The sequence below is a fragment of the Scomber scombrus genome, chromosome 7 (genome assembly GCF_963691925.1).
Source record: "Scomber scombrus chromosome 7, fScoSco1.1, whole genome shotgun sequence".
Classification (NCBI taxonomy): Eukaryota; Metazoa; Chordata; class Actinopteri; order Scombriformes; family Scombridae; genus Scomber; species Scomber scombrus.
The window spans coordinates 18,129,734-18,188,143 of NC_084976.1; the positions used below are offsets into that span (position 1 = coordinate 18,129,734).

General features: G+C 40.8%; 1 protein-coding gene across 1 annotated transcript; it reads left to right on the forward strand.

Moving 5' to 3' along the window:
• The first annotated feature begins 11,328 nt into the window (after positions 1-11,328).
• kcnn3 (potassium intermediate/small conductance calcium-activated channel, subfamily N, member 3) lies at positions 11,329-55,979 on the forward strand. The gene is made up of 9 exons (XM_062423382.1): positions 11,329-12,429; positions 23,938-24,033; positions 35,995-36,291; positions 37,426-37,547; positions 39,937-40,078; positions 45,127-45,237; positions 52,668-52,795; positions 54,536-54,605; positions 55,548-55,979. Exons 1-9 carry the CDS (start codon positions 11,329-11,331, stop codon positions 55,977-55,979), a joined length of 2,499 nt encoding a protein of 832 aa, XP_062279366.1.
• The last annotated feature ends 2,431 nt before the right edge of the window (positions 55,980-58,410 follow it).

The window sequence follows — 58,410 nt, forward strand, 5'->3', positions numbered from 1 at the left end:
TTGTATTCAAATACTTAAGTACTGTGTTTGTGTCTGTTTTACATTACACACTTTTACTGCAAGGAAAGCTTCCACTTTTATCTTTGGTACATTTTCATCTTCATGTGGTGATGCTTTTTGAACTACAGCAAAAAATGGAAACAGGTATTTTCTTTATGTTCTTTAAATCATATTGACAGAATGTGTATGTTATTTGTATTATTTTCCTATTTAAATTTGGTAGCTAAATGTAACAATAGTTACTCTGAAAATGGTATTGTATGGTTGCACAATGATGTTTTTTTCCTAATACGACAATAACGATGATTGTTGTAATATTGCATGGCAATTTTGGACATAGGTTACATAGGTACACTGTCTTGGTAATTTGGGCTCTACCACTGTGGTACTGGTCAAATGTACTGCTCTCAATGTTCTTTTTAAGTGACACAAAAAGTCTGGCAGGAATCAGACAATGTCATTTAGCTGAGAGATAGGAGACAGCTGACTCAGGAAGACTACAGTCATCTCTCTCTTTCTCTCTCTCTCTCTCTCTCTCTCTCTCTCTCTCTTTCTCTTTCTCTCTCTCTCTCACACACACACACACACACACACACACACACACACACACACACACACACACACACACACACACACACACACACACACACACACACACACACACACACACACACTAACCCTGAATAAACTTTACTATCATGCTGACACTTTGAAAGCTTTGTTAGCTTCTGAACTCCTTTAACACTTCTAAATATTAGTATCAGGACAGCTGCACACACTTGCAGGCATACTTTACCAATTGCCTCTTCAATCAAGAGTGACACAATATAGCATTCCTTTTGTAAAAAGGCTTGAGACCTTGACTCTGATGCCAATGTCAATGCATAAAAAGGGGCCTAAATTTGACACAGCCTATCAGAACAATGAGGATGCAGATCAGGCCTCAGATTTTTCACACTGCTATTACTATCAACAGAAAAGAAGGTCAAGTCAGTTTTATTAGTACAGCCCAATATCACAAATCACACATTTACTTTAGGGGGCTTTACAGTCTGTACAGCAATACAACATACCCTGCCCTCCAACCCTCAGTTCAAATAAGGAGAAACTCCCTAAAAAAAACTTTAACAGGGGACAAAAAGTGGGAGAAACTTCATTAAGAGCAACAGAAGAGAAATCTTTCTTTTCTTTAAGGGCGGACAGGCACACAATAGATGTTTGGGAAGAATAGAACAAGAAAGACAAATTACAGAACATTGAATAGGATATTATAATGGATTTATAATATATATATATATATGTAAAATGTGATAAAGAAAATGCCAAGCAGCTTCCAGGTGTTACCAGAAGAGAATAGGACCTGAGCCACGCGACCTCCATCACCATGGAGACCTGGCAATCGGACAAACTACGCATGCACCACGGCAAGACTCACATCCCACCATTCACATACACAGGAGAAGAGGCAAGAAAAAACATTATTCACACAGGAGAGAGAAAAAGATAAATACATCATTCAGAGAGAGAAAAATTAGGTGAGTCTGAACTCCTGAAGGATCTAAAAACTCTGTCAATGACACAGACAGCCAAGTAAGCAAGGGATGCCTGATAGAGAAGAGAAGACAAGAGGATAAAATAGAGAGGGGTACACAGCTCAGGCGCTCATGTGTCTGTGGAACAAACAAACAGAAGGTTACAGAGATGCAATAGTTATCAGAACAGTTGCAATAATCAATAATCTCATAGGCAGGACAGCACTTCGTAAACTCATTGACACAGAAAGTAAGTAGACAGTAAGTATTCAATTAAAGGCAATTCGTTGTAGTATACTGAATGTTAGTATCCTACAGCACACTAACGTGTACTTGTGTCCAGACTGTTAAATAAAAAGTTTACTTAAACTGTGCTAAAATGGACCACCTATTTTTGTACTTATTATGTTTAAATAGTATTTAAGTTGTACAAAAACCCAACGTTAACTGTATTAAGTATACTTGATTGTACTAAAATTGTATACTGCAAATACACTAATTATTTTATGTCTGCTCATGCTATTCTTTCATTTACAATACAACTGAAATACATTCATAATGTAATGTAAACAGTACTTTGAGCATACATAAAAATTAAACATTAAGAAATTACAAATACATCAACATTAGTCTCCTTGTGTATTATCACATACTGCTTGAGCATTTCCAATACACCTTTAGTGTACTTGAAAATTGTGGGAGACTTTAAACTGTACTAATATGTAAGTGTACTCTGCTAAAACATGAAAGATGTTACAAGTAGTATACATGCAATTTTAAATTATGATATTTCAAATGTATTTTCAGTACACTCCTGTGATCTCAAGTTATGTATTAAGGGCTAGTTTTTTTGTTTTTTTTGTTTGGCAGTTTTTGACTTAGTTGGACGGGGGATAGTGAAGAGGCAGACATGAAACAAGGGGAGAGAGAGAAATGGGTATGACACACAACAAGGGAATCAAACCAGGGGTGTCATGGTTATATGACATGCTCGGTAACTGTTGGCTACCAGGGCACTCCGGCTACTCTGTATTTAATGATGGTACATACCATTGGCAGACGTATAGAAATTAGGTTGAATTTCTTTTTATATTACAAATAAATTTCAGTTACACTGTTAAAGTTGAATTGAGTCAAGTACTTATGAATAATAGATTTCATTACAATACTCTCATCATCTGCACACTAATTTAGTTGAGACTCTAGCTGCAGCACTTGGAACTATCTTAAGACTTTTAGTACTAACATGTGGTAGACCTGAAAACAGAACATTGTAGCAATCAAGTCTGGATGAAACAATATTAGAGTCTCTGCATCAGCCATGGACAGGGACAACCGAATTTCAGTTAAGTGAGGTGGTGTTAGCAAAGTTAGTTTATCAGTTGTATAAATCAAAAGCTTCTGAATTGCTGCTCACAGACTTTTGTTGTGCCCCTGGTTTCTGCTGGTTTTAAAAACAATCAACTAATAGGTGCGGGTTCTCACTGAAGCGGTTGTACCTAAACATACAATAAAGAAATAATGACTCTTAAATCGATATATTTCTTTGATTTGTGTAAAAATGCTCAAGAAACTGTTCCTAGCAATTGCAACTGCACCTTTTGTGACAATAGCAGGACAGAACATCACTCACTACTCATTGGTTAGGAGAGAAAAAATTGGTTGTAATTATGATAATAATAAAGTGAAATACTATTTCAGTCTGATTATCAGATAAGGATAAGGCCTCCAACTCCAGTCTTTGTCACAGAGTATCACTGTTTAGGACTCTGTTGGCAGCTGGGGGAAAAAAACCAGCAAGCAATATGAACAGCACATCAGAACAACATATCTCATGTTCTTGAGAACATCAGGCTTTCTTCATTTAACTATGGGAGTGTGGTAATAGTGGCACCGATCATGATGATATCAAGTAAGAGGTTGTTTACAAGGGGTGGACGAGGAAGGCAAACAGTCTCAAGGAGGGATGTTGATGGCAGAGGAGCACAGGCCACAGTCATCATCTGGGTTTTGAGTGATAACTGGAGATATGATTTCGCCATTGGCCCCTGGCACCATAATATGTGGATTCAACTATGGATGGAGAGGTGACTAGATAAATTGCAAACTGACTTGGACCACTTGACATGAAGATACAACAGCTGATGCATCAGGACACTGGTGAGCTTTAGGGACTACAGGATGAGAGTGGCTGTCCAATGCCCAGCCTAAGAAACCTTAAAGCCACCAATGAAGTCTCAGAGGGAGGAAAAAGCTGGACCTGAATGTTAACGTGACAGGAAAAGTGTGTATGAGTGGAAATCTGGCAGTGTCAATAGTCTGCTGACTAGTGCTCTTTAGTCCATAGACAGCTGACTGAGGAAGACCATAGCAGAAACCCACTATCCTGTACATGAGCACCACTACAGCGTCCACTTTGCTATTGTGCTGACACTGTGAAACAGCAGTTAGCCTCTGAACTCTTCAAACTCAGCAAAATATTTGCAGCAGTCATGTTCTTAATATTTTGACATGTCTAAGCAACACACATAATATGTTATTGTATATCTGATTTTGTTAGAATCTGATACAATTTCTGAATAATAGAGTATAATAAAGCGCTGTCACTGTTTGTGTGTGTGTGTGTGTGTGTGTGTGTGTGTGTGTGTGTGTGTGTGTGTGTGTGTGTGTGTGTGTGTGTGTGTGTGTGTGTGTGTGTGTGTGTGTGTGTGTGTGTCCTTTCATTAAAAGGGCACAGTTGTTTGTTGTTTGTTCTGCACTACTTGCTTGACACTTAAATGGGAGAGCGGATGCAATACCCACAGCTTTATGCAAGCTTCTCCATTCACTTCCCACACACACACACACACACACACACACACACACACACACACACACACACACACACACACACACCCTCCTCCTCTGTATCTTCTACCCCCTGTAGTACCCGTTTTCTGTAGTTGATTAGTCTCTCTCAAGCAGTCAGATCACAGTGATCCATCTGCTTACAACGGTTGGTTTTAGACTGTGGGTTAGCCCACACAGCTTCCAGGCCCCTAATGCAATCTGAGCTATTAGGATATGATGGAGCCGGTGTAGAGCAACGATTAGAGCGTGTCTGATAGAGTGGGGCCAGCCCAGTGGTCTATTATTGAAGAGCCATGCAGCTATGCAGTGCACTTACTCATCACTTCTCTGACATGTATCATAAACCTGTTCAACAGGTGTTTGATTTGGAGAAAAGCCATTTGCTCCATTTTGTTTTCTTTATTGACCGACCTCCCTTCAGTGAGTGGGTTCTGTTGTTCAGTGGCGGTGTTCAAGTGCATTTACCTAGCTACTGTACTTAAAGGGGACACATCATTCTATTGGTAATTTTCTGTGATTTCAATAGTGTTATAATGTTGGATGTCTAAGTTCAACATGTCAAAATTCCAAAACTCAAGGTGTATGTATGTAAAAATGTTGCCCTCAGGTCAAAACCCCAGGCTTCAGCCAGCTTTGAACACGCCTCTATGTCCTCATTAAACTGACATCAGGATGTTCTCACATGCCCACAAATAGCTGGCTAATCCTTAGCATTTGTTGTTACATTTGTTCCACAGGCTGTACATGTTGTCTACTTGGATTCAGGCTTGTACATATGCAGATGTATTTGCAAAGTTTAAATTTCGAGAAAGGAATGACAAAAAATAAGTTAAACGCTACTACTATTGTTTGCTTACATAGCCTCTGTGAAAAAGGCTCAAGGAGCTAACCGGTTACACTCCACTTGCCTTTTGCACACGGCCCGCTCTCTCTCTACTACACCTGATCGCCCTTTGCACACCGCTTGTCTGCACACGGCTCGGCCCTCTGCACATAACTTGTGTGGGCTTCGTGAAGAGCAACAGATGGACTGAAGCAGTTCCAGTCAATTAAGATGTTTTTTTCTTGTTGTGTGCGTCCATGACCACCAGTAAGTATTGATTTGTTCAAAGTTTGTTTATAATTAAGATGTTCAGTCGCTGTTAGCAATTTATACAGTGTTGTTGGAAGTCTAGCAGCTATTTATGTGGTTATTTCCTACAAACTTGAATTGAGTGAATATTTTCAGTTATCTGTCCTGGTTATTTAACCTGTTAATCAGTATTTCTGTTGTGAGACTACAGTTTAGTTCTTATTTGCACTGTTTAACTTGTGTAACCGTAGAGATAGTTTATTTAAATAATCTGATGTGGATTTCTTTCATTCTTTCTCATTTAGAACCACACTTCCATGAGTAGCTTACAGTGCCTGTGCATCTGTTCTATGTCTTGAGTTTATAATAAACCTCTAAAAGGACATTACCGCTTTCCGTGTCCTGACTAGACACCCAATATCATTGATTACTTTTCCTGAACCACCAAGAGCTTCAATACAATTTATGGTCCTTCAAGCCAGATCAGAGTCAATGATATGGCAACCAGTCCTCCTGCTTCATCATCCGTGCGGCCCAAACGCACAATGCAGCAAGCAAAATACCTAGAAGATTATCTAGTTGACTATACAGGCCGGCATAGTACAGAGCAGATGCACAGGCATGAAAAGGAGAGAGGGCAGCTCAGTCCAGCTAGAAGCACTTCCTCCATGCCACCTATCCAGAATGTGCATGAAGCCATTATCCAGCAAGCTTTGGAGTCTGCACGACAGACAGCGGAGACAGCGGAGACAGCTGAGACCGCGCAACAACAGAGTGAAACGGCCAAGAAGCAAACAGAGCTCCTGGAGACCATTCTGCAGCAACATACCCTTCGGTCTTCAGTTCAGTCGTCAAGGAGGTCATCACGGCATCAGACACCTGTTCGCCAACTCCACCCAGACAGAGTAGGTGAACCACAGTTTCCTACTGCACGTGACCTCCACCATTCCTGAATTGAAGATCAATTAAGTGTAGCTGCAGAACTAACTCACCGGTTAGGAGATTTGAAGGTCCATGAGCAACAGTGGACAGCACCCCTGCATCTTAGCAAAGTCACTCACCCCACACAACACGTGTTTGATCCACACCCTGACCTCCAAGCTATCAAGCAGGGGAATGTACAGGATCCAGTTTCGTATCCTCAGCCGAGCCATCCCAATGTGCCACCCCCGGGCCTCCAGAAGCTAGTACGCTTGTCAAGAACTGGATCAGCATGCAGTTCACTGTCATCCTACCCTATCCACATAGCACTGACGACGCAGCTTCACCTAGCAAGCATGAACAAAGTAAGGAGTCTCCGCTGAAGTACCCACCTCCGGTGCAAACCGCGCCTTTGCCTTTCCTCCCAACAGTTGCTCCGCCTGTGCTACAGCCTGCATACCCACCACCAGTCTGGGTGACGCGCACGCCTGCACTTCAGCCTGCACCGCGTCCTTCTCCTTACCATATGCCTCAGCCTGTGCACCAGTCAGCATATCAGCCCGTGGCCCCCCACCTTTACCAAGGGAACCCTTATCCTTATCTCCCTACAGCGTATCAGCATGCACCTCCTAATGTAGAAGGCCCAACATTTCCGGATTCTACCATCAATGTACCAGTGGGAGGTCCTTCCATTCGGCACAACTTGCAGCCTTTGTTACGCGATCTTTGCTCTCCAGAAGCACGTCATCGAGTCCAGTCAACCGGGAGAAGACGTCCGCCACAGTGTAGAACTGTGTTTATATGTGGATAACTGTTTACAGAGTCTGCCCACAGAAGAAGAAGTGAGTAACCTCGTGACCAAGCTGAGAGCCCTCCTAGCCACGGGCGGCTTCGAGATCCGTCAGTGGGCCAGTAACCATCCAGAGGTGGTCAGCAACTTGCCCAAGGAGGCCAAATCTGACAGCAGTGAAAGATGGGTTTCCCAGACCCACGGGGAAGCTCAAGAGCTGACACTCGGCCTCAGTTGGCAGACACGCTCCACTACAGGCATCGCCCGGTTGCCTCAAGCCAGGCGACCACGCGAAGTATCTATAAGATACTAGCAAGCCAGTATGATCCCCTAGGTCATATCTTGCCCTTCACCACAAGGGCCAAAGTTCTGGTCCAGAGACTGTGGGCTAAAGACCGCGATTAGGACGACCCACACTTACCTGCCGATCTCCTGGAAGCCTGGACCACATGGGAAGAAGAGATCCCCCAGCTCCTAAGAGTCAGCCTACCTCGCAGCTACTTCCCACCAGATGCTGATGTAAGTGCCCCTACCCTTGAGCTTCACATCTTCTGTGACGCTTCAGAGTCAGCTTATGGGTCAGTCGCTTACCTACGTGGTGAAGATCCTCAAGGCCAAGTCTATGTGGCTTTTGTGCTAGCTAGCTTGCTCTAGGGTAGCACTGAAGAAACAGCAGTCTGAGTCCTGCAGATACAAGGTGTTTGTCGGAACCCATGTATCTGAGATCCAGGAGATGACAGACAATGGAGATATGCGGACACACAGAATAACCCTGTAGACGCCATCACCAGAGGAATGACTCTGGCCGATCTAGCCCAGCCAAACCGGTTCAGTCATGGGCCTGCCTTCCTTCAGCAACCAGTTGGCCATCCTCACCTGCTGTTATGGAGGCTCCGGACGAGACAGAGATGAAGAAGACAGTATTCTGTGGCCTCACATCAACCATCTCTGCTCCAGATATTCCAGCTGAAAGGCACCTTAAATAAAATGTATTATTATTATTATTATTATTATTATTATTATTATTATTATTATTATTATTATAAGCAGATATGTTTAAAAAATACAAATGGGAGGAATCTACTGACTGTACAGGTGACTCATGAGCTTATGTTCCACAAACACAAACAAACATCTCTGTTTTTAAAATCTTTTAAACTCAAATCAAGTCCCTTTGCTTTAGGGTTGCAACTGACAATGATTCCCATTATACAGAAAACTGCTAATCTTTTTCTTGATTAATTGATTAATCAATTAACTGTGATCTGTAAAATAATAATAATAATAATAATAATAACTTTATTTATATAGCACAATACAAAGCAAAAGCAGTACAGTAAATAAACAGTAAATATAAATGTCCTCCTGAAAATTGAAAACAGTACAAAGTTCCAGAAAACGTTTGAAATTTTAGCATGAAAAATGACATTAATGATTAATCCAGTATCAAAAAATGAACAAATAGTCTGTTGATCAACTACTTAATTATTTACTAATCATTTCTGCTCTATAACCCTGACATTTATCATCAAAACTGTCTTACTATTTCCTTGCCTTAACCAAAACTTTGAGTCTAACCTTCATCCTAAACCTCAGTCCTAATCTTAAAAATCCTATAAAATATCAAAACTAAAATCATCCCTAACAAGTCAGGAACAATCCCCAATACATAATTTCCTATCCTTTTTATCCTACTCTGTCTCACAATAAAGCTAAATAAATGGTTTTGATCTATAATTGTGCAAGCCTGACCTTTGACCTTGCCTTTCTGAATAATTTAATGCTTGTTGAACCAGCCACTCTCCATCACTGACCCATAACGAATCTACCCAGAGCAGAAACAACACATTACTGTTCATTTCCCCCTCATGACAAAGGAACGGATGTAATAATCCAAGTGAGACAGACTCATAGAGATTTGATAACAGAGAAGATATACAAACCATACAAGTAAATATGATATTCACAGCAGCTTCAAACATAAGGGGGGTCACAATCTTTCTCTCTCATTAATGTCTGCCTTCAGTCCACATTAACAGGCGTATGGCTGGCGTTACATACTTGGAATCATCTTACACAAGATATGATTTCATTTATTTATCGATGTCTGTCGGGTTGCATAATCGCAGGATAGGCTGACCTTTTATAAGGAAACCTTTTAATCCGCTCCCACACAATTTAGCGTCTGCGCTCATCCGATTAGGGGCGCACATTACGCACACAAAAACCCATAATATTCATACGATTAGACCAGGTAGAATAGTCTACTTATGTAGGATTATGAAGAATAGACTCTTTAGAGTTAGAATTATAAATTAATTATAGGGCCTTATCAGAGAGTCCCTAGTTACTATCTCCCCGAAGTTATCAATCAAAATTTCTCTTAAGCATGACTTTAATTATATAAAGTATTTATTATTAACCCCATATATTATTCTTTAGCATTCCATTATAACTTAAATTAAATTCGTTAAATTAGTCTTGTATTCGTAAATTCAATCACAAAGGATAGAAATGTTCCGTTTTTTTCATGCAGGCTCACAGAGACGCACCGCGCCGTGCCTGATTCTTCTGTTTCCACACCCTCCTCCTCGCCATATGTTGTAGGGTTTCTTTGTACAACCCAGTTGTGTGATTGCAAGAAGGATGTTTTGCTCTACACATTTATGCGCATTTATTGTGCAAATGTTTAAAAAAGAAAAAATCTGACTGACGTCCTTTCGTCAGTTCCATCGTCCTTGAGCGGTCGTAACAGGTGCCATTAAACGACCAAATAGGCCATGTAGTTATTATAGCGGCATCCAAATTGGATGACATTTTTCTGAGGCTACAGTAAAAAAACAAAATCCTAATAACCCGGGTACAATAAAGTGGACATTTGTTTGGCATCTATCTTCCTGCCACCTGTTTCCAGCGTTTATTTCGCTTTTCTGATTCCGTCCAATGGGAAAGAACGGCAGGTCTGGAGGCGGAGAAAAGAGGGAGAGAAGTTGGAGGAGAGAGTGAGAGACAGATTCGGGAGACAATGAGCTATAGATTGAGTGGAAGCCGGCGGAGTCACATATTAAATCACAGACTTCGCGGCTCATTCGAGGACTCATACTTAACGACCAGCTTTGCGTTTTTTCCCTTCTCATATTTTGCAGGGTGATGTGGCTGCACATTTTTAACGTGCAGCCACAGGTTGACCGATTTAATCCACTCATAATGGATTATACCTCCTCATGTCGTACCGACTGTCACTGACGGGATCGAAATGGGCACCATCGATAGACCGCTGATGATTGGGAAAGAAACAAACTGATCGTATCAAGTGGAGCTGAGACGGAAGCAACATCTGTGGAAAGCGACACACAATTTCCAGAGACAAGCGAGGACCTGTGGAGGGACCTATATGAAAGGAGGCGAAGCAAAAGATGAGCTAATGGCCGTGACAACATGAAAAAGAAAAAGTGTGGTAGTCTATTTTCATCCAGCCAGTGATTCAACACAACTAACCTGGGGGACACGGACTGATAGAGAAGAGGTAGAAGGTAGGTAGAGAAACAGACAGGGAGGATGGGGCCGTGAAGGTGTCTGGTTATGTCATGCTAAAAGTAGGTTATTGTTTTGGATCAATCAAATGCAGCGAACTTATTGTTAACTGAGGCATACACACATTTACTACTAATACTTCGCCTGGGTGTAAAAAAAAAATGAATGATGTGGAATTATTATCCTTCTGTCTCTGCGCCTGATCTCATTTCATTGGTGTAAAGCCAGAGGATTTTCACCCTTCTGGCTAAAAGCAATGTAACACAGATGACATTTTATGGCATATATTGTTTGAAGCGTTATGGGATGTGAGAGAAGGAGAGGACACTGGGAAACAGAGGGAGAGAGAGCGCTGAGAGAGGCTGACAGGACAGCTTACTCAAATGTGACTCAAGGAATAACATATTCCCCAATTATGGCCACTTTGCTTCACTCTGTTGCCCCTCTTTGTCACACATCTTCAGCTTTTGAAGTTCAGTTTTTTCCCTCGTTTGTTTTAGCCGTTATTCATCACAAAGCTCCCCTGCTCCTCCCTCCATCGTCATAAATAGTCTGTATTCTACATCGTTTTTCTTCTGTGCCTGTCTTTACAGTTCTTCTTTTCTCTTTTCTGTGTTCATGTGCAGAACATGGAGCCTCCCCCCTCTCTGAGCCTGGCTCTGCTAGGAGGGAGCGAGGATGAGGACCAGCGTTTCCTCCTTCCCCTGGGCAGTATATCCCATCCCTCTACCACTGGCAACCAGCCAGGATCAAACCACTCCAACCACATGGGAGGCTCGAGCCTCGACCGTCTAAATGGCAGCACCCCGTCCCCATCCCCTGCCACGCCCAGCCTGCCTCCAACATCGCTCCCCAAGTTACCCCTGTCCTCCTCTGGAGCACAGCCCCTTCCCCCACCTATCCCCAACGCCTTGCACCCCACTAGCACCCCGCTCTCCTCCTGCCTGGGCTCCCAGCACAGCCTGAGCGGAGACAACTCCCCGGTCTACAACGCCCTCTTTTACTCCTCCCACTCACCCTCCATGGACCGGGAGAGGGACAGAGAGCGTGAAAGGGACAGGGAAAGAGAGAGGGGCTGCAAACACAGGCAGGCCAGCCCCCTGGTTCACCGTCGGGACAGTAACCCTTTCACGGAGATCGCCATGAGCTCTTGTAAGTACACGGGCGGTGTCATGAAGCCCCTGAGCCGCCTCAGCGCCTCCCGAAGAAACCTCATAGAATCAGACAGCAGCAGTGAAACCAAAGAGTTTGGTGTTTCAGCTGTTGCTGGGGCTACGGCCGCTGTGGGGCATGACCGACAGCGAGAAGCCCCTCCTAGCTACTTGTTGGCCCAGTCCTCTACCAATCAACCCCCAATTCAGAGCCCTCCAGAGATTGTGATTTCATCCAAAGAAGACTCGCCATACCCCAGAGGAAAGTATGACATCACCGACTCCACATCCAACCAGATGTCCATCTACCACCAGAACCACGCGCTGGTGGAGAGCAGGCGGGCACAGTCAGGGAGGGGCAGCAGTCACGGAGGGTCTGGGTCAGTGGGCACTGGGGCCAGGGGCAGCACCTCCAAGGCTTCCAAACGGAAGAACCAAAACATTGGCTATAAACTGGGGCATCGCAGGGCGCTGTTCGAGAAGAGGAAGAGGCTGAGTGACTATGCCCTCATCTTCGGAATGTTTGGCATCGTCGTCATGGTGATTGAGACGGAGCTGTCGTGGGGCGTGTACACTAAGGTGAGGGGATGGAGCAGTAATACTTAAAGAGGCACGCTAGGGATTTGACACATATAGTTCAGTCATGGGTGGTACTCGGTTGTGCAATGTTTTCTGTTGCTGAGAAAATAACCCTTATGATGTCACTTTGATGTCATCAGGGCTTTTGGAGCTTGGTCTTGGAGACGACAAATTTATAACAGAAAGCCTGCGTTACAAACTATGGGTTGGAAAAAAATTTGACTTTTGAAAGATATCGCATTTACCAGGCAGGAAGGGTCCAGTGAAAGATAATAACAAGTTGCATTATGGGAAGTGTAGGACCCAGTGTTTTTTTGGAGTTTGACCCACACTAGGAACTAAATGTAAGGATAACTTGGCTTTGTTGACATAGTGGGAATCTTGTGCTAACTTTGGCTAAGTTTAAGCATTTCAGGGTCATTTTTTTCTTGATTTTTTATAGTAGCCAGTAAATAGCAGCAGGAAATGTAGAGGCAGAGAGAAAGAAAGGGAATGCTATGTAGCAAAGGTCACCAGCCAGATCTGAACCAGGCATATTGAATATTACACATCTTCTACCCCCAAGTCACAAGGGCGTCCCAGCTTTGACTGTTTTTGAAAGTTCAGCGGCCTGATAATCAGAGTTAGCTTTCACCAGCTAATTTCCACCAGACCTCTACACCTTGCACAGTCTGACCAACACCATGCCCATGTTGTTGGAAGCTTGTGTACTGTAATGACCAGGCTTGACAGTTGCTGCTTCTGGGTGATGTAATGCAACGATGCAGAGGACATGGGGGGCAGATTATCAGTTGGAGGCCAGGATCTCATTTGTCTGTGTAATGGGGAGTGTAATAAGCTGAATTGGCCTCTGGCTGCTATTGTCTGTTTATTTGTGTGTGTGTGTGTGTGTGTGTGTGTGTGTGTGTGTGTGTGTGTGTGTGTGTGTGTGTGTGTGTGTGTGTGTGTGTGTGTGTGTGTGTGTGTGTGTGTGTGTGTGTGTGTGTGTGCCAAAGCGCCCCAGTGATGATTCTTGGAGCATGTTGTGCTCACCTTCTTGATTCACAGATACCTCGTTCCATCCTTCCTTGCAGTCTGACATATCACAGAGAGTTGATTTTCTTTACCTAATAAGGTGGAAACATTACTTCCAGATATGCAGCCTGTCATATATGGATCATTGATCATGTGAAGGAAGATATGGGGCGGTGTAAGTGAGTGCACAAATCTACTGGTAGCCTTTTAGAATAGGCCAGCTGGGTGTGTCCCTCATCTCTATCTCTGTTTCTCTTTCTGTGTGTTTGCAGACTGTGGTATAGTTCATATTTGGTCTCTCTCTGTTATTGTCATTGCCAGAGAAATCTGGCTCTACTGTTTCCTTGCCTATGTCTTTGCTCCCTTTCATTCTCATTTGCCTCATTACTTTATGAAAATCACTGTTTTAGAGTCAGCCTCTTTTTATTAATGAAAAGTCATGATTTAATTTTTTCTCTCTCAGTCCATTCCTGTCTCATTTCTTCCTTTATGGCAGCCTATTCTTCTTCTCCCTGAAAGAGATGGCCGACACTTTTCATGCTGTCTTTCTCTTTCTCTGTCTCTTTCCTGTTTCAACTTCACGCCTGTCTCTTTATACTTCTTCTTTCTTTCTGTCTTTCTTTCATTTTCCCCCTCACTTTGTCTCTCCCTCTGCTTCTCTGGTCTTCCAGTGGGCGTCAAACTGGGGGAGTGTGATCGGAAGAGAGAAGCGTCTGGGCGAGAAATGAAAGGCTGTAGAAAGAGAGAAAAAGGAAAGGCGATAATGAAAAGCCTGATTTAGTTTCTTCAGCTACAACCAATACAGTTCTAATCCGAATCAGGCAGCATTGTCTATCAATAAGGATTGATGGACAGTTGTGAATTCGAGCACAGCGACCACTGTGTTTGCCAGTGCTTTCTCCACATTGATCATCTATGTTCATTTATATACCTAGTTAAGAACACGAAGATCAGTGTTGAGGATGAATACTGTGCATGTAAAATATCTTTGCACTTCATTGTCTCCTTCCAGGGTTGAATTCAGTGAGTTAAGTATGCTTCAGCAAAGCCTGGTCAAAATTCATTTTAAATGCTTAGTGAAAAGTAATTTTTCTTTCTTTTTTGTCTTACAATTGCAGATTTGGTTTGACTCCAACAGATACTAGAATTCCATCAGACAGTTCAAGCCGTCACTTAGATAATTGAGGTGGAAAGAAGCCCACTGGCTGTTGTGAAAAATGGATAGGAGAGGGAATGGAAAGGGTGATAGATGTTAGGGTGGCAGAGAGAAGTGGAGAGCTTCATGCACTGCTTTAAATCTAGGGGAAAGAAGCCTTGAATGATTTCCCCTATTGATTATTGATAATCACTCACCCACACATGCACTGTCCACCCCCGCACGCACATACTGTACAAACTCAAAAACCTGTCAGAGGTGCTATATTGTGTGCTGTGTATTGACGGACATCCCTGAGAGGTGGCAGGGGAAATGTGATAAGAATAGGTTTCATTGTTGGAAAAAATAAGGATATGTATCCTATATGTATAGATAGATCTTGTTAACAGCTCCTTAAGACTTGTCATTGTCTACTGCCGACGTGTGTGTCTACCAAACACTCCTGTACTTATTTCAGCAAGTCCAGCTGCTCCATCATACTCCCAAAAATAGAGATGAAGAATAAGAATGGAACTATACAGGGTGGGTTAGATGGTTGTGTGTGTGTGTGTGTGTGTGTGTGTGTGTGTGTGTGTGTGTGTGTGTGTGTGTGTGTGTGTGTGTGTGTGTGTGTGTGTGTGTGTGTGTGTGTGTGTTAGCAGGGATAAATGGAGAGAGGTTAACAGAGGAGGACATGGTGTTCGTGACTGTGGGCATAGTGAGTAAGCATATGTATATTCATGTGCAGAAGCAGATTTCAAACCCTGTTAGTACATTCTTTAGCCACAGCTAAGGTTTTCCATTCATTTCATTATAGCCTCTATCTTCAGTATGTTTTGGTTGCAGAAGGAAACTGTTCTCATGAATGTATATTCAGCACTCAAGGCTGTCGCTGTAAATTCCTGCACTGTAAACATCCAATCAGTTGTTGTGGAGAGAATATTGGATAATGAAAGAATTGATAAATTATCATTTCATTTGCTCTCAGGCAGAATTGTAAGTTTTCACATAAAAAGCATCCCATGCAAAAGCAAAACTAAGCCATTCAAATTGCGATCATAACTTAAACTTGGGACCTGTTTCAAGAATTTCTACACTGCACATCTACAGAAAGTCAAGCATCACACCCTATTTTTAACTCTACATTTACCGTGACCACTTTTCATGATCACTGTTACCAGTTTGCTGTTGCTATCTGGGGACCTTGAATCCTTCAAATGTTAAAGGCAGTGAGGACAGTTACTCCCAAAACACTTTTATGAGCTTCTATTATTGATTTTATTAGCAACAGGTTAAAGGGGGGGGGGTGTCCTAGTTTGACATGTGTCTTTATCTGAGAATAACTGAGGCCCTCAGACACCTGGGACCTTAGCATGTGGCCTGTCACTGTCATATCAATAGATCATTTTACCAAGCCCCACATGGCTCCTTAGGGCCCTGGCTCCACGCCACGTTTCAGGCCTGCGATGGAACATGGCTATTCTAAGAGAATGCACAGCTGTTGTCAACTTCACCTGTCACACTGTCAATACACACACTTGACACCACAACATACAGTACAGTGTGAACGTGTGTGCATGCGTGTGTTTGTGCATGCGTGTGTACATGTGTGTTTGTGTGTTAGAAGCAGAGGGATGAGGTATTATTTGTGAGCATGCTCCCACTTACTATGTGTTTCTCACTACAAGCATCAATGATTTTACAGATTAACAGCAGGGCTCGCTCCCATTCTCCCTTTCCTCGTATCCTTTCTTCCTCTCACTTACAGGGCGTGTTTATGTTCCTCCCCTAGCGATTCTTAAACACGTCTCCATTTTCCCAAGGGGGTCATTGCCATCTCAGAAGGCTTACAACATCTCCTTCTCCCTGTGCTACCTCAGCCCCGCCTATCCCTCTCTGCCCTCGCCTCCTATCTATGACATTTCTCACAGACATTTACTGGGAGACCTTTTCAGACCTTTCTGTGCTAGGCCACTTACAGTTCCTGGGTGCTGCTGACACTACACACAGATCATCAGGGAATTAAACTCACCAACTGCCCCTATATTCTCTAGAGGAGCCATCAGCCATCTCAGCACTTATGCACACCCCATCCTCCTCCTCCTCCTCTCTTTTCCTTCACTCTACTCAACACTCCCTTCATCTTCTAGATCACAGGCTTCTAAGGGATGGTAGATCCCATGCTATCCCATCACAGTCTTGCTATTAACAGGTACAAATATGCTAATTTCTTGCAGTGTAACAAGGCTAGGCTACCTTACTCTGTGTTGGTACACACGAGTGTGTTAGAACTTGCATCACCCACCGGAAAACATTCACGTCACTGACTTTATGTAGCCTCCCCTGTGTATACACACCTATGGAGTGTGTATTTAGGTCTGTCATGTTAGTACCCATAGACGCACCTGCTAGTGTGTATGTGTGTGTGTGTGTGTGGGTGTGTGTGTGTGTGTGTGTGTGTGTGTGTGTGTGTGTGTGTGTGTGTGTGTGTGTGTGTGTGTGTGTGTGTGTGTGTGTGAGTGTATGTGTGCTCACATCTCCCTTTGTCTGGATTTAATTGAGTGTGTAGGGCTGTAATGGTGTGTGTAAATGTGCATTCAAGTGTGTGTGTGTGTGTGTGTGTGTGTGTGTGTGTGTGTGTGTGTGTGTGTGTGTGTGTGTGTGTGTGTGTGTGTGTGTGTGTGTGTGTGTTTATCCTGGTAAGGTGACATCGCTCCTCTGTCTACTGCCTGTTTCCCTGGAGACTGATTGCAAGAAGGCATCGCTCTGACAGGGAGAGACCCCCAAGGCTAACTCATTACAATACACACACACACACACACACACACACACACACACACACACACACACACATACATTCATATTCATTACCAACACATGTACTGAATACTTATCACTACGAGTGTAATGTGTTGGTAAGCAACGTGTATTTGCTCTCACATCTGTGTTAGATAAGGTTGAGGAGGGGACAACTGGGGAAAACCATCCCCCAGATACTACCTGGTGTATGTGTGTGTGCGTTTGTGTGTGCGTGTCTTCTCATCGAAGAAGTTCAAAAAGCTCATTATCTCTGCATGCTGTCCACCAAGCCATTGATCAATATACACTAATCACACACTTACACAGTTGGACAAAAAGAAAAAGGAAAAGAAACACACACACACACACACACACACACACACACACACACACACACACACACACACACACACACACACACGCACACAACAAATACACACATGCAAACATATTATTACTCAGTACACACCTGTGCAATATCAGTACAATGTTAAATGTTGTATCACCTTACAAAAGTGAAGTGTATTACTTACTCATTTATAATTAAAAAACAACCAGTTAGATAGACTACATTCAATTCATACATCCCTAATGCAACAAAAGTAAACACTGAAAAAGAAATGATTACACCTGTTACTTCCAATTAAGACTAATATATAAATAATCTGTGAACACCACAATTTTCTCAGTTTTGGCCTGGGTTGTGCCTAATTCTATATTGCTCCACATGGCAAGGAATTGCCTGAAAAAAAAACAGATTATGAGACTTCATGGAGATGGGAGAGGGCACAAGTTCACCAGTAGGCTACTGAAAATAAGTCAAAAACAGTTGCAGCAGTGGTTAGGAGGTACAGGAAGACCCATACTACCAATAATAGAAGGTGCAGTGGCTGTCTTTGAAAAATATGGCTCAATATTCACTATTTACACAACCTTGCATAAAGAAACTGAGCTAGTGCTTCTGACTTGGCACAAGGATTATCTGTGGAAGTCTTTCAGCGACTGCTGAGACAGTGCGAAGGACATTGCATGAAGTCAACCGCAAGGGACGACATCCAAGAAGAAAACCATTAGTCACAAATCAGCATAAAATTGCAAGATTAACCTTTGCCAAAGAACATGAAAAGAAGCCTAATGAATACTGGCGGCAAATTCTTAGTTGAGATGAAACCAAAGTCAATTTGTTTGGATCAGATAGGGTCCAGCATGTTTGGCATGGACCTGGACAGGCCTACCAGTGATCGCATAGTGCCAACTGTGAAACATAGAGGTGGGAGTGTTCTGAAATGGGGCTGCATGAGTGCAAAAGGTGTAAGGGAGATGACATTTATAGATGGCACTATGAACGTGAGTTTGTACACCCAAATACTGAATGAAAAGATGACTCCCAGTCTTAAGAAGGCTGACAGGAGAGGAATTTTCCAACATGACAATGATCCCAAACACACTGCAAAAATCACAGTTTTTAAAGAAGAAAGAAGAAAGAAGTGCATAACTATCGCCTGACCAAGCATACTGCCCGACATGAATTCAATACAACACCTCTAGAGAAAGAAGGTAGAGAAACAAAACCCCTCCAGGAAAGAGTAGCTGAAACCAATCATCTGTGAAGAATGGCAGAACATCTCTGCACAGATTTATGCAAGACTGGTATCATCCATACCCAGGAGGATCCAATCTGCCATCAAAAAAGACAGGCAGACAAAATATTAAAAAATAAAAAATCGTCCTCCCACTAATGTAGGGTGTGCTGACTCTTATCGAGCATAGCTGTGAAGACTTACAGCACATCCCATGTTTACTATCTACTGGAAAGTATGTTGTGTTCCATTTACATCGGAAGTTGGAAGTCAAAGCTAGGAATGTTTTCACACCCGAGTTTGGATCATTCCAGTTTAGAAGTCAGAAAACCAGTTCAAGCCAGGTTAGCCATTGATAGCAATACCAGTTGATAACAATGCATTCCTCTGTATTTTTCACATAGAAACACCGCAGCAACATGTCCACAGATAATAATAAGTTCGACAGTGCTGTGTGTACGACTGATTAGATAATAAATAAACATAAATAAGACAAAACTGCTAATAAACAAACTGCTAATGGTAGTGTTCTAATAAATATTTATTTTGATCAATTCCACAGATCTACAAATTTACCAACTTTTTATTTTGTTATAGGTGTACTGTGTGGTAAAGGTGCAACAGGTACACAGGCTGTATACAGGGTTCACAATCGGGATCCAAACGGTTGAGCCAATGACGTTTGCCAGCCAAGTCTGACTTTTCTTGCTTCTACCTCTGAAGCTATTGTTTGCATTTCACTAGCAGTAAAGTTTTTCTACATTTTTATCATCACAGGCTTCTTGTAATGACTGACAGCTCTCTTCACAGCTGCACCACTACAACAGAGCTTTCCTTATACAGAGAAATGGGGGCATGGTAGTATGCTAATTACTAATAACTCACTTGTCAATTTAGAATTATTCTGATTCACTAACATACACACAGTGGTAACAATAAAATTGGCTGGTGTGCACGTCATGAATCCGTCAGTAATTGTGTGTGTGTACTTATTTTGTGTACAAAGTAAGAACATTTCTACATACTTGTGAAAGGGGAAAGAGGCCCATTGTCTGTACATTAAGTATGGAGCTGGAGTGAGGAGGTGGTTAGCTAGCCTGGATTTCTACAAACTAAAAAAATACTCCTTCTAACATCTTTGAAGTTCACTCATTAAAAAGTTTAATCTGCACAGAAAAAACGATGGCTCCCTTCTATTCAAGCTTCCCAATTAGCCATGACAGTGTGACAGTAAGCCAGCATGCACAACACCAGGACACTGAAACTGAAACAGCTAAATGGAATTTTGCCATGATTAATTTTATCATTTACACCTGAGCTTTTTCCTGCTGTGACATGTCAAAATGTCTTCCTTGAAAAAGGCTTCTGCTGTGCGGTGTCTCCGCTGGTTGCCTGGCAACCTCACAGTGAGGTCAAGACTGCCAGAAGTCACTGCACCTGGCTGTTGTTCACCCAGAAATGCTCATGGCTGGTTGAACCCCTCTAAACCCACAAAGTGGTGTTTTTTTAGATTTCTGTTTGTATAAGGATTAAGCAAACAAGATTCAATGTCAATTACTTAGTTTTAGAGAAGCCATGAAGTGTATATCTTAACTTTACACAGGGCAAGGCTTGAGGTTACCCTCTGTTTCCTGTTTTAATGCTAAGCTAAGCTAGCTCCATGCTTACATCACAGATCAAGTCACTCTATTCAATTATTCAATTTATCAATCCTCTCATGTAACTCTCAGCAAAAATGCAAATAATCATACTTCCCCAAATGTCACAGTTTAGATGGTTTCAGCATCACAATCTCATCACAACAGTTGCTAACCTTTTCTAGAGTTGATAACAGAAAACATTTTCAGTTATACAGTCCAGATACTAGAAATGAATGGACCCCTCACAGTCAATGAGTATGGATAATTATCAGTTCCCATGGTATGAAACAAAGTAAAAAAAGGAACAGGAGGCAAAGATGTACACACATATCTCCCTCACAGTCATTTACATTACAAGCAGAGTAAGTGAAGTGTTAACAGGCATAATCAAAATGCTCAGACACTGAGAAAGGCAGAACTGAAAAACACACGCACACAACAGATAACTGTAGGTAAATGCAAGCAAATCACATTTCATCTCACCAGTGTGGCTATGTATTTAAACATATACGCTGCTGAAATCCTCAAAGTCTGAATTTTTCCATTAGCACGCCAATGTTGGCTCCTTTGCACCTAGTTTGCTTCAGTGAGTACAAATGAGATGTTAGAAGAGGAGAGACAGACTGAGACAGGGAAAAAGAGCACAGGCAAATAGAGACCAAAAGACATCTAGAGCTTTGGGCAAACTGATAGAGGAAATCAATGGAGAGCCAAGGCAAGATGGTATTTTCCCAGTGTTGTGCAGTGGCCCGTAACCACACTGATATGAGCAACAAATGAACAACACTTACTTAATGCTCTGCGTTTGAGTGTGCCTCTATGTGTTTGTGTGTAAGTGTGTGTTATATAAATGGTAGAAAAGGCATCGAGTCACATATTCAATCTTCTCATATTGTGATAATTAAAGGAAAAAGGAATACTCACCAGAGGAGGGTGTCATTGAGGATTAACAAACTAGACAGTGTGTGTGTGTGTGTGTGTGTGTGTGTGTGTGTGTGTGTGTGTGTGTGTGTGTGTGTGTGTGTGTGTGTGTGTGTGTGTGTGTGTGTGTGTGTGTGTGTGTCATTTTAAATTAATACCATTAAGGCCATGAAGCATCTACACAGACTCTAAATACACACAATAATACACGAACACACTCTGTATTTTCCAGGATGCTGACTTGCAATATATATTCATGAACCTAAAATGCAATGTAGATGCTGCTTAATAATGTCATGAAGGAAAGGCTGAGTAATATTTTGCCTCAACGCAGAGTGCACATTCAGATGAAGAGTGTTCTGGACAATGAATACCTAACAGCATCCAACTAGCTGAATATCTGCTCAGAGATGCTGCAGGCTTAAGGTCAGCAGGATGTGGTCATCATGTGACCTTGGGGAACTTGAAAATGAATGCGCTTTGGGGTTTTTTTGTTTATTATATTCTACAATTCAGAACCTAGTCCTTGAGCTCATGTAGACAAATGAATAAACTCAGTGACTGTGAGTTTTACAAACCAAAGCACTGAATGCGACTAGTTACATTTCTAAAGCTCTTTGGAAATTAGTCTAAATAAATGTTTTGTTTGACTACTGATTCCTGACATTTTGAATCTGCATGCAGCATCTTTTTTGCCAATATTTGACAGGTTGGAAAATCTTTTGAAACAAAATATTGACACTAAAATATTCAATTAAAAATGAATGAATGAAATACACTGACTAAATCCAGTCTCTGATAAAAGGTCAGTATCAGTAAGGCGATATCAGTCTCACCATAATTCATGCCTTTGCTTGTTAACAGATGAAGTGACAGGCAAAATATTGTTTTACCTGAAACTTGCCTGTTCTTTTTAATGGTTCTCGTGGTCAAAGTTAAAAGCAGGATATGTTAATGTTGTACACCTTAAACAGAGCATACAGATAATTGATACTGTGTCCCTGATGATAGTGCACTAATAATATTTACTTCAGTTATTTAATGATACTTATAATCTGCTCACTGTTATAGTTTATTCTATTTATTTGCTTAATATTGTACTTCTTTGATTGCTACATCTGTGCACTCTAGTATTCCTCTTAAAAATACTTTTATCTGTTTGTCTGTTTCCTTATGTGACGTTTTTTTCTCATCCCAATAGAGGTTCTAAGGATTGACAGTGTGTCGTTCAATTCACTCATCTTGATTTTGGGTAGACTGGCTCTGAGGCATTATTGCAACAGCCTAATAAAATGAAATGTACTATCTTGTAAGTGATAATGCAAAAAAGGTTTCCTGCTGTGTGACAATAATGGACAAGGTGAAAGCAAAGAATGGGAAGTGGAGTGACATTTCCTCCGCTAAATTAATTTTTTTGTGCCCATGTTTTAGGATGCCTCAGAGGGTTCTGCTGCACTTAGGCCACTCACCAAAGTGTACAAATCATTAACATGTTTGCTTACTGTCGGTTTAAGCCATGTATGTTCCTCCAGTGAGAATTATCTGACTGTTTGAAGCATCAGTGCTGTTGCTATGGTTACCTGCACTTTAATATACTCTGTGCTGTGATTGAGGTGTCCTGATGTAGTGTACCAAACAGCAATGGTATGATGAATTTACAGGTCTCTGCATGCGTCATTAATAATTAATTTGTTCATTCATGAGCACATTTGAGCATGAGCAGATATGCTGTTACCAAAAATTATATATCTTTTAAACTGGACATAAATTCACCAGAGAAGAGCAACAAAAACAGTCTAATATAAATTATGCATCTTCACTCTGCAGTAAATGACATACACACATGCAGCTACAGTTTGTTAGGGTTTTCTTCCTCTGTAGTACATCGTTTTTTTCTAATGGAGACCATGTATGTGCAATTGTGGCGGTCTTGTGTTTCTTGCTAATACAAGAAGTATTTGTGTTTGCACATGCGTATGATAATCTTTGCTGTGCTCTGAGTGTGTGAGGTGAAGGGGTTAAAGAACCCACTGAAGTGCTATGAGTTGTATTGATCGGAAGTTCCCCAGTGCATTGATTATAAGCCCTATGAAACCAGACAAGCAGAGGATTTAAAGCTCGACTGCAGAGTGATATTGATGGGTAGAATACTGCCATTCTTCTGCTCAGCCTTTGAAAGTCTGTTTGGTAAATGTTAGTTTTTATTGTCTATTCTGAGGCAGTGCTGCTGTGGTACACCCTTACGCCATTTAGCAGAGGAATGAAAGATGACAGAGTCTGAAATCTGGGACTTGCTCCGAGTTAAATCTGACTTGTGACTGAATGTGAACTCTCAAGAACAACCATTGTGGTAAAAATCTGTGGATGGGTTTGTGCAGCATGCTTCTAAAGGTGTTTATGTTCCTTTATCTCTCCACAGAGCTCCATGTATTCTCTGGCCCTGAAGTGTCTGATCAGCCTGTCCACAGTCATACTGCTGGGCCTCATCATAGCTTACCATGCCCGGGAGGTTCAGGTAAAACACATGCATCAACAGACATTTACACACTGACACAAACAAGGTGTTAAATTGAAATTCAAAGAACAATTTGATATTTTGGTTAATATGCTTAATCACTCTCTTGCCTACAGAGTTTAGTAAAAACGCAAAGTGTATTTTAGAGGTGGTGCGAAAGCATATAAAGTCAATGGAAAGATGCAAGTAGATTTGCCTGCACCCACCCCATGTTTCAACTTGATTGAAAATGTTGCACTAACCCAGGGCTTTATGAAACTACTTAATAAAAATACAGAGAGGAGACGAAAAGGAGAAAGACTTATAGCAAATGTAAATTTAGTACAGTTAGTACTCAGTGGTCAAATACATGCAAAATACAACTCATGTATGTGAATTTAGCATGCAGGTAGAGCCAAAATAAGATTAGATTAGCCTAGTGTAGCGTAAAGACTGTAAGCTCTGGAAAACAGCTAACTTGGCTGTCCAAAGATAACACATCTATCAGCCTCTCTGAAGCTTACACATTAAAACATTATATCTATATTGTTTGTATCTATATTTTAATGTGCGTGTATAGGGTTTATAAGCCTTAACACACATAACTTCCCGTAAAATCAAAGCTTGTCATTCATTAATGAGCTTTAGAGGTGCTGGTGGGCAAATTTTGGATAGAACCACACTAGCTGTTTCCCCATTGCCAATCTTTAAGCTAAACTAAGCTACAGCTGCTGATAAACACTAAGAGTGGTATCAACCTTCTCGTCTAAATCTTGGCAAGATTGTGAATAAGCGTGTTTCCCAGAAGAGCCAACAATGCCTGTAATGCCTGTAGCTTTTGTTTAAGAGTGTTTTTATCCAAATATAAGCAAAAGCACATCTGAGCTATCTCTGTAGTATACACATTACGTTGTCATCACTTAGGCTCCTGAGATAGACCAGGGGACTCAGGTGTATGTTGGCTCCAGCCAATTAATGACATTAATGAGAGTCTTAGAGGGATCGACAAAACAGTCATGGCTTTGCATCGAGTTGATACACACAGAATTTTAAATACACGCTCTGCCAATAACAATCATTCAATAAATGCACAGAAAACACACAAAAACATGTGGACGCTTACACAAGCCAGGAACACAAACACACACAGCCTCAATCTCTTGTACAGCTGAAACAATCAATCAGAAATGCCCTCATGCTTCATGATATCTGTTTTGGTGTTTGTCATTTCACTAATATAATGGTACCACGGTCATTTAGCTTGGGTTTTCATCTGAAGCCATTCGGAATCGATGCACATTGACTATTTATGGGAGCCTTGAGGGAATCAGACCCATTGAGTGCCCCCACACCAGCTATTACTCCCACCAGCTAAACCACAGAGCCACAGTCATCCATCTAACCACATATTAGTTTAATGTTGTTCTGTTTTTTTCATTACATCATAACTTGGATTCCAGTTCCAGCACATCTGTGATAGGGATTCTGATGCCTTTTGCTCCGAGTTTCAGGCTTTCCATCTCTGGATCAATAACTGGATGGCCGTTGATTATTCACTGTCATATAGATATATGTCTGATAGACTGGTAATCAGTCTGTAATAGGCAGCCACTGTGTATTAAGATTAACGACAAAAAGGAGTTGATGTACGCTCGTACCATGCACGTGCAAGTGTATATGTGTGTATAAGGTAAAGCATTCATTGATAAAAGGACCCTTGTTTCTGCTCACAAGTTTGATGTCACATTCACATACGGAGTCAGTCATCCACCCACGCACACTGTGGCTGCCGCACATGACAGGCACACTAATACCGACAGGAGAAGTAGAGATTGAGAATAGCTACTGTAAAGCTGACATAGAGGGAGAGAGAGAGACAGACAGAGATAAACTGGTCTTCTGTTAATCTCTTTGAGAAATAATTCCTTTTGATTAAATGAAGTTAGGAGTTTGGGGAGGGTGCTGCAAAGGTATGGGTTGGAAGCACAGAAGGGTGGGGGAGGTGGTGTTCGAATTTAATCCCAAATCACTTTATGATATTTGGTGTAAAGACGGTGATAATTTATAAGCATTTTACCTCACAACAGACAGCTTCAAATAACGAATCTAGTTTATAACAACTTTTTATTTTTGCAGTTTTGGTTATCGGTTATAATAACATTGCACTCACTAAAGGAATGTAATTACTGAGATCTGGGACTTTCAGATGATCAGACAGGTTTTAAACAAGCCAATAGTTCATGTGAACAACTTTATTATGAGGTAAAACCAAAAGAGAGCCTAGTTGATTATCCCTCATTGAACAACTAAACTGTATTATGCAATGTTGAACCAGGTAGTCAGTCTGTAAACTTTGTAACTGTAAAACTCAACAAACTTAACAAAAACCTAACAAAAGTTGTAAACTGAAATCCCTTACACTTGGGAGCAGCAGAAAAAAACTGGAAACACAATGTGACACATTTTAAGTTAATATGATGAACTTATTGGCAAGCAGTTGATTATATACACATCCAGCAGATAGAGCCCAATCTTAGCATTCACTCGGAGTCATGTTTCTGGTCCAATCCTTATTCTCCTTTTAGCTCTTCTTTGTTCCTGGCACTTTAGCTGCTAAATGCATCACTTTGTTTACCAGCTAGTTTCTAATTTAGTTTGGTGTCATTTGGTTACGTAGAGAAAAGTTTATTCAAGCTTTTTCACTGAAAAAAGCTACCTGCTGCTTCTGGAAACAACTCTGATGAGAGAGTTGAGAATTAACCAGAATAATAAAGTTGAAGGCCATAAAAACCAAAACAATGAGCTAAAAGACACTAAAGACACCCTGTACGGCTGACAACTGCAGAATCAGGTAACAGTTCTTCAGGTGAGTTTCGCGCCCATTGTAGGTTCTCCTACATGCTTGGAAGGGGGACGTTGGGGGAGTATTCAGCTGATTGCAATCTGCAACCTCACTGCTAGATGCCACTAAATCCTACACACTGCACTGTTAAATCTTGATTAACTACTTTAAAGGTAGTAATTAGATAATACTTAGAGATAACATATTGAGAAATGTGCTTATTTGTTCTCTTTCCGGATTTAGATGAGAAGATCAATATCCATTAAAGAAAAAGGAGAGGCAGTGTGCATACTGAACTTTGCAAGCTCCCACATATTTATTGCAAAGTTTTGATCAGCAAGGTCTTTGTCTGACATTTGTTGCTGTTTTTTGCCATATACTTGTACCTTGTTGGATATGCATACTGTCCACCTTTTTTGCTAAGATTAAATATACATGTAGGAGGCAGGGGTAGACAGCTAGCCTAATTAACACATTGTAACTTCTTCTTTTTTTTTTTTTACGTACAGAAAAAAATCATTTATGGAGTTACATGCTGAAACCACTAACTGGCAAACAACAGCTGTGCTCAGTTAAAATGTGTTGTTGTTTCCCATTGTTATGTCTGCACATGCAAACCTGCTTCCATGGTTGTTATTACAAGCATGTTAAATTAATAGTTCAGTACCTGCCCGCTGGCACCAAGCCTGTTTGCTTACATGCATAAGCAGCATAAGAAGAACCAGTTTGTCTCCCTTTTTTATTGTTGGATTGTTCAAACACACACAGAGACACCATGAGAGGTGATGGCGTGCAAAATGAAAGGCATTGTTCAATAAAGATCTCATTCTCAGATTATGACACACTCTGCTGGAGCATTTTGCCCAGCATGTAACAGGATATTACATGCACGTACACACATTCAACACACATAGACAAACACACACACACATATTTGTGCAGAAGGTTGGAAAGTCAGAGTTGCTAGAGATCAGAATGATGTTATCACATTTTTTGGCATTTATACCACCTTTATCTCTCTCTCTCTCTCTCTCTCTCTCTCTCTCTCTCTCTCTCTCTCTCTCTCTCTCTCTCTCTCTCTCTCTCTCCCTCTGATCTCCATTTCTCTCTCTCCTCGTCTTTTATCTCAGTACTTTTTGTTCGCCACCATCAGTGTGCCTCTCTTTTTCTTTTTTTCCCTTTTCTTTCTCCATCTGCTTCTCTGTCATTATCAGATTAGATCCGTCTCCCTTCTCCTCCACTGGGCCTCAATTCAATTTTGTTGCTGAGTTTCACATCCTTTCTTCGTGACTCCTCTTCTCCCTTGTTACTCAGTATTCAACTTCTCACCTATTCACCTCCTCCTGTTCTACTTAAACATTTGTGTGCATTTCATCTCCTTCTAAAAACCCCTTTGCTTTTATTTTTACACTTTTAACTTGTCCCCTTTTCACACTGTGTTTATCTGCGATATTCCTCTCTCACATCTTTCCGCTCTGCTCTTCTCTTTAGGACGTTTGTCTCCTCTTCCTCCTCTCTCTCCGTCTTCACTGTCTCTTTTAATCTGTCAGGGGAAAGCCCAAAACAATTGTGCTCAGCATGAAACTAGGAAAAATAATAAAACCAGACTACAGTGCACCACATCTGCAATCAGAGTTTAAGTTCCTATTATTGTTATGATGGACAGATAATTGTTCTCTGAATGAAGCAAATAGAAACATACTGTACATGAACATGAAGCAAGAGGGTGTGTGTTTTAAAGGTCATTGCAGTGTTAGAGTGAAAAATGACAGGAAAGACAAAAGAGACAAGAGGCTGACATGAGAATTGTTTGATATTAAGTGAGAACATTACAGTTGTGACACTACTGTTTTTTTCCTTAATTTTTTTCCCCTTAAAGTTAACACAAAAATAATTCAAATTTCATGTTCATTAGTTTAGTGAATGTTTAGATTACAGCGTACAGTTTAGACCTGCTATATGTAGTGCCTTGAGATAACTTTTGTTGTGATTTTGAACTCTATGAATAAAAATTGTTTGATGAATTGATTGGATGAAAATAGTGTGCAAATTAGCACACTGTCAAATTATACTATATTTACTATATATCACTATATTAAGGGATTAAATGCAAAATAATAATTATACATTATTATAGAATTATAAATGTGTGTTTTATTATTATCATTATTATTACTTATTTTTATTTATTGTTACAGTAAGTCCCTCAAGTTAATCAAACCACTTAAAAAATCTAACTACTGTACATATTGATCATCAGTCTATAGAGGGACAAACTTGGTTGTTTAAGTGATGAAGAGTCTAAAGCTATGCTGGCTGCTTGGTGAAAATGTACATAAGCACAGTTGTGCCTTGAGCTAAATGCTAACTATAGCACTGTACACGTTGAAGACAATGTGCTCATTTGTGCTGAGTTCAAACTTGTAAAAATTTGGTAATTAATAACAAAAGGCTTTGACTTGATGATGGTGCTGGATGAAAGGTTAGGATCCCCAAAGTCATTACAGTTTATTATGATGGGGACATGGATGTTTGCACCAGAGTTCATGGCAATCCAGACAACCTTTGTTAAGACATTTTACTCAAGAACACAAATTTTAACTTCATGGTGCCAATTAAACTTCAGGGCAGAGAAGTAATAAGAATTCCCATCACGAAACTGCACATTTTTGTGATATATGTTTTGTTGATATATTTTACAGACACAGCTAGCATGGCACTGTAATACAATAATTAAAGTGCCCATGTTACAATGATGTATAAAAGTGACTAAAATGCTCATATTTTAGAAATATTTACTATGTCCTGGGATTTTATACAAGGCTTAGGTCAAACATTGTAAAAATGTGAGAGATACTTTCGAGAATGTTGAAATAGTTCTGGTCACATCTCCTCTATTGGAGAAATAAACCTTTCTTTGTCCTGAAAATATCTTAAACCTTGGCAAAAAAAGGTGCAATTCTCAAGTGCTAGTTCATGTGGTTATTGGTGTGTCCTTTCTGGTATTGCCAGCTCTGCTGTGTAATTTGCATAAAAGCACAAGATTGGACTGCAAGTGGCCATCAGTCCATTCTGGCCCTGGCTCGGTGAAAAGGTTATCTGAAACCCGTCTGGAATAAATAATTTCAGCTCTTAACAGAACTGTTTGTTCCTACACTTTGACAAATGTACTTCTGTACATTGAGAGTTCAGATGTGTGCATCATTCTGTTGCATAAAGCATCTTAAGAAAGTTTATTTAGTTATTTGAAGATTTCTGAATACATGTGCAGATTTAACCTAACTGATAATATCCTCATTTATATCAGGTTTTATCCTTAGAGATACACTTACAGTGGCCCGAATTTCCTCCGAGTTCACAGTTAAAACTTAAAACTTAATTTTTAGGTGTTTTGGGCCTCCGTGACAAATTCAGGAATACAACAAAATCAGGAAGTGTATCATCATGGCTTCAAGGTATACTGAAATAATTTTTTCTTTCTGATAAACATCAATGAAAACCAAGAGATATTGTATGTAGACTACATGTGCTACAATGGAAGTGTTTTGAAACAGGGAAACACCCTTAAACAGATAAGTTATGTAATCTTGTCCATTATGCAATATTCATTTTTGTTTGTTCAGGCATATTTGTCATCTCCTCCCGTTCTCAGATTTTTGCAAAGCATTTTAATAACCACATAATATGAGCACCAACAAGAAGAACCAATGCTATTACAATCAAGATGGTATTAACTTCAACAGTATAACCATGGTAACCATTTTCTTGCTGGATTGTGACAGATCATTTAGTGTTGTACCGACTGAAGGAATGTTTCGGAGATTTTCTTATGTAAAGAAAAGTTAACAGAAATTGTAAGGAGACACTTTTAAATGCCTGCTTTATGTTTTTGTAATGCTGTTTTTGTCCTTGACTATTTGTCCCTTTTCTACATAACTTTTACTTTTTACTATTGACTTTAACCTTGTTTACTTCTTTGTAAGGTTGTTTTCCTTGTTCTTTGTTACTGTTCAGACAAATTCTTGACAGATAGAGTCTACTATTGTACAGGTAGAATTTCAGCAACTATTTTTTATCACCATCATGACCTCAGGGGACATTTTAAGTATGCTGTGATTGACCGACCAATCTGTGCAACCCCACACCATTAGTCTGAGTTAATGTTGCACTCGATTGGCTGATATTGGTCAGAAATAATGGATTGAAATTTCGTCTGCCTAAGCCAAGCTATTATTATGAATCATAGTTTCCAAATGGTCAAGTGGTTTATGACGATTGATAAATGATTCATAGCCCAAACCAGGCTAAATCTTTGCTTAAAACATTTGAATTTAGGAAGCTTGCACCTTCATCTTTCATGTGTTTCATGGAGCATCCAGAGACGTCTGTGCATGTCTGTGCATGTATTTGAAGTTCAGGTCTGCTGCGTGACTCACTTATCTACCAGCTCACCAGTGGCCTTCTCTTCTTTTTTTCACACATACACACATACACACAGAGAGAGAAAGAGAAGGAGAGACAGAAAGACGTTTACATACCCAGCAACAAGACACACATTAACTCTAAAATGAAATGCATGCATTTTAGCTCATAAACTTGCAAGAAATACAGACTTGAAAGGCAAAAATTTAATTTTAGTTAAAACTAATCAAATAGAAACTCTAAGAGAGTGACTGAGAAAGGGATGTTTCTCCAGTCCATTAGTGCACTTTAAGCATTAGTGAACTGTGTTATTGGGTTACTTTTGGAGGATTTTAGAAGTAGTCCATTGATCAAGAAGACACCAGCCTGGCACTCACAGCTACTCAAAGGCAGGCAGATGGCATTAGGAAAATAAAGTGAGCAGCAGTCTTCCAAAAGGGTTTATCATCTTTAAAGCGAATCTGCATGCAGTCCTAAGATGTCTCATACTTGGACGGTCATTTCATGATGTCATGTTCTGCATATTCTGCATAATGTACATCCTCCCTGGGAACTATAATGGACGAGAAAATGAGGGTGAGGGAAAACAGTGTCCTCTAAAGACTGTAGACATGAAAGATGCATTTCACCCACTTATTTCTTAGAAATGCTAATTTACCAGATGCCCTTTGTGTCTTGCTAGTCTGTGGCCGTTTTTAGTAAAACAGTTTGTCTATCTTATTTGCATTGATTGATGGAAATTTCTCCAGGCACTACTGGTGGAATCCTTTCTTCACTCACTCCCAGTTGCTGTTTTTAGACTTTCTAGTAGCAGACTAGGCAACATCACTCATGCACACACCGAAACAGTGAACCTTTCCTCATCTCTCACACTTTCTAACACTTCCTTTTCACTTCCATGGCACCCTCTCTCCTACCTTTCCTCTCTTTTTCTCTCGGCTGCGTAGAAACAGCCACGGGGTGTTCCCTCAGAGCTGCAATTACAGTCAAGGAAAGCGTGTTATCCTCTCTGCATATTCACGTATATCTGGGTGTGTGTATCTGGCCTGTGTGTGCGTGTCTGTGTGTGTGTGTGTGTGTGTGTGTGTGTGTGTGTGTGTGTGTGTGTGTGGGGGGCTTGCCCCAGTTATTTTCTGCCTGTTTGAGGGATTTCCATGCTGTAGGACCCAGACATTTCCCAGAGGTGTGATGTGTGTATAAAAGTATGCATGCACACTTTTCAGTGTTTCTGTGCTCGCTCTGTCACTGTCTCCTTAGGTGATTAGGGCCATATCCATCCCAGACTGGGGTTTAGTCTTTTTCCCTCCCGTGGGAAATGCCAACTTGAGGCTCATTTGCCTGCATCCAGCTCTCTTTTAGACTCTGCACTCCATTTGACAAGGCCGTCTGGATGCGCGTGCGTGCACATGTATGTGGGCAAAATTGTCCCCACATGTCTTGCTTGGCAGAGTCTGGCCAGCAGTGCATCTGGTTCCATGATGAGAGGACATCCGCAATCAGGGAGTTAACACTATTCCCAAGGTACTATAGCCGCAAGGATTGGAAGGGGTCGAAGCATGGATGGATGGATGGATGGATGGCTAAGGAGAAAAGATGGAAGCGTGACAATCTTCTTGAGCAGCCTGCTTATGTGAAAGAGAAAGATGCTTGAGGTGCAGAGTGTCCTCTCAGATCCCTCACCTGCAAAAAGACCTCAGCTTATCACACATTTCTCCTTTTTTTGGTCTCCCTCCTCTCCCACTGGCTTGTTCTCTGTTTTTTCTTGCTGTGCCCTCCTTCTGTCCTGTCGACTTTCCATTCCTTTTCCTTGTCCCGTGCCCTCTGCCCTCTGATGCCATGTTTTGTTAGAATTAAGAAAACAACGCCAGAAACATTTTTTTCCCCATGATGGAGTTCATTTTTCCCTATGGGCTTTGTTTTTTATGTCCAAGTTTATTTTGCTTTGCTGTTGTCTGACCTTCCTTCCTGTTTCCCTCTTCATAGAGCTGACAGTTTGTGTTTGGACTCTCTCGTGCACATACACACACACACACACACACACACACACACACACACACACACACACACACACACAATTATTAACAATCCCTACCTGCACACTACTCCCTACCCACTTTTCCTCCCTCCTGGCTTATTCCCTTTCTCCGTCCTGGTCATGTAGGGGCAGTGGCACTCACTCACTCCCATTGACAGATTACTTTCCTAATGGAATTTAATTATTTATCCCTTCCTCATGGCGATTTAGCCAGGAAAAGACCGACAGCAGGAGTGCGAGGGAGGACAGGACAGGAAGGGAGGGCGCTCATTTCCTCCAGTGGCAAGAAACTGGATCACCTCCGTTTTGAATTGGAGAGATGACATTCAGAGAGAGAAGGAAGGGATGTTGGAGGGAGGAAAAACAGAAAGGGAGATGGAGAGAGAGAGAGTTGGGGCTGCTGGAAAGTCTCTGTCTCACACAGACACATGCACACACTGCGAGTAAAGTAGAATGGATGACAACAGGTTTCAGACAAAAGCAGTGTTCTTTAAGTGTGAATGAATATCCATGAAGTTTGATGCTCTACATGCACACTGACTCAGGAGGACACTGCATCGACTCACATTAATTTTCTGGAGACTTTTCTGACTTATCCTATCGATACATGCCTAAACCCATTCATAACACCAATTTTAACCAATAACATTAACTGGTTTACCTCGTGGGGAGCAGCTTTTTGTCCCCAAACAGGAAGTGAGTCCCCAAAATGTGAGCACACACACGTACACCAAAACCTTTGCAAGTCTCTGCAGAGAACACAAGAGTTAGACAACCTGTCTGTACCTCTCCACTCACTGTCATACTCACCTCTGTCTTTTTTTCTCCTGTATCTCCTTTTTTCTTTATTCTCACTTCGTCTCTCTCTGCCTTTCTCTCTTTTTGACTCTTTCTCTCTTTTTCCCTCCCCTCCCTCTCTCTCTCTCTCTCTCTCTCTCTCTCTCTCTCTCTCTCTCTCTCTCTCTCTCTCTCTCTCTCTCTCTCTCTCTCTCTCTCTCTCTCTCTCTCTCTCTCTTTCACTCCCTCTCGCTGGGGATCCTAATTAAGCTTGGCTGCTCTTTGATGTTGTCGCCTTGGCAACAGTCACCATGACGAGGCTGGGTCTGCACACTCTCTCTCAAACTCACTCAGGCATACACAAATGAACACAGTACACACACACACACACACACACACACACACACACACACAAACACACACATTTGCTCACTGAAATCATTAAAGAATACAGCCAGTGTTTGACCCACAGTTCAAATGATAGCTTAAACGATGACTCAGGCGTGTGCATTGGCTACATGTGTGTGTTTGTACACATGTTGGCTACATGTGTGCACACACGTTACAACAGTAGAACAAGGAAAACACACATATCCTGCTGAGCTGGGTATAGATAATGAAATATACAGTGTGTGTGTCCATAGGTGTTTGAGGAAGTAGCAGAGCTTTCATCATGGCAGTGACCATTTGGCCACAACACAGAGCAGCTGTCATGCCCGCTTGTTCTGACATTTGAACTGTTATTGTATTTGTTTTGTTGTCCTTAATAAATGTTTGTGTGGGTTAAAAGCCCTTGAGATGAATCATGTGGTAAAAAGCAATTGTTAGCTCTGGCTGTTTCTCCAGGCAGTACAGCAACTGGTAAACCCAGCTGATTTACAGCAGAGAAGTTCCTCATTTTTCACACTGTACCTAGGCATTTCTTTTTAGTCTTTATGTTTTGTCTATCTCTCTCTTTAACCTTTTCTTTCCACTGCACTTTGTGTGTGTGTGATATCTGAAGATTTCAACCTATTTCCTATTTGAGTTGTATGTTGCATGTCACAACCATCTCTCTTTCCATGTGCCCTGTCTGCCACTTCACTATCCAATAAAAATCAAAAATGCTTTATTATGTGGAGGAACTTGTGTTCTTTGTGCTAGAAACTTGTATACAATTATTTCACTTAACTTGTGGCCACACAGTGGAGGTTTGTTTGTTGTTGTTTTTTGTTTTTTGCAGTGTCCTCCTTTTCCTGATATTTCCTCGTCCCTATCTTTATCTCTTCATTTCCTCCGCACTCCATCCATCTCTCTCCAACGCCTTCTCTAATCAGCCCCACCGACCCCCACCACCACCACCCCCAATTCCTGTCAGCACCGTCTGGAAGAGGGACCCTGTAATGAAACCTGCTCTTAGCACTTCCTTATAACAACGGCTTTGGCAACAGTATAAAGATTAACCACAGCAATTACAATCGCAAAACATCAACACACGGCGGGGGAAAATTACAATTAAAGTAACAACGTTAGGCACATGCTCGAGAGACTGGCATAGTTGTCTTTCAGAAAAATATTGATATTGTGATAATTAAGAACCAGTGTTTGCTGACACTACTCCAGATGACTTGGCATCTCTAGTTTAATTTTAGCAAGACGAGAGTTGTAGGTTATATGAAAATGAGCCAAAGCACTGTGTGGAGACTGAATAGATTACTGATTAGATGGATGGTGTTTTACATCTCAGGAAAAAGGCATTTACTCTAAATTGCCACTGATGCCTTTAATCATCAGATCAGTCAGCTGTACTGATGAGTGGACTGTGCAGGCAGAGGGTGATGATGAAAAGTTTGCACAGCCATGCATTAAAATAAGTCTTAACTCCTCTCCCCACTTAACTCTCCTCATGTCCTTCCTGTCCCTGCAGCTGTTTGTCATCGACAACGGAGCCGATGACTGGCGCATCGCCATGACGATGGAGAGGGTTCTGCTGATTGCTCTGGAGCTGCTTGTGTCTGCGGTGCATCCTGTGCCCGGGGACTTTAAGTTTCAGTGGCGGGCACGACTGGCCTTCTCCTATGCGCCATCACAGGCTGAGGCTGACCTGGACATGGTGCTGAGCGTGCCCATGTTCCTGCGCCTCTACCTCATCGCCAGAGTCATGCTTCTGCACAGCAAACTCTTCACTGACGCCTCCTCCAGGAGTATAGGTGCCCTAAATAAGGTCAGAAAGGGTTTATATCTGTGCAGTGTGCATTCAAGAGTGTGGTTGTCAAAGGTTTAGCCGGAATGAGGTGAGCTATAAAGTTATTAAGGTCAAGGGCTCTTTGCTTCGAATTAAATCTGTGTCCGTGATGTCCCTTTCATCCCTGGTCTCTATCTCTCCAACAAGTCCTTTCTTCTGCTCTGTCTTTCTAGTCATCCTCTTTATTTCATCTATGAGTTCAAATGCTCCTTCTGTCCTTTTGTTATCACTATGCATAGAGACTTAAATGTAAGCTACAGCTGATCTTTCATAATACAATATGAGATGGGAGCGTGAAATGGGAACAAGATATTGCATACGGCTCAAATGGGGCATGAAAAGAAAGGGACTAGAATGAGATTGAAATAGGAGAGCAGAGAAATGTGTACAAGCCATGCAATAAATTATTGATGGCAGGTTTGAAATGACTTTAAACTATTAACATTATTGTAAAATCAGTAGAGATGCAGAGCATAGTGGGAATATGCAAACTACGAGGAGGAGGGGGAGGAGGAAGAGGAGGAGAGGAGGACAGCAGGAGAGATGGAGTAGATTTTTGATGAGTAATTTAGTAGGTTGCGAGTGTATCTGCAATGGCACTACTCTGACCCTCGGGGTACAGTGATGAGGAGAGGAGGTGAAGCTACCATAGAAGTGCATCTCCATCATGACAACTCATTTATCAGCTGCTTAACCCTTCCAGGGCTCAACTGTTGCTCTCAGATTATCCATCTGCCTCAAGTCGACAGTCTGCCTCTTATTGACCAACTAGCCACAGATAAAACTACTGTGAAATAGGCCAATTACACAAGGATACTGTATAGCTTGACCCGAGTCATAGGGCAAGCCCCAATCTCGACTCCAATTACAGTGGAGATACTCCAAGTGCTGCCACTATCAAAAGCTACTTAGAAGACTAATTACTAAAACATCAACTCTGTGTGGGAAACAGTGTATAGGATGGCAATTCAGAGTTATGCAATATGAACCCTTGAAAAAAAAAGTTTATATTGAGTGTGTGTTTGTGTGTGTGTGTGTGTGTGTGTGTGTGTGTGTGTGTGTGTGTGTGTGTGTGTGTGTGTGTGTGTGTGTGTGTGTGTGTGTGTGTTGCAGGTGCATTTTAACACACGGTTTGTAATGAAAACCCTCATGACTATCTGCCCTGGGACGGTGTTGCTGGTCTTCAGCATCTCTCTGTGGATCATTGCTGCCTGGACTGTACGAGTTTGCGAGAGGTCAGTACCAGAGCTCGTCCATCTGTTTTAGTGTGTGTGTGTGTGTGTGTGTGTGTGTGTGTGTGTGTGTGTGTGTGTGTGTGTGTGTGTGTGTGTGTGTGTGTGTGTGTGTGTGTGTGTGTGTGTGTCTGTGTGTGTGTGCGCGTGTGCGTGCGTGTGTGTGTCTGTGTGTGTGTGTGTTTATGTGTGGGTGCATGAGACCGAGCAATGGAATGTGATTGGAAGGGGTATTCGGCTGAGAAATTAAATTAAATTGGCAGGAAATATAATCTGGGACATGCGTGCAACATAATCCATCTTTAGACTACAGTTTATGAGGCTTTTATCACCAGTTGTACACTTAATTTGATCCAAGCATTGGTGTTGTTACTGATTTCGTCCATTTTGTCTTGCATAAATAAACATATTAGGACACAATAATGATAAAGACTCCTGCAAGAAAGCTCTGGTAACACTATTGTCACATCTATAAGCAGGATATAAACACTTAATTTTGTCTAATACACTGTAATGTTATTGTAAGCAGATAAATGAACATTTTAAGTGTGTATTAATGCATTTGTCAAAAATCCCCCCTTTGAAGCCTCCATATCTGCTATTAAAGAGATAATGAATGACTAACAACACATTATAACATAGCTCTTATTAGCATATATTATGATGAACAAATCTACAGTGTTTTAAGTATTTACACATGGACAAATCATTCACAGGCAAACAAGGTTTCAGCTGCATGTTATGGCCTTCATTAGCAGATGATTCTTGCTCAGTTGTCATGAGTGAAGAGAAAGTATTTATAAATAAATGTGTAAATAATTAAATTTAGGGATATAAATAAGCATTTATAGATAAATGAATAAATAAAAGTGGCAAATACAAACTTCATATCTCATTATTACAACTGTGTTTCATTATATTGTCAGTCATTCATTCATTAATGAGTGGTTACTAATGCTTCACAGAAGGAGTTAGAGACTATACTAAAACATTTAACTATACATAATAAACATACAAAACTGCAGAAGCTATAGCAGAAGAAAAATATTCCTCTATGCAGAACATTTGTATTTATTTTCCTGGAATTTATATCCTTTAAGATATTCAAGATATGCAGGTAGGGGAAAAATATAATCATACTGCTACATCGTACCGAAGTCATAGACTTTGACTTATAGGACCAGTGTGCAGGATTTAGTGGCATTTATTGGTGAGGTTGCAGATTGCAACCCCTCACTCTCACCGCTCCCTTTCAAGCATGTAGTAGAACCTATGTGGGCTGCAAAACTCGTGAAAAATGTGAAAGGTCTTTTCTGGACTGTCTCAGGACAGTGTTTGGTTTGTCCATTCTGGGCAACTGTAGAAACATGACAATGCAACATGGCCGAGGCAACGAAAACACGATTCTCATTCATTTTCAAACATACTTATCAATATTGTATTCCATTCTGCCTGCCACCAAATTCCACACACTGCACCTTTAAATACTTAACAGCTGTAACCATATGGCTGTGCAGGCTGGTGATTTATTGGACATTTTTTTAATCCAATGGGCAGATGTTTGAAAATGAAATAGCCACTCACATATAAGCCTCTCTGGTGTTGATGATCGCTGTTGGAAACTTTAAATCAAATTTTCCACTTACATTTCAAAGACTGACAATCTGATTTTATGAGTTACATAATGATTGTTATATGGATGTACCATAAAGTTGAAAGGAAAAAGTGGCCATCCCTTTTGATGTGTTTAAGTGCTTTTGGAGATAATCAGGGAAATATGGGTAAATGTCAGTTGGTTAATTAGCTTGATTAAATGCATCATTGCCCGGCTGCTGGGAAGCCGTTGATTTGGTCAACATCCAGGTTTAACTGGCATTTCCTCCCCTCTCAAACCAAATTAACGAAGATATAAATTAACGACATATAAAATTCAATTAAACTGCTTTAAACAAGGGCAAATATGAGAATTTGAAGAGAAAGTCTCCATCTGGGCAGCAGAATAGAGTTCAGAGTGAATATCTGTCGCTAACTCCCAAGGCTACAATAAACATTGTTCTGTTGAATAGTTTTTGAGAAAACAACTTTGTTTTAGATCTGCAGCAGGTTGGTTGCTATGGTAACAGTGTTGAGCGTAGGGCAGAAATGACGGAGGCAAGAGCTGCAGCTATGTGTTATGTTCTGTGTCAGGCAAATTTGCAGGACAAGTGTTTGAGGTTTGACGCCCATATTAGCAGACAGGAAGGAGGGACAGTTCTGTTTATTTATTTTATATATGTATATATATATATATATTATATATACATATATTATTTTATTTTATTCATTTATTTATTTATTTTTTATGTTTTTTTTTTACTATGACTGACTTTATCTTCTAAACATTTTCCTTGAGGTATCATGATGCCCAGGATGTGACCAGTAACTTCCTGGGAGCCATGTGGCTTATCTCCATCACTTTCTTGTCTATTGGCTATGGAGACATGGTTCCTCATACCTACTGTGGCAAAGGAGTCTGTCTGCTCACTGGAATCATGGTTAGTACATTTCCTTCCCCCTCTCTCTCTATCTCTCCCTCATGCTTTCTCTCCCTTTGGTGCTGTCCTCCCTAAATTCAAAGGTCAGCAGATTAGAGAGCATGCTGTCATTTGTTAGAGAAATTCTGCCATTTGTGTAATTTGGGCAATCCTCCCTGAATTAGCCTGCATCTGTGCTTCTATGTGTTTAGGTGTGTAGGCGTGCAAACATGAGCATGTTAGTGGTTTGCATGTGTGTGTGTGTTTGTGTGCGTGCGTGTGTGCACATTATTCCCTTGTCTGTCCTCATTGCATAATGAAGGTCCCAACTTTCAGGGTGTCCTCCCACTCTCAGTTTTGCCCCCCCCCCCCCCTATTTATTTCTCCATCTTTACTTTCCTCTGTCCATCTCTCCTTCCCTGAGGCCATGTGTTTATTTCTATCTACTGCTGTCCATCTGTTAGTATCAGTGTTTAAGCTGCCGACTTCTCCTCTGTTTACTTCACTTCTCATGTGTGCTCTTCCCTCCTCAAACTATTTATTCATCTTTCTAGCTTTCTGTCTTTGTCTCATTTCCTGCCTCTGCTAGGTCACCCCGTCATTTTTCTTCATTTTTCTCATCCCTTTGTTTAAAGGAATAACCGGATTTGGTCTGATGATTTGAATGTAAAATGTAGATACTGCTCTTTTATTACCATGCTGTCTCTTTAACATACCCTATTCTGAATGACTGGAGGCAATTAGTGTCTTTTCAAAATGTAAAAAAAACAAATTTAATTTTTAGTAGCTCTTCACCTAAATGTCAAATTAAATGTGCTAATAAGTATGTTGGCTTTTGTTGATTTGTATAAGGTCAGGGGAAAAAATAGGATTGAAAAATAACATGTTACCTGGGATTAAGTTTCTCAAAGGACACAGTGTGCCACGTGTTTAATGTTGCCAAAGGGTCGAGTACAGTGAGTAATAGAAGACTTTGTGCAGCTAAAGAGCCGAAAGTCGCTGCACAGTGGGATCTCACCTGAGTTGGGGATAATGCATTTTTTTGCATGTTACATAATAGTATTACTTTTCTGAATTACAGACTGATATAATGCTTAAATGTTTTGAGCAGAGAAGCAGTACTACATCAACAGCATTTCTACAAAATGATGCAAATTCCTGTATGGGACGATTAAAAATGTTTTGTTTTGTTTTTTTATTAACTAAACAATGCCACTTTGATGTCATTTTTTTAATATTTAAAAACTAAAGGTAACCCTGTTAGATGAGTACTGTAACTAGTAGCCTATTTGAGCTTGTTAAAGTGAGTAGAAAGTAATTACATCTTTTGTATGTGTTCAATTTCTTCATACATTGGTAGTGGCTGTGGAGGTAGAGCAGGCCATCCACAAATCCGGAAAACGGTGGCTGCTGCAGTCCGCATGTCCCAAAGGCTGTGCCATCAGTGTGTGTGTGTGTATGTGAATGATTAGAAAGTTCTCCTGATGAGCAGCCATCAGTGTATGAATGGGTGTGAAGGGTGAATATGGCTTGTAGTATAAAAGGCTTTGAGTGGTTGGAAGACTAGAAAGGTGTTTTATAAATGCAGTCCATTGACCTTTACCATTTACAAAAGATGTCCCTCTCTGTAGATAGAGAGAAACACCATCTATTACATTTAAAAGTACCTTGAAACAGTCTTCACTTCAGTCAAGTTACGTGTGAAAGCATGCTTATGTAACCACAGGCTGAGTGATTATAAAAACAATCGCAAAAGCTTTCAAATTCTTTGTTTCATTGTTAAAATGAGATAATAAGCTGTTAAAACAGCATTTTATTATAAATATCATTGCTGTGGAAATCCTCTGTCATTTACACACTTTTATGCCTAGTCTTTTTGCACTACAGCTCAGTGTGTTTTGTTAAAGTACGCCTAAAGTCAATCAGCAGCCACCATGGCTGAATTTTGAAGCCAGTGCAGAAATGCCTGAAGGTGCTATTGCTTTAATGTCTGCTAGATGCTGGTTCCCAAAAAATCAAGAGAGCGGACTGGAAAACCCTCAGCACAACTCTCAAAGTCAAAACTTTTCCCTAGCTCTTTTAATGAGTTTTCATGTGGTGTTTTGCTAGTTTAAGTGTGCTGACAGGACTCATCTACTGCACTCACATTGATCATTTTGCTACTAAACATTCCCAAAACTGCCCAAAACCTGCATGTATTCTGTCATCTTCACTGTGCAACTTCTATATTTCTATATTCCGTTTCTTAATTGTAAAGTCCAACAAATGTGTGAATAAACACACACATACACTCAGAGACACCCATTTGCTGGATAAATCATCCAATTGTTTTTTATAGACAGTGTACAACTCTCACTGTGATGTGAACTGAACACACACAAAGACACAAAGCAGGGGGTGGATACAGAACATCCCAAGCCCACTGCTACAGACTGCATCCTCCACACAACACTGACACAGAGCTTGACATACACTCTTCGTGTGACTCCCACACATGCTCTCCTCCCCTGTCACACACAAACACTCATCAGAGTGTTCAGAGTGGTTTATTTTCGTTGATCATCAGAGAATAAGTGAGGATGCAGGTAGAAAGAGGAAAGTGAAGCTTGTGAGGGAGACCAGGCACAGCAGGTTGTGGGAAAACAAATTGAGGAAGTGAAATTAAAAGATTTTTTTTTTTTTTAAAGAGGAGAAGGGTGGGAGGCAGTGGTGACAGGTCGAGAACAGAGAACCGGATATTGTTTTTTCTTGGTTGAGAATCATTGTAATGAGAAATTCTCACCATCGTTACTATGACAACACATGAAGGCTACCCATGTTGGAATATACCATTGCCCCAAGGCTAGCTGGGGGTGTGCCAGGTGTTAGTGTGTACCTGTGTGTGTTAGTGTGTGTATGTGGGTGGGCGGGTGGATGGTGGTAAGGTATAGACTACCACAAAATATTTAAATAAATGTGTTGCACTTATATACAGCAAAAGGTGTATGTGTGTCTAAAATACAACACATATTGGTTAATGCAGTTTATGTATGGCATGAAAGTGTGTATTTGTTGTTTATAGTTTCATTCATGCATGCTGTGTGTGTGTGTGTGTGTGCATGTATGAATGTGGGTTTGTATTTTTGTCTTCCATTTTTTTCAGCCTCTTGAGCTGTTGTACCTCTAGATGTGTCGTAAGGTTAAAGGGATGCAGAGTGGCTGCTTATTCCAACCTTGATTGTCTTCTTTTAGCCTCTAAGTGCTTGTACTGTGTGCATTAACTGAGGAAATTAAATCTCACATTTTTAGTGTTTGAAATATTCTTATTCCTATTCCTATTTCCTCTACATATTCCAGCTGACCTGATTGAGAAACTGATTTTTCTGCTGCTAAGCCAAAGAGTTGCAGCTGTCTACCTGGACTGTGGAAATGTTGCACTGGAGCACAGATGGGTGATTCCGTCTTTTCTGACAGCTGGGTAGATGGCTGCACTGTAGTGGAGGAAGCAAAGGAAACACCCAGGCGTATGAAACAAATCACAGCAGCACAGCCATCATCAGCCGTGTCAATCTGTGGAGATTGCACAGGGAACCCTGCTGGAATCAAATGGATGCAGGCGTACACAAACAAACTCTCTGTACGCGCACACACATCATCATGCACGTACACACACACACACATTACCCGCCCTGACAAACCAATCAGCACCCCATTGTTCCTAACCCAAGAGGACATTTTAAACACACACATAAACACACACACACACGCAAACACACACACACACTGGTACATACTGTACTGTAGCAATTTGTAGAGGGCTCTTTTCCCTAAAGCACAGACATGTATGAATGCTCTGAGGGTTTTCCATCAGCTCTCATCATATTTTATTCATAGTTTTTAAATAAACACAAATAGAATGGATGAGTGTATAGACGTGGGCACTAATGCCTGTTTTTGCGTTACATTTTACTTGAGCCCAGCCAAAGTTATTTTTGGCAAACCTGTCTTATCGTTCAAGAGTGTGCACACTGAAGTCTTGTCTATTTTCTACATGCTTCAAAATGTTGCATGCTCCCTCATTTGCTCTCTAACGCACTGTTTCTCTCTTTATATCCCTTTTATTGTCTCCCTCTATGTCTCTCCCACTGAGAGATACATTTTCATTAAACATTCTTAATCTTAATTCATTACTTATCAGTAGATATGTGTGACCTCATTAACATTGCCTTCTTCTCCATCTTTCTCTCCTATTGCGAGTACACACCCTTGCCTCTCTGCTTTCATCCCTCTCTCCAGCCGCCCTCCATATTTCCTCCCTTCCCCATTTGTATTGACTCATAGCTCTTCGTTCTCTTTATCTTCTCTTCCCTTCTCCTTCTTTCCTCTCGGTGCCTGCCCCTTCAGAGGAACCTGTGAGCACTCAACAGCCCCATTGAAAACAGTGTCTAATCTGAAAGTTAATTAAGTCTGTCTTCCTCCCTGTGTTCCTGCTCCTCTTCTCCTCTCAAGCATGTCTTTCTGGCTGAGAGACTGCTGTCACTCTCTCCCAAATGAATTTGCCATATGTCCCATGTGGGCCTAGCTGGAATACAGACAAACTGGTCCATGTTTTACATTTTAACACTTCCTGAAGGCCTTCGAGCATCCGGTGACAGGAGAAGACTGACACCATGTAATTCAGATTGACAGGATCTAATTAAATAAAATTAGGATGTGTCAATCTCTTGATGGTTTTTTTGTGTGTGTGTGTATGTGTGTGTCTATACGGGGACATATTTTACAGCTATATAGAGCCGATATGGAGAGGATTGCATGCCAGATGGATTGGAAGTGAAAATAGACTTGGCTTGCCTCTCAACATGAAGAAATGTGGATCTGGAACAGAACTATCCCTCCTAATCCTCTCCTCTCTCCCCCATTCGCTTCTCCTTCTGTCATGCACTCCCGTCCTCATATTTTTCAATCATCTGGGCTAATTCCCCAGCCAAAAGCCACTGATTTACCAATTCCTCCATCTTACTGACTGACTGACTCAATGCTCTGTTTTCTCCTCCTCCACCACCTCCTCTTCCTTCTCCCTCCTCTCTCAGGGTGCGGGCTGTACGGCTCTGGTGGTTGCCGTGGTAGCCAGGAAGCTGGAGCTGACCAAGGCCGAGAAACACGTACACAATTTCATGATGGACACACAACTCACCAAGAGGGTGTGTAGACTTCTATGGTGTCGCTGAGGTGTTTGTGCACAGAGGTGTGAATGAGTGTGTTGCAGAAATGAAGCAAAACTATCATTTATAAAAGAAAGTGCATATTCTCTGCATGCAACATGTTTGGACTTCTAACAGTAATTTGTTGAAGTAATGTACTTATATGTAATCATCCACTGGGGGATTTTGCACCATATTTATGGATTTTTAAGGGGGGGTTGAAGACAAGGTGGCTGAGAGACAGGCTAAAGAGCTTGTCCTTTCCCTGCCCCTCCTTCATGCTACCCATCTACTACATCACACTATCACCTTATATTGTTGTGACAGTGTGCCATGTTATTTGAGTGAGTGAAGGCAATAAAAGGTCATCTCTTTCTCACTCCCTCACTTAACGTCTCTCTCTCTCTCTCTCTCTCTCTCTCTCTCTCTCTCTCTCTCTCTCTCTCTCTCTCTCTCTCTCTCTCTCTCTCTCTCTCTCTCTCTCTCTCTCTCTCTCTCTCTCTCTCTCTCTTTCTTTCTCTTCATCCACCCATCCTGCATCTCTCCTCACCACCACCTCCTTTCTTTACTGACATTTGTCTTTCTTACTGTAAAATCCCTTTCTCTCTCTCTCTCTCTCTCTCTCTCTTTCTATCTGTCACCTTTCCTCCCCTCCTTTGCCCTCCTTTCCTTGCCCCCTACCCACCTCCTTCCCTCCATCTTTCATTCCCTCCCTCCCTCCTCCGGTCCTTTTCAATTTTTCATACAGTTGAAAGACCCAAGTGTTAAAAATAGCTCCCATATCAAATATGTAGGGTACATTATGGCAGCAGGGTATCTGGGTGACTGAGTTGAGGTGATCAATAATTTCAGCGTGGATAAAATATCGACAGACGAGTGGAATAGACTCTGCAGCGCAGCTCTCACCTCATCTTCCTGCAGTCTCTGTCTCAGTCTCTGGCTTTTTCACAACATGTTTAACACCCTGAACAGTGTGTGCTTGAGTGTGTGTTTGTGTGGGTGTTTGCATGGACATTATTTAAAGCCTGGATTTCAACTGCCCATCTAAAGCAGAATGGATTCTTAACTAGATCGTTTAACAATGTTAAACATATCAAATGGATATTGTTACAGTATTTTTTCATATTTTTTCAAGACAGGTTTGGTGTACTGCATACAAACTGCTATTCATACCACTTAGAATGACAGACCTGTACGTTTCAATCATTTGTTCAACTTATTTTTAGCTACTTAAAATTCCCTGTTGCACTTCTACTGTAACTAGTTTTCATGCTTAGTTGCTAAGTTATTACAAATAGGGTTGCAAACTAACGATTATTTTCATTACTCATCATTTTTAACCTCAGATATTCAATTTACTGTCATATATGTGAAAGTAAAACAGCAAATCAACACATTTGATAAGCGGGAACCAGAAAACATTTGGCAACTACAAAACAAATTAAACGATTATCTAAATTAATTTCCTGTCGATTGACTTTTTGATTGCTGCCTTAATTACAATCAGCTGCTTGTGGGGCCAATACATGCACTAAAGATCAAGCATAACTACTAATATTTAATCTTGTGTTTATTTTCCTGGCAATTACATGTGCAGATATCATTTTTTAAAACTGTAGTTTCTATATTCTCAAATTAGCTGAGCCACTCCACAATTTGTCCATATACCCCTTGGCTTCTGTAGGATGTGGGAATCATTGATTTAAAGGCTGTAAAGATTCATGTTCCTGAAGTTTTCTAGTCGTTGCAGTGCTATTTGCAGAAAATATATAGATATAACATTCACAAATTTTCAACATCAATATAATCCTCAATTAACAGAGTAAAGGAGTTTAATTCAACACAATATTGCGTGCACAGTGACATTTCCTTCAAAGGGTCTTCAGTTGATGTGGTAGTAATTGTCTCTTGCCCTCTATTACCAAGAGAGCATTGATTGAAGCTGTTGTGTGCACATCGATTTACATGGCTGGGGCCATTCTCTGTCATATCATCGTAACAAGAGAATACAATCACTCAAGGCTTTATGATGAATAATGCAATGTCAGACTCTACATCCTGCCATCATTGTATATGCACACACACTCATACACGCACACGTACAAGAAAAGACATAAAAGTGCATACAATGGTGTTTCCCTCCCTTTGAAGGATTAACAAGAATGTCAATTAAATGCCAAATAGTGGAGCTTTCAGCCAATATACCGTGATGTTGATGTGTCTATATCAGTACATGTGTGTTTTGTAAAAAGTGATGGGTGTGGTTGCTCACCAGCTCCCACATAGCACAGAGTTAAAGCCCTAAAAAAAATCAGCAAACTAACTTCATCACTACGCATGTGTTCCCTGCTTGCATCATGAGATCATAAATGTTGATGCGCCCGACAGGACTGAAGTTGTTGAAGTCTTGTGCGGTGCAGATTTGGTGCAGAAGAGCCACAACTTATCAGGGAGGATGATGTGCTTTAAAAACATTATTCAAAGTTCAATGCACATGGGTTCATTTCAGTTGAGTGAAGTGAAGTCTTCCCACCCTCTGATAGGATTAACATGAATGTTAACTAAATAATAGTTAAAATAGCCCCTATGTTCAGCTCGTGTGTGAGGTGATGTACAGTAAGTGCTTGTGTTTGATGTCAGGACTTGTTGTCTTATTGCAGAGTGTCAAAATAGTGTGTTTAAAATGCTGGCACTTAATTCAAAGCATTGCTGGAAGTCCATCTGCTCAGTGCGTTGCCCTGAACACTCACACAGCGCTCTTGAGTCTGGAAAAAGCAGGACACACTTAAATGTAGGCGTTAAGTCAGTGGACTGGTGTCTCCCTCCTTTTGATGCCGCTACAATGTCAATTAAATGCCACTCATTGAAGCAACAAGCCAATTGACCCATGAATACGACTGACTTTGCCTGTTTCTGAGGTTGGTACTTTTATTTCAAGCTTTTTTAATCCTGTTGCAAAGTTGAAAATTTTAGGTCTTTCTATAAATTTGCATTCCAAATGTATATTCTGCCTCCACACTGGACCATTGGTTAATTCAGAGCACTTTTAGAAGTCCCAGTGGCATATTCAGAGCTTCGCCCTGTCTGAATATTCAGAGTGCACTCTGGACACTGGCCAAGGAGGAGGTGCTGAAATGCCTTCCAATGTTTACAACAGCAACCAAATGGGAGCAATCTAAGCCCTGAAGATTCCTACAAAGCTAGCTTCAACTCCATACAGTAAAAATAACTCCTCTTTCAACAGCCTTTTAATTCACACTCAAGCCAAAGAGATCATTATTAGTGCAGACGTATTGTGACAGCGATGACATTAATTTGACACTCATTGAATGCATTTGCACATCACTCTGATTTCTTTTCCTTTTTTTACCAATTTAACCTGAGTGTACTCGTCTCATTAATGAAACACTGGGTTTAGATTTATGAAGGCTCTCTATGGTGTTCTGTGGGTGTCGGCCACCAAATGACCTCATTCAGGAGACAAAAATGTCGATTTTTATTATTATTTTAATGAAATGTTCTATGAACCTTTATCGATTTATTTGATCCTTTTATTTAAACCGGACCGCACACCAGATTTGTGTGTGTGCATGTGTGAGAGTTGTCTCTTCTTTTTGTCACAGTGCCTGTGAGGGGGAAGGTCAGAGCAGGTAAGGCCATGAGGGAGGTTGTTGCCAAGGTAATTGGCCTGTTTGTTTATGTTTTCTGCTCTCCCAGAAAACACCATTGTATCTGTAGAACAACAGCATCTAATTACTAATTGCATACACAGGTCATTAAGGCTTTGCTGGGTGGGAAGGGTCAGGCATCTCGGCTTTTCCTCTGATGTTCGAACAAAGTCTCCATCACTACAGAAAAACCAAGGAAAATAAACAAGGTTTTTTTTTCAGCGTAATCTAATGAAGTATCTTAGTTTCTGACACCAACAGTTATTTATATAATCTTGAAATTCATCCATGTTTATTTGTAGGAAATATTTTATAACAGCTGAAGTATTGTATGTACTGACATTTTTTTTAATATTTCTATTTGGACTGATTAATTTAGACTCCAAAATATGTCATCAAGCATGCTGAGCTCAAGAGTCTGAAATATGGGAACCCCTTGCTTTAAGAGATTTCTCATGTATCTGCCATAAGGTGTGCCATGTAGGGGAGCAGCAGAACAGTTCTTTGACCCAAACCAGCCATATGGCTCTAACATGGCTGCCCACGTACAAACCATATGGTCCAAGAATGGCTGCTGCTGCTGTCGTTTGGTTTCTCATAGAGCAATCTTAGTGGTTCATGTTGAGACTTTTCACTCCCTGTTATCAGCAGAGTAAAGCACCTCCCAATGCTTAACTGAAGGGTGAGGCTGAATTAAAGTGAAGTAACAGGCTTCATCTGCACTGCTGGACAGATGTTGAAATGTTTGTGTGAAAACATCCACAGCGAGTTGGCCTGACAGACACAAGATGCCATCATTCATCATATTTCACTCACCCTGCAATGATTAGTCAACTCATAAGTAGCAGGCTCTAACATATCAGTTCACCAATGGGCCTGTTGATATGAGGGATATTAAATGTGCTCTTCAGTAACCTGACCTGTGAATACATTCTTTATCTCTTTATCACTGACTGACTTTTTTTTCTTTCTTTTTTTTCTTTCTTAGCTTTGAATGTCATTATAAAACACTACCCAAAAAATGCAAAGCTACTAAGAAAAAAAAAGAAAAAACATGGTGTAATCAGTGTCATGGGCCCCCTGATAATATGTCTTAGTTGTGATGCCTCTTTAGGATCTCTACAGCTCTGTCAGTGGCTGTCCTCGCTACATGGATGGGACTTCTGTAATCCTATTGATACACACTGAGAGATGAAGCTCAGAGGTCGAAAAATGGTATAGCATGCTTTACTTCGTACTCCAATCCGTAACTTACAGGACATGCAAATCACATTAGTAATGGGAAAATATGTACATACATATACATTGTGTTTATTCACATGAGATGTACATACTATATTTGAATTACTTGAATTTATAAATTTGGTAACGTCAAGTTATCAGGAGAGGCTTCATATAGCATCTATAGTATGTTAGACTTTTTGGTTTGACTTCCTCTGTGTCATTGAAAACACATCTGCAAGGCCCAGGGCCTCCTACTCTCTTCATCTGTGGCCAATAGTGTGTGTATGTCTGCGCGTGCGTGCATGCGTGTCTGCGTGTTTGCGTGTGTGTGTGTGTGTGTGTGTGTGTGTGTGTGTGTGTGTGTTTGTGTGTGTGTGTGTGTGTGTGTGTGTGTGTGTGTGTGTGTGTGTGTGTGTGTGTGTGTGTGTGTGTGTGTGTGATTGTGTGTGCACGTGTGTAGGCGTGTATGATGTGTGTGAGCAGTCCTTGACTGCGGTGGATGGGTGCTGATTAGCCAAGCTGCCGGGGTCTTTTGTGCTCCTCAGACGGGTATAATTGTTCTTTGTTCAGTGCAGCATCTCTTTGAAGTCTCTCGTTCAATTTATGTCCTTAGAGATTCTCTCTCCCTTTTCCCTTTTCTATGGTATACACCCGTGCTTTTTTGCCCAGTGTCAGACCCCTGTGTTGTAATTACATAGCAATCTATAGATATACACTGTACATGAAACATACAAGAGTAGATATGGATGTAAGTTACTGTAACAAAATCCTGGTTTGTTCCCACATAAGTGGACCGGAGGCCTACACTGACCTTCTGAATCAGTGGTTTATTGAATCACAACAATCTCACATCCAGATGATACCAAGCTAAATGTCTAACCAGTAAAAGGGAGAAAAATAACCATCAGACCATTTTTTCTGATGGTTATCAGGCTTTCCATAAGTGAGCATAAGTGAGCATTACATTCTCTAATGTTCCTATTCTGCAGAGATCAAGATTGTATTTGACAGCTAGTTTAAGAGTAGCAGCTCATACTGCTGTTGTTTCTGTCGGTTGTTGTCATAATTAAATGGGAGAACACTGGTTTTAATGAACTGTGGTGGTACTGTGCTGAATTTACTTCCAACCAGCCAAGATAATGTGGCCCATTTGAGTTAGTCTAGGTATAATGGGTATAATGTGGCACATTGACAGACCGAGAGAAGAGGGAAGTGGGTGAGGGAGAGACTCCCGTTGGTTCTCATTGCCAAATCTCCCTAAGGAGAGAGCTGTTTATGCGTGCATGAAAAGCATTGGCAAGCAAGCCGGTATGTGTAGAGAGAGACAGAGAGAATGAGGGCAGGCTCTAAGAAGAGAAAGATGCTCTAGGTTTTTCTTTGCATGTAGACAATGGAGGATGGAGGGAGAAAGAGAACAGGGATGGGTAAACCTGTTGCCTGCTTCAATTGCCAAGGGCTACCTGTTGCTAACAATAATTGTGGAAAGGAATTATTTTTATAAATGATCTTCTTGATAATGCAGGTAACTTTCTTTCATATGAACAGTTTAATAAAAAATATGGACAATTATGTGACAGTTATAATTTTAATCAACTGCTTTCTACAGTGCCATTAAATTGGAGGAGGAAATTAAAAAATTCTAGTAACAATCAGCAGGTTAGTACCCCAGTTCAAAAATCTCTTAAATGGTTAACAAAAATTAAGATAAATAAAATGATGTATAATTTTTTCTTATTTAGCAGATGTCTGTCTCTTTTTCCACACGCAGCCTGCTCCTTTTGGGAAGATGAGTTTAACACTTTGATTCCCTGGAAAGATTATTTTAGGTCCATTTATACAAGAACAATTGATTCATATTCTAGAATTTTTCAAATTAAGATTTTCTATAGAATTACCGCCACAAATAAACAATTAAATATTTTTAATATGAACCACTCTCCATTATGTAAATTTTGCAATGAAGAAGTGGAGGATCAGTTACACTTATTTTTTTATTGTACACATGTAGTCAGATTTTGGTTAGACATTCAAAAGTGGCTAAGACCCAAAAATATTCACTTCGAATTTACACCATTAAATATTTTGTTGGGAGTACTGGAGATAAACTGCCCACAGATTGTGAACACCATCATCCTTTTGGGGAAAATATTTATTTTTAAGACCCAAACAAAAACACTTCTGAATTTGGCTTTTTTTAGAAATAAAGTGCGATGCCAATTTCTTTTGGAAAAAATTATCGCATCCAATCAAGACAAGATAGAAATGCATAACAAAAAATGGGAAAAACTTACTTTTGAATGAAGGTATACTAAGTAGTTACTGTTGATATAATTTTAGTATTTTCACATCCTTTTTTTGTTGTTGTTGTTGTTGTTGTTGTAGTGTTTTGTGTGTTTGTCTTCTGTCTGTTTGTGTATTGGTCAGTGTATTGTCGGTTTATACATTGTATATGCCTGTTCCCATTAAAAAAAAAAAAAAAAAAAAAAAAAAAAAAACAATAATTGTGTTTGTTTGTGTGTGTGTGTCATCTGGGAGCAGATAAAGAATGCAGCAGCTAACGTGCTAAGAGAGACCTGGCTCATCTACAAACACACCAAGCTCATGAAGAAGATCGACCACTCCAGAGTCCGCAAACACCAGCGGAAGTTCCTGCAGGCGATACATCAGTGAGACCACACCTTATACACACCCGCCCACACACGAAAGCACCCACACACACGTACATGCACAAAACTGTGCCGCTGAGCTGATGATGCCTTTGAAATCAGCTGTACTTTCTATCCACCCACAGTTTGAATCAACGCTGATAATCAGATAAAGTGCATGAATCCACAGCCACACACAGCCACACACACAAACACAGCCACACAAAATGAATCATCCTCTACTAAGGGACAGGATCACTCCAGGCAAATACAGTTGTGGGACTGGATAATCAGTATATCATGTACTATTAGAAACACTCTGATGTGCTAAAGAGTGTTGTAGAAGATACAAACACATACAGCAGGACTGAAGCATTATTGTTCAGTTATATTTGAATGGCTACGCGTTTGGTTGTCTTGTTAAAGGCTGTTCTTCTAAAGGATTTTTACATATTTTCTGTCTAGCATCAAAAGGTTAAGTGGCCCCTTGCTTGCTCCTTTTGATATTGAACAGTTCAGTCAAGACTTAAAAACACTAACAAGTGCCTTCAAAACCAAAATCAATAGACCTAAAACTATTTTAATTCTAACATAGAAAGGCTAATCCTGAAGCATGTAGACTGTGGATGACAGCTCTATTCTAAGAATATAGTAACAGGGTGATTTTATGGGGATGTGAGTATATTTTCTCATTCAATCCTGTTAGCATAACAGTGAGACAGATTCATGTGGAGGTGCAGTTTCATAGAATCCGTCTGCACTTCATTATAATGGAGGAAGCCACAGGGTTTATTTCATGAAAACATAGATTAGACTTTTACTTCATTAATTATTGTGTTGAGCTCCTATTATTTAATTGGACTGTAGAAAAATTATTTATTTAAATTTATTTTATTTCATTCCCCTTAGTTTATTTCCCTGTAGGCCTAACTACCCTGAAGGTTTCTTGATATCAAAATTACACTGTAATTTCTCAAGAGTTTAAAGGATACTTTCACAATTTTTCAAGTCAGGCGCTCAAATAAACATTAAAACAGGTGTTGCCCCTGTTCATACTGGCCGTTAGAAGATTGCTCCCACTTACAATATAAGTGGTGGGGGACAATATCCATGACCTCGATTTGTGAAAAAAATTCTGTCTGAAGCAAATATGAGGCCTCAGTAAGTCAAAGAAAGTGGATATCTTCCTGATAGTAATTTTAGTAAATATTTCCCTCTTTGTGTCTTGACAGTGTTTTCCTGTTTGGCTACAGTGGAAGTATGGTAACACAACAGGACATTTGGCACTAAAAGACATTAACTTTGAAAGATATTGACTTTATTTTACCAATTTTGTTGACTGAAGCTTCAAATTTTAATACATGTTTGGATGGAAGAATGGCATTATAAAGTGAACCATTAAATGTCAGTATGAACAGGAGGGCACCTGACTATTGTTTCAGGACAGACTTGAAAAAATGTGAACTTATCCGTCAAGGTCTCAGTCTTACTTCACTAAAAAATATGTATGTATTATCTTCTGCTTTACAAAATTACAGAGCATAACATGTGCTTGCTGTGTTTGCGCATTCAAATCCAGTGACACAGTGCAGGTAGAAATGAGGCTGAATTAGGCAAGGTGACCGCTTCACAGTGCTGTTGTCGGGACCCGGAGGGATTAGCTCTCTGGACCAACCACTGTGTGTTTACTGGGTTTCATTTCTTTGCATGTGAGTTTGTGTATTTATGTGTGCCTGTGTGTGTGTGTGTATCTGTTTGCAGATTACGCAGTGTGAAAATGGAGCAGAGGAAACTCAGTGATCAAGCCAACACACTAGTGGACCTCTCAAAGGTGAGACACACACACACACACACACACACACACACACACACACACACACACACACACACACACACACACACACACACAAACACACACAGTTGAAACATGCATCAGAACAGCACTGCTCTTCATCTATGTAGGATGTACATTTTAATCATATACAACCATCATACAGTTAAGTAACTCATAATTCATGTGGACTAGCATATCTAGCATGCCGTTTCCCCACCAAAATACACCAAAGCATTCCTCCATTTCCATGTTGACCTGCACGTTTCTTTGGCTTTGCGTCTCCTAGCAACCGGAACAAGTGTTAAAACAGGGATGACTGACTGAGAGAGTGAGGAGGAAATGAGAGGAGGGTGGGGAGTGCCCATGTTTTTCTGTTAATGTGTGGGTGTCTGAGTGAGAATGTGAGCACTCTGTGTGTGTGTGTGTGTGTGTGTGTGTGTGTGTGTGTGTGTGTGTGTGTGTGTGTGTGTGTGTGTGTGTGTGTGTGTGTGTGTGTGTGTGTGTGTGTGTGTGTGTGCGTGCGTGTGTATTCCTTTCATTCTCTCTCTTATCTCTCTTATTCTCTCTGTCTTCACAATGTTATAACACCCACATAAAGACTTCCCTTTAGCCTCTTCTTCATTCCAGCTTCTGCTCCCTCTTTGACATTTTTTCCCTTTTCCTATTGTCTTTCTCACTCCTCCCAAGCCTTAATGCTTGTCCTCTTTTTACTTTTTCTTTAACCTCTAACCACTTCTACTGTCTCCCCTCATTTCATTCAAAATAATTTTATCTAAACATGCTTCAATAAAGCGACCCTCATAACACTCCTGTTTACAAATGTTCAATCTGTCCTCCTTCTTCAAAGTACTCTGTGTAGACTGACTCATCTCCCACTCTCCTCTCCTCTCCTCTCCTGTCCTCCACATTCCTCTCCTCTCTGCTCTTCTCCTCCTGTAGATGCAGAGTGTCATGTATGAGCTCATGTCGGAGCTCAACGACCGCAGCGAGGACTTGGAGCGCCAGATGCTGTCCCTGGAGCAGCGGGTGGAGCAGCTCACTGCCGGCTTCAACGCCCTGCCTGCCCACCTCTCTGCTACGCTCAGCGCCCAGCACGCCGCCCTTGTCCACCTGCTCCGGGAGAGAGATGTGAGGGATGGCAGAGGAGGGGGTGGAGGTGGAGGAGGAGGTGCTGTTGTCCCACTGTCCCCAGCAGCTTCATTAACCACTGCTCCAACTGCAGTGTCTCCAGTCCAGGTCACAGCTCCAGCACCACCCCCAGCCCAACTTCCTACTTTGGCCTTGGAGTCCCCTCTGTCGCCCCCACCTGTGAGCACAGAGGGAAGCCTGGAAGTAAGTCCCAACCCCAACATCTGCACCTCTAGCTGCTGAAGACAGCTCTGAGGACCAGGAGAGGACATACACAGTAAGGAAACAGGGAGACAAGAGGTGGGATGTGTGTGTCCTCTCACTGCAGACTAAACGAGAGGAACAAGGGAGGAGGAGAGAAATGTGAGGCAATCCTCTGAAACTAACACTCCACGAGAGAGGGATGAAGACGGGACGATGAGGAGAAATAATGGGATAAAGATGGATGGCTAGTATGAATGATGAGACATGTTAGGGGACTTTGGGGCTCTTTTCTTGAAGAGCGAAGGAAGAAGAAAAATGGAGATAAAATGGAGACTCTAAAAGGTGTGAGGGGGAGGATGGATGTCAAGAGGGTGAGGAATGGAGGTAGAGAGGATGAGGAGGGGGAGGGAGAGAGGAGGAGAAATAACGAGGAATAATTATATGAACTCAGAGCTCCTAAATGGAATCCACTTTAATTACTGAAAAAGGCCTTTATTCTCTCTATCTCTCTCTCTTTCACTCTTTCTCTCTCTCTCCTTCCCTCCCCCTCTCCCAATCTCTCTCTCCCTTCATCAGGAATTAATGACCATGACTTTTTATCCTTATGATGTATTTTATATCTGAATGCTAATTGTGTGTAAACGAGCATCCCTTTAACAGAAGGTTCGATCAATACGACCACGATTTAAAAAAAAAAAAAAAAACTAGTGGCACGCACGCACACACACAAACACACACACACACACACACACACACACACACACACACACACACACAAATTATATCAACTCTTCATCCACGCAATACAAGTTAACACAGCACAAACATGAATACACACTTTCACAATGCAGTCTATTTTTGCACCCACACAAAGAAATTAATGCACTAGCCCACCAGATAATACTAAAGCCTATACTGCCAAGCACTGGATGCACTGTCAATTTCCACAGAGCACTGCCAAGCAATGTCGACACACTGTAAAAAATGTTCATCCAAACATTTTTTTTTTTTTTTTTTGTGTGTGTGGTTGTGAGCTAATGCAGTAGTTTAGACTTACAATGCATAGTTGTGACACTTAAACTGTTCAATTGTAACTGTTCACTGAACTACACAAATCACAGATCAAATTCAAATAAGCAGATATGATACTGAGTGACGAGTCATTATAACATCTGTTTGTGATGCAAAAGACAGTAGCAGATGATAACATGCCCTAACACAACTATAACAGGACTTTATTACTGCATTATAACTGCATATTATTGATTGGGTTACTGATTTAGTTGATCTGAAATTAAGATGTACCTGTATACTTTCTGTACTGAAATGAGACTGTAGAAGAGTTTGATTTTGTTTAATTTCTGTAAACATTTTATATAAAAGAAAACCTCCATTAATAGTTGTATCAAGTGCATTACTATTGGGATGGTTTATAAAACACACATTTATGAAACTGGCATTTCAACCTGGTCGATTAATGTTCAAGACGATATCACATCTATTTATGAATAGTTTGACTAGTCAGAGCTTTGCACAAACTTAATGCTCCATATGTAGTGAGTCGTCTCATTTTTATGTAATTAAAAAATTATCTTTCTACCTAGAGGTCTACTGCAGACAGTTATAATTACAATCAAGACATTATCCATTAATAATAAATTATCTTGTTTTTCTTATGTAGACGTAGCTGAAGTCAGTAGAGTCAGGTTTATTGAGATGCTGTATGTATCTATTGTTTTGTTTTCATTCTCTGAAAAAAATGTTATACTTAAAATCTCTAAAATGTAGATTTTTTTACATCAGTAATTTGACATTTTTCTTAATCCAACACTGATTTGTCTGTGTGGTTATAAATTGATGTGATTCATATTTTTTCACAGTGTATGTCAGTCTACGACCCTTCGTGAAGGGAAGAAGATCTACTTACTGCCATTCTTTTTCAAGCTTGCAGTCCCAAAACAACTCACTGTTATCATGAATGTATTCTGTGTAAAGAAGTAGGAACATACACTCAAACACTCTCGCTTGCTCAACCACTTAAACTGCCATGCAGACACAGGAACAGTCACCCACACGCATGTACACACAGATATAATACACACACCTCAACAACCAAAGTGCTCTCTCTTAAATGGACTTCAATAAGAGGCAGGGAACGCTGCTGTCACTGGGGACAAAAGATAGCAGGAGGCATTGCAGATATCTTGACAATATTTCTGAGGGAATAACTGTGAAAATCTGGGCATGGACTTGTTACAGCGCTGTACATGGACTGCTCTTCACTGCTTTAAAACAGCTCAAGGTGGACTTCGGATGAACACAAGGGAACACAAATAAACCTTATAAAGGATAAATGGCCATGAAGGAACAGCTGTTCATGAAATAAATAAAACATAGAAACACTAAGGTATATCTAAGAGGATGTATAATGGTGTGATGGAAAAGAGACAAGCCTACCCTTTGCATTGGA

Coding starts and splice junctions, on each gene's coding strand:
- kcnn3 (XM_062423382.1), top strand. CDS start 11,329: ATGGAGCCTCCCCCCTCTCTGAGCCTGGCTCTGCTAGGAGGGAGCGAG. Junction 45,238..52,667: donor ACACACAACTCACCAAGAGG/GTGTGTAGACTT, acceptor ATCTGGGAGCAG/ATAAAGAATGCAGCAGCTAA. Junction 54,606..55,547: donor CACTAGTGGACCTCTCAAAG/GTGAGACACACA, acceptor CTCCTCCTGTAG/ATGCAGAGTGTCATGTATGA.